The sequence below is a fragment of the Catharus ustulatus genome, chromosome 5 (genome assembly GCF_009819885.2).
Source record: "Catharus ustulatus isolate bCatUst1 chromosome 5, bCatUst1.pri.v2, whole genome shotgun sequence".
In the NCBI taxonomy this organism is placed as follows: domain Eukaryota; kingdom Metazoa; phylum Chordata; class Aves; order Passeriformes; family Turdidae; genus Catharus; species Catharus ustulatus.
In genome coordinates, this window is record NC_046225.1 from 52,754,471 (window position 1) to 52,826,559 (window position 72,089).

The 72,089-nt window shown below is 41.3% G+C and overlaps 3 protein-coding genes across 9 annotated transcripts; 2 read left to right on the forward strand and 1 right to left on the reverse strand.

Moving 5' to 3' along the window:
• The first annotated feature begins 2,019 nt into the window (after positions 1 to 2,019).
• On the forward strand, positions 2,020 to 6,689 carry LOC116996522 (toll-like receptor 1). Its single transcript, XM_033060281.1, has 2 exons — positions 2,020 to 2,102; positions 4,602 to 6,689. Exon 2 carries the CDS (start codon positions 4,668 to 4,670, stop codon positions 6,627 to 6,629), a length of 1,962 nt encoding a protein of 653 aa, XP_032916172.1. The 5' UTR covers positions 2,020 to 2,102; positions 4,602 to 4,667; the 3' UTR covers positions 6,630 to 6,689.
• A 10,657-nt stretch (positions 6,690 to 17,346) lies between these two features.
• On the forward strand, positions 17,347 to 19,801 carry LOC116996521 (toll-like receptor 1). Its single transcript, XM_033060280.1, is given in 2 exon segments — positions 17,347 to 17,868; positions 17,870 to 19,801. Coding segments are annotated over 2 exon segments (2,406 nt in total). The 3' UTR covers positions 19,754 to 19,801.
• Positions 19,802 to 23,898: 4,097 nt separating this feature from the next.
• On the reverse strand, positions 23,899 to 52,073 carry KLF3 (Kruppel like factor 3). 7 transcript variants are annotated; one of them, XM_033060287.2, is made up of 8 exons: positions 51,975 to 52,073; positions 47,836 to 47,874; positions 45,521 to 45,647; positions 41,132 to 41,228; positions 34,452 to 34,947; positions 33,457 to 33,607; positions 29,013 to 29,173; positions 23,899 to 27,897 (listed from the first exon to the last, which is right to left on the reverse strand). In XM_033060287.2, exons 4-8 carry the CDS (start codon positions 41,186 to 41,188, stop codon positions 27,716 to 27,718), a joined length of 1,047 nt encoding a protein of 348 aa, XP_032916178.1. In that variant the 5' UTR covers positions 41,189 to 41,228; positions 45,521 to 45,647; positions 47,836 to 47,874; positions 51,975 to 52,073; the 3' UTR covers positions 23,899 to 27,715. The 7 variants fall into 7 exon arrangements, with proteins under 7 accessions (XP_032916178.1, XP_032916179.1, XP_032916173.1 ...); XM_033060288.2 differs by lacking the exon at positions 51,975 to 52,073 and adding an exon at positions 51,232 to 51,521; XM_033060282.2 differs by lacking the exon at positions 45,521 to 45,647.
• Between the last annotated feature and the right edge of the window lie 20,016 nt (positions 52,074 to 72,089).

The following is a 72,089-nucleotide window of genomic DNA, read 5'->3' on the forward strand; positions in this document are numbered from 1 at the left end:
GAGCTTGTGGAAGAGTAAGAGCAGTGTCTCAGGAGGAATCACAGTAGCTGGAGATTGTTTAACCCATGACAGACAATAATTTTGACTGTAATGTGGACCTTACACTGTCAGTTTTGCAGAATCTTTACATAGCCATGCATATTATAGAGCTGCAAGACATTATTAATGCAAGACGTTGTTAATAACTGTTGTAATGTGAAGTTAATCACCTAAGGGTGAAATTAACATTATATGTACGTGAATGTGGATGTGTGTCTGTTTGGATATAAGGATGCATACATTTTGTAAGTTCCTAAACTACTTTTTTGAATTTAAGACTTTTACACTTAACATTTTCTAATTTTTTTTCTCTTTCAATTTTCAGTAATTTATTTCACTTGTACTGTTTCACTATGGTAATATTGCAAATGTTTTTGGAATAAATAAGCATTAAAGATGGAATACTTCCACAACTTATCTCAGATTTCACTGATGTTTGTTACTACTCTGTCATCATCTTTCTAATGGGTTTCAGAAAAGATACCTGCATTTTAATAAACAGATAAATATAAATAAAGGTGAAAAGACATTTGGCTACTTTTAACAGAACATGGAAGTATGCAAGGCATTCATGGACTGTATTATCTACCTCCAGTGATTGCACTGGTAAATCTGAGTGGTAAATCCTAAAGGGTTAATGGTGTGCAATTAATGGAAATATGCTTATTTTACTGTTTAATGTATTGTTCATCTGTTTTTATAGTACACAGGCATACAGGCAATGCCAGTGGCAGCTCACACTGTCACTGAATTGAAGAGATCCTCTGAAATAAGTCTGTACCTTACAGCAGTTAATACACAGTACCTGTGTAGTACCTGGTTCTGTATTCAGCCACACTAACGTGTAGGGTATGTTCAAGAAGTTCAGCTGTTACATTACAAAACAGGAATTAATATTTGGTAGAAGCAAGGTATTAGGATGACCTTAGTATTTTATCTCATCCTAAGGATGGATAGCAAAGTCTTTCCAGCTAAGAGCAGGCAATGGGGAAGGTTTGTATGTAGCATCATTATAAGGTGTCATTTGGAAATCAGCTGTGAATAGTGTTGTCTGAATTGACAGAAATGGAGAACGAATCATAAAATCATAGAGTACTATAAGACTCATCAGCATTTTAACAGAGAATTTTCCATATTCTGTTGCTTACTACCTGTCCTATTTTTCCGTTTCATTTTTGGATGCCCTCTTTTCACTTGAGGCTCAGAAATTAAATATAATCTACAGAATAAGTTTCAAAGTGAAAAAAATAGGTTTTTAGATTATTTTCTCCGATTCCTGAATCATTGAAATGTTAAATCATGAATGTGTTGTGATATGCTAACCCAGATAGGTAGGTTACAGTGTGGCAATTCTGTATTTAGATCTCAGCTATGGTAGAATTTCTGACCAACATTATACAGAAATAAAGAAAGAGTGGTTTATGTCTTTGCCAGAACAATAACCCTGTGTTTGGGCATTCAGGACCAAGATCAAAACAAAAACCAAACCCCGCTCAGTGTTTCCATGTTCACTGTTTAACCCAATCACAACACTGCTGGAGCAGGAGAGGGATTATTATTCCATTCCCATTAAATGGAAATTAAACTAAGACTAATGGTACTTTTCTTAACCAGCCTTTATAAGAACCTGACAACTAAATTGGTATAGCAAAATGGGCAAAAAATTACAATAATGCATATAGGTAATTAGGTAATTACTAAGTTCAGATAAGAAGATGTTTGAATTTCTTGTTCAAAATAAGTATCTATTTTCATATTAATTTAATAAAGGTAGAAAGTTGGTAAAAAGATTAATTTTTCTCTTGTTTAATATATTGCAAAGCATAAAAATACAAGCTTCAATAATAATAGAATAGTGGAGATATTACAGTAATGTATGTGAAAAATATATCTGGAGAAAAGCAAATGCCATTTCACAGGCTGTCAGTAGGTGGCACAGACGTGTATAAAAATTTGGGCGTTCCTAAGTATAACAATGCTCAGTAGGATAGAGTTGCGGGAAGTTTTACTTTTTTTGTTTTCCTGAGAGCACTTTCTGCTTTTTCGGAGAGCAGGGATTTCTGGTGAGAATTTTTTTTTTTTTTACTTTGTGCTAGTTAGCTGGAATTGTTTTGTATTCTTACCTTATTTGAAAATGAGTCTTGTTTTCCATAGCAAGTGTACGGTGTTCTTTCAAGTGTATGGGTAAGCAACAATGTGTTGTGTTCGGTATATTTATTGGAAGAAACTGTCCAAGTAACATTCTCTTTTTATTAGCACTACACTCATAGTTAAGGGGGACAGAGTGATGGCAATGGTTTTTCTACAGTTAAGGAGTGGGTCTAACTTGATCGTGTGTTTCATCCTTGTGAAAGGCATGTTTGTAACATTAGAGTTTTTTGCTATGCTGCTAACTTGTGGAGTCCTTTATACTGAGCTGTCTTAGCTAAATATATTCTGTATATTTCTTATACGGAACTTTAGTCAGTTTATACCAATTTTACATTGGAAAAACTCTTAAAACCTGATTTTTTATCTCTCCCTTCCCTCTTTAATCAACAGGACACTTTCTTGTTATCCTCTTGGCTTGCCTACCCTCCCGGATTGCTTTTCTTGATTAAACTTTTTTTATCAAGTTTGAATACATGAGGATACTTCTGAATTAAAAGCTGAATGACTAGAAAGAATAATTTCTACAGCATTAGCCCTCTAATCACAGGTTGTATGTTATAAAAGTTTTTACTTGTGTTGCTTCATAGGATATTCTAAAGAAAGTTTGAAGTTACATAAATAATTTGACTGAATGCTAGGATAAATGAATGAGAAAGAAAATAAAACACATGTAGAAGAATAATATCCTTTTTTTCATCTGGTCCATGGATATTGCTGAAATTTTATCCAAAGAAGGAATAATGGTTTAAAGATAGATTTTTTCCCAGATTTCTCTTGAAGCTATGTATTTTGTTTAATTATAAACACATTAGTAGAGTTGCCCAAACAATCAGAAGAACAGACTGAATATACCCAAATGCTTTTGAGGGCTGTAATGCTTATAATTTTTCCAAATGAGAATTTGGAAGAAGGCTGGAAAAGTTTTGCCACATTACCCCACTATTTCTACATGATTTCCAAGCTTAGTTTCATGCATTCTTATAAAAGAACTCAGTGGAGTTTTGGGTTGTTTTTTTTTTTTTTTGTTAGATTGAGTGGAACGTATTTTGCCCCAGTAATTCTGAGAAAGCTTGTGGAGTAGTTAGTGGTACAGTGAATGTAGTCCTTGACGTTGTAAATCAGTCCATCAGATGATAGCTTCTGTCGCATTGTATAGTCATTAGAAATATAAACTCACAATTTAGCCCCTTCAATATCATGGACAGTGCAGTCATTGATGAGTACTATGGGAAACTTCAGGCAACACAATGGTTTAAAATTAATGAGAGGGAAGGGAAAAGAAGAGGAAATAAAAAGATATTATAAATCTGGAAAACAACTTTAAATAAGACTTACACATGTAAAAGTGTTAACCAAGATCTTACCAGTTCCTCTTTTGGAGGGGCGGTCTAATGGATTTATGCAAGACCTAAAAGATGATTTAAGACAGTATTCTCAACGGCTGACTTAAACAACAGGAGTCTGGCTACCCTAAACTTCTACATTCAGAAGGGGAAAAAAACCCAAAAAAGTGACCTCTAATAGGGAAAACCAAGGCAAAGGCACAGTTATGATTTTTTTTCCTCTAAAGTCTGTTTAAACAAACTTCTCTTTCACAACAGAGATGTGTGAGGTCAGTGTCCTTAGATCCTTAGATCATGACTGGATTTTGTATACAGGGGTTCTACAATTGATATATTTTGGTGTAGTCTGCAAATATTCCCAGTGTGTGTCTGGTGTTCTCTGTGTACACCTGAAAACCAGACATGTGAGCGCCCCACATTCAGAGTCTAAATTCAGGAAATGCTCTAGCTCAGACAAGAAGTGAACTCTTCTGTGGACTTAGGCAAGGCATAAATATAGATCATTCTACCCTTGCCCCAGTTTCCCCAGTTAAAAGAAGCACTGATGATCCAAGCTATCTAAAGATGTTCAGCTTTTGATTCAGGCTCTTGAACCTCCATCCTGTATTTCAGTTCAAATGTTAGTTTTTAAAATAATGTACATTTTAAAATAATGTCTCTGAGTCCAGTTCACATCCCTTAAGAGAGAATCTGAGGAGAGGATGACTGTGCTGCCCCAATTATTGTACTTCCTAATCAAAGTGTATTACACGGTTTAGGAAGCCTTCATAATACACTGTATCACAGCAGTAATTCTGTAAGTAAGCAGCAAATTTTAGACACCTGTGAAATCAGACATGTGTTGTAAAAAAACTATTCATTTTTTGTTAAATACACCATAGCAGCCAAGTAAGTTTTCAGTGGTGTTCTGTTAATAAAGAATGTCTCTCCTGAATGATTGTAGAAAATAATTGCTTTTTTAATCAAAAGGAGAAATGAGAAATTGTAACCTTAAAAATATCTCTCTCTGATGGTTCCTGCTGCTTAATAATACGATCTGGTTTTTGCTTGTGTTTCTTTGTTTTCCAGCAGGATTACAACAAAGATGGACAGTTAAGAAAATCATTGAGCATCTCCAGGGATACAGAAAACAGTATGACACAAAATATGAGCTTTCTCAGGAAGTTTTTTCTTTACAAGTGTCTGTTTGCATTGACTTTTTGGAACTATGCCAACCTGTCTGTGGAAGATGAACTCTTTACATCTGTTTCTAACAATTTTCCAGAAAATGGTTCTAACAAAAAAATCAAGAGCCTGCCACCCCTGTACGGAAAGAGTCCTCAGTGCAAAGCTGGTTCTGATTGGGTTGTGATACAAAATACTACAGAAAGTCTGTCATTGTCAGAAATCACTAATTGCAATGTAAAAAAATTGGTAGCTTTTTTATCTAATTTCAGACAAGGATCCAGGTTACAAAATCTGACACTGACAAATGTGTCAGTGAATTGGAATTATCTTATGGAAATTTTTCAGACTGTATGGCACTCATCCATTGAATACTTCAATACTAACAATGTAACACAGCTGTCAGACATTAAAAGTTATAACTTTAACTATTCAGGTACCTCTATGAAAGCGCTGACAATGAAGAAGACTATAATCACGGACTTATACTTCGTACAGGATGACCTATACAAAATATTTGCAGACATGAATATTGCAAACATGACAATAGCTGATTCAGAGATGATTCATATGATTTGTCCTTCATCTAAGAGTCGCTTTAGATACCTGAATTTTTTAAAGAATGATTTAACAGATCTTCTTTTTCAAAAATGTGAAAACCTACTTCAGCTGGAGACATTAATCTTGAAGAAGAATAAATTTGAGAGCCTTCGCAAGGTAAGCTCCATGACCAGCTATATGAAATCACTGAAATACCTGGACATGAGCAACAACCTGCTGCGCCACGATGGAGCCGAGGTGCAGTGCCAGTGGGCTGAGTCTCTGACTGAGCTGGACCTGTCCTCCAATCAGTTGGCGGATGCCGTGTTTGAGTGCTTGCCAGCCAACGTCAAAAAGCTCAGCCTAGCAAACAATCAGATCAGCAATGTCCCCAGGGGGATGGTGGAGCTGAAATCCTTGGAAGAGCTGAACCTGGCATCGAACAGGCTGGCTGACCTGCCGGGGTGCAGTGGCTTTACATCCCTGCAGTTCCTGAACATCGAGATGAATTCGATCCTCACCCCTTCCGCTGACTTCTTCCAGAGCTGCCCAAGGGTCAGGGAGCTGCAGGCTGGGCACAACCCCTTCAAGTGTTCCTGTGAGCTGCAAGCCTTTATCCGCCTGGAGAGGCAGTCAGGGGGGAAGCTGTTTGGCTGGCCAGCGGCATATGAGTGCGAGTACCCGGAGAGCCTGCGAGGAACGCAGCTCAAGGACTTCCACCTGAGCCTGCTGGCCTGCAACACGACGCTTATGCTGGTGACTGCTCTGCTGCTGACGCTGGTGCTGGTGGCCACGGTGGCCTTTCTGTGCATCTACCTGGACGTGCCGTGGTACATGCGGATGACCTGGCAGTGGACACAGACGAAGCGCAGAGCTTGGCACAGCCCCCGCGTAGATCAGGGGAACGTTCTGCAATTCCACGCATTCATTTCCTACAGCGAGCGCGATTCGCTGTGGGTGAAAAATGAGCTGATCCCAAACCTGGAGAAGGGGGAAGGCTGCATCAAACTGTGCCAGCACGAGAGAAACTTTATCCCCGGCAAGAGCATTGTGGAGAACATCATTGACTGCATTGAGAAGAGCTACAAGTCGATCTTTGTGTTGTCTCCCAACTTTGTGCAGAGTGAATGGTGTCACTATGAGCTGTACTTTGCCCATCACAAGTTGTTCAGTGAGAATTCCAACAGCTTAATCCTCATTTTACTGGAGCCCATCCCTGCGCACCTTATCCCTGCCAGGTATCACAAGCTGAAAGCTCTCATGGCAAAGCGCACCTACCTGGAGTGGCCAAAGGAGAGGAGCAAGCATGCCCTATTCTGGGCTAACCTCAGGGCAGCCATTAGCATTAACCTGTTAAAAGCTGATGAAAATTTGTATGAGGAAACCGATTAAGAATATTTCTAATGGATTTTCACCTGTTTTTTCTTAGTGAAACAATAAATATTATTTCCATTCAATGTAAATGTATTTAACGTTTTATTACACAATTTTCTTTTAACTAGTTGTCTGTGTTGCCTCCTAACTGTAGTCAAAATTCAATTCATCTTCTTTCAAATCTCTTGAGGTAGCAAATTGCAAATGAATTTGAATGTGGATTTTGAAATACGACTTGAAATATTGTAGTGAGTTTTTCTGAGCCGAAGAAAATCTGGAGCAGCTGGTATAGTCATGTGGATGGATGCTTCAGCTGCTGGATAGTTTGCACAGTTGCTTTAATCACAAAATTTAGACAGCTTTATCAAAGTAGATCTTTTGCTAAAATTGGTTCATGTGGAAAAAAATTAAGGATCCTGAGAAGATGCCTGAAGTCCAGAGCCCAAAATGGTTGCCAGATAGTCTCTGCTCATATTCGGTGAAGATTAAAAGGATAGGATCCAGATACAGAAGTTTATGAACTTTTGTCCTTGCCAAAAACAAGGACTGAGCAAGGAAGAAAAGTTTTGGGTTTTTTTCTTAAGCAGGAAAAAAAAAGATGAGGTACTTCACTTATTAGCTCGGCATTGCAGCAAGGGAGGAGCCGTGTCTTGGTAGAGCTCTAGTACCCCTAGAGCCCTGGTACCATTTTGATCCTAAGAGATACCCTGACCAGAAGGAGAAGGAGGGCATCTACAGTAACAGAACTGCCTTCATCATATTATCTATATTTTGAGAAACTGTCTCTATTTTGACGTCTCTAAATCATGCTTTTGCCCTACTATCTTTCTACTTTTTGTCTTCTCATCCCTATATCTCACTTTATACTTCTTATTAAAATAATCTGTCCTTTTCAGCTGAAACAGTATCTCTTGTAGCATGCTTATGACTTGTGAACAGAAAGTCAATAACAGTCAGAGCCTGAAAAAATTTCCCAGATCTTGAGACAGCAGGTAAGGCGTTATTCACTGAGTTAGAAAAACAAACTACATTTACTTTAGTATTTGCTTTCCTTTATAGAAACAAAACAGGCCCCTCTGTTCATACTTATACTGTACTTTTAGCTTCAAGAAAGCATGGCTGGGCTCAAGCAAACATTCACAACTGCTAAAGATGATGACAGCAAACTTCCTCTTTGCCCCGACAAGGGAATATTGTTTGAAATACAAGAGCTAGGTGACCATCAAGCAGGAAGTTTCCCTTCAAAAATGTGTTTCAACATGTATACAAGAGAAGAAGGGAAATCCCCATGGAGTATAGAATGTTTATATTTTGTCTTATTTCTGTCTTCCATTAGTAGCAAAAGGTTTTAATTTTGATGCTTCTTTTTGCCTGAGGTCTGAGTAGGTTGAGATTTCTTGACCTGAAACCTTGAACTGTGAGTGACTGTTTATAACCTGTAGAAGAAAAGTCAAATTTAACACCTTTAGCTCTCTCATTATACTTAGCCCCAAAATTAATGTAGCACACCTATTACCAAATTACAGACATTTCATTCAGGGCTGTGGAAGTAAATGTTTTCTCTGCTTTCTCCTTCCCCTCCTACTACTGCTTCAGTGTGTGACTCATTTAACCCAGAGAAAACTGAAGATGATCAAACAGCTTGTTTTGCCCATCTCTTTCTCACAATCAGGGACAGCTGGATTATGTGGTGCCTTGTGTGAATTTTTTTTTCTAAAGCCTCAGAGTTTTAGGCCAGGAACCCTTGAAACCTCTGCAATAAAATTAACATCCCCTTGTTGTGTGTAACCTTAAGAACTCATCTGGCTTCTTTTGTTGGCTGGAAGACAGAGAAGCCCTCTGAAAGTCAGAGTGCGCACAAAAAAACTTTCCTGTTACTCAAGTGGAAACCATAGCTATTATCAGAAATTAAGGAGTGGAAGGTTTTAGCAAGGTAGGCAAGGTTTGTTTGGAAAGAACTTGGAACTATGTGACCTCAGGGAATGTAGCTGACGTTATGATAAACAGAAGTATATAACTGCAGTTGTCTGATATTACAGGTTTCTGGATTTCAAAATCCTTGAGTAAATAAATTGGAAAGGATGGCTTTTAATGAGCCATCAATTAAAACTTTGGAACCAGAAGCCCACGTACTAGTTTTTTTTCCCATGTGCCAAATAATTCATAAAACAGCTAAATGTGCCACAGATAATTAGAGCTAGTTTCTCTGATTCCACAAGGGAGAATGAGTTTCTTAAGTGGTATTAGAATATTTCAGAAAATTATCTGAGCCTCTGTCATACTTCCAACCTTTTCTATAAAACCAGGTTTAATCCATGAAGAAAATTTTCCATATTCATGGGGCCATGTGTAGTCTCACAGCACATGAGCCAGTTTATCTGCACATTTTGGAAAGGGACTAATCTTTTCTGTGCAGCCTGGTGATGTGTGCCTGCATTTGGTGCTGCACTGAAATGTCTTACTGCTGGTGCACTCCAGGTATCAGGAAAAGGGAGTGTGCAAATGTGTTCTGATGTCAGATACTGTATCAGGGCAATTCCTGGCATTTGACTAGTCATCTTGGTGACTAGCAGGAATGCTATTTTTAAATACATAAAAATATGAACATACAAAACTGATAACATGGGAGTTACCCTCCAAAACCTAAAAAATGTGCAGAGTGAAATTAAAGTGTACAGTAATTTCACGAATACAAGCCGCACCAATTTGACCAAAATTTTGGTGGAAACCCGCAAGTGCGGCCAATATTCCGGGGCGGCTAATACATTAACAAAATTCTAAAAGCTGCCAACACGGAAGTGAGAGCCCACGGCAGCCCCAAGCCAAGCTGGAGCCCGGCCGGCCCCGGCTGAGGTGGGAAAGCCTGGCAGAGGCGGGGCCAGCAGTGCGGGGGGCGGGAGGCAGAGCCTGAGCCAGCAGGGCGGGGCAGGGAGGGCGGCAGAGCCTGAGCCAGCGGGGCGGGGGAGCCCGGGAGAACTGGGGCTAGCAGTGCAGGGGAGCATGGCAGAAGCAGGAAGGCCGACGGGTGGGGCTGCCTGGCAGCGGGGGAAGCCCAGCAGAATCGGGGCCAGCAGCGTGGGGGAGCCCGGCGGTGCGGGGGCCTGCAGTGCCGGTCAGGGCGAGGAAATGCGGCGGCGGTGCAGACGGAGGGGGTGGCCGGCGAGCCTGGCAGCGGCGGCAGCAGCCCTGCTGGCGGGGGCGAGCGAACGCGGCGCAGGGCGAGCGCGGCGCGGGGCGAGCGAGGCGCGGCGTGAGCGAAAGCGGCGCGGGGCGGGGCGCGGCGCGGGGCAGGCGCGGCGCGAGCGAAAGCGGCGCGAGCGAACGCGGCGCGGGGCGGGCGCGGCGCGAGCGAACGCGGCGCGGGGCGAACGCGACGCGGGGCGAGCGCGGCGCGGGGTGAGCGAGGCGCGGCGCGAGCGAACGCGGCGCGGGGGCGAACGCGGCGCGGGGCGAGCGGTGAGCCCAGCGGCGGCGGCGGTGGCAGCCCGCCGGCCGGAGCGAGCGAACGCGGCGCGGGGCGGCCGGCGAGCCCGGCGGCGGCGGCGGCAGCCCTGCCAGCCGGGCGAGCGAACGCGGCAGCGGGGCATTGCTGACGGGAGAGGGGGGCCAGCGAGCCCGGCGGCGGTGGCAGCACCACCCGGCCAGCCCCGCCGAGCCATGGCGCTGAGCTGGGCCACCCGGCCCCGTCGGCAACCATGAGCGGGCCGAGCCTGCCTGGCCCCGCCCCGAGCCAGTAAAGCCCGCTATGCCGCGATCCTGTTACTAATTGGCCAATTTGTGAAAGCTGCGCACGGATTCTCGCGACGAACGAAAGTGCGGCTAATATTCGGGGTGCGGCTTATCTATTGACAAAGACAGCAACATTGTCGAGGCACCGGGGGTGCGGCTTATAATCCGTGCGGCTTGTATTCGTGAAACTACTGTAAATGTTTTTTATATATAATTAAGTAGTGTGTAGTATAAAGGAAACTGAACTGTGGCAGACAGCGAGACTTCACACGATGTGGGCTGCTCTGCTGAGAGTTTAGCTCTTCTTTAGCTTTAGAAATGATACAAAACATCTTCACTGAAGTTCAACTGCAGAGAGTTAGAGGAAGGACAGGCACTCAAGGGAAAATAATGGAACTCACCATTGGGAGATTCTGGTGAGGGGAAGGTTCAAAACCTCTGTGAAACCCATTTTTACTCGGGGCTTTGGTTAGTCTGTTTTTTTTTTTTGGAAATATTTGCTGAGATTGACTATAATGCTGATTTGTAGTCACTGTTTTGTCAAGAGAAAACAATATTTATAATCAGTAAGTTAGAAAATTGTGTCCTGCAAGGTGACTCTGGGTTATCAGTTTGATTTCCACAGCTTTGATCCTTGTGTCTATTTATACCAAAGCAAAGTAGGCTTGGGCATAAATGTGGTACAGTCTCTGCTCACTCTGACTTGTGGTAGCATTTAGCCCGTGTTTCATCTACTTGATGTGCAGGTGACGATGACAATTACAGTTAAAAAGAAAGTCCTCGATGTGACCAAACACCAGCTTTGCAAACCTTTAATTATTGTATTAACTTTTCGTGAGTGCTTCGATGAGTTCATCTGCTGTGACTATCCTTTAACCCCATGCTTTACACATGTAAATTCCCTTCTGCAGTTCTTGTCAGAGAGATTCTTCACACTTTTGGCATGGTGCTGGTCCTGAATAGCTTTTCATACCCGGCCAAGGAGAGCTGTGGTTCCTCTCTGGGTAAGTAATAATGACATACAGGCAGAAATGTGAAATGTCTTTTTTTGAACACTGATAGAACAAACTGATAGAACACAACCCCCAGCAGTGTAAAATTCAGAAATGGTGCATGAACATATGTGAGCTGACTGTGGAAAAGATGGTATGTAGCTGGTACATTTCAAGATGCATGAACAGAAATACAGTGCTTTTTATTTTTGCCTGTCATGAAAAATGACTGAATCAGTTAATTGAAACCAGCCCCAAACAAAACTTGGTTGAATTGGTTGGTAAAAATAAATGGTATAAGATTCCTAAAGGTTTAACAGAGGTATTCAGGAACATCTGTTTTATTTTAACTAATTGCAAATTTTTCTTTATGGCAAACTGTTTATTTTAATTTACTTTAAAACCTCACAAAGAAAGGTGGTAAGAAAGTTAAACATGTTACAACTAAAAGGTGATTTTAATAGCTATGTGTGCACTAGAGTCAGTTCTGATGAAAGCTGATGGTGTATTTGATTTTATCCTTGCAGCAAAGCTTTTTCTTTGAATTATATTTGAAGTAAAGCTGCCACTGTTTTGCCTAATTGTGATATCATTGTTCTGTCAGCAAGTACCTTACTCTATTCAGTATCATGGATTAATGCCTAGCAATAGAATTGTCTCTTTTAACTTGAAGTCTAGATGGTATCAACAGGCAAACACTCTTGCTGCTTACTGAGAAACATTAATAATCCCTGGTCTTGTCTTGATTCACAGATGTTGATTTTCTCCCAGGCTCATGTCCCTGTTCACAATGCTAACTGAATGGCTGCTTTCTTGAATTCCTTCAGCCCCAGATTGCCTTTTATTGTCATATTATTTGTGGCTTCATTACAGCTGTCTTGTCATAGGGAATATTGTCTGTTAATTTTGATGATTTTTTGGAGGAAGCCACAATGTGAGGTATCTTTGATAACCATTTTAGTGTAAAGATGATTGGCCTGCAAAGGTTTTTAGCTGTGTCATTTTGGCCCTGTTACTAGCTTGTTTCTGTCATCTCTCAGTATGCTGCATTAATTACTCTCCTTGATGGACAAAAATTTTGGTAAGGTAGAGCTCTGCAAGAGATCTTGATATGAACAAGAGTTGGTAGTGAGGGTTCTGCTTCCTCTTTTCTGTATGTGCAAAGAGGAGATGCAGTTGACTGATTTCTGGAACATCTGTGTAACATCAGAAGCAGACTTGAAATTAGAAATGCAGAATTATGTGAACAGTCTTGCCAAGGGAAATATTCTAGACTACAGATAGGTTTATTTCCTCCTAAACTGCATAGTTATGTAAATATTACAGAAGTAAATGTATTTTTAGTTGGAACTGTTGAAAGTTTCCTTTCATTGTGCTCCTAATACATGCATTGTAAGGAAGCTGCATTAATGCTTAGAATTGTATTGCTTGTTCAAAAAGTCCTGAGGTAGATAATTATTGAGGAATTAGCGTCTCATGTGAGATTTCTCATCTTGAACATTACATGTGTCTGAAATTCTATTTTGAGGATACTAACCAAGTATGCAGAGGACTTTTACTGGTTTTTCAACTTGAAGATGGATTCCATGCACAAAAGGTGGGTTATATTTGCTTCATTATTTATAATTATTTTCTCTTTGTTATATACATATATATATTTATTTTGGACTTCATCAGATCTCAGTTGCTGGTGTTTGTTTGCTGTTGGAAGATACTCTTGCATTTTAAAGTTTCAGTGAAAACACTCATCTGAATTTCAGCAAAGAGGAAAGGGAGAAAAATCGTGGTATGGTGGTTTTAATTCTCATTCAACTCTAATCTAATACCATTTTAAAACAGCGTTGGAGGGTTAACCCTTGGTCTTTACTATTACTTTTCTAGACATATTTGCTTTACTCTTTGACTGTGGCACTTTCAGGGCTATAGAGTGTGGCTTGTCTCTTTTTGCAGTGTCTAGCATAGCATGTACAGTAAATTAAAACACATCTGGTGCTGGAACATGAACAGACGATATATTTCTGGGTTTTTTTCTCCCTTCGGAACATTTCTTGCTTTATTACTGACATCCCTTTTGCCCAGGAGGAAGTTCTAGATCCAAGTTTATTTAATTCAAGAATTAGACAGTTTATCAGCCCGGACTCTGAAGAACAGAGCCAACTGCACTTTGAAAGAGCTGGGTCAGATTTCCTTGCCTTGTTTCATCTTGCAATTGATTCTGTACTTTGGCTAACTGTGGGTTTTCTTTTTCGGTCCCTGATGGTATTTGCCAGGACCGGAGAGTGCTAACAGGTAGCTAACTCTCAGAAAACCAACATTTCATCAGCCGAGAAAGACCAGAGACCACGCTTGACAATTTCCGCAAGAGTTTTATTTCATGCGAAGGGAGTCAAACATGGATTCTCCCTGAACAAAGGGCAGGCACCTATACTTATAGGTTCAGGAAGGATTCAACTACAACGAATAAAAGTTTACACAAAGAACAGAAACTGACCAATTAAACATCCAAATTTCTAACCAATTATCTTCCGAGGTGTTAGGAGAGTGACCAAATTCTTAAGGAATTTGGCTCAACCTTGGTATCCAGGAGACCTTATCTATTATAGCAAGTTCCAGGGGCCAGAAGCAGCAGGCTTTGGAGAAATTGTATCATCCACAGCTAACCATCTCAGCTTCATTTCTTTTGTGTCCTCAAATACCTAGCCCAACTTTCTGAAGGTGTAATTTGGTCTCTCATTGGATTCAATAGAAGTAGAAGTACTTTAGTGATTTATTCGTTTATTGCTTTTGGTGTTGTTAATTGCATATATTTTTACTTAATTAAGAAAAAGTTTGATTAAACCAGATAGGAAACTTGGATGGGAAGGGTTGAATTTTGATAACTGATAGTTAAATTATTAGGGACTAACACACATTATAACCAAGAAGTCAAAAAAGTAGGTTTTTGGTTTCAATTTAACAAAAGATTACACAGGGAGAGAATTTTAAAACCTTGGGGTTTTAGATCTTTTTCATAGAAAAAATCAGAACAGGAAATAAAACTGAGGATGTTTGTCTCCTGAAACTGTTTATGTGTTGTTTATGCTTCATTTTGTTTGTGTGCTTGTTTAATGCTTGACAATAAGAGAATAATGCTCAGGTCATGGTGTTTTAGAAAAGGACTGATGCCTCTACAAGTCCGTGGAGGCTATTGATAGGCATGACGTGATACTAATTCAGCTGGACCATATCCACAAAATCCTTTCCTCTTGGGTGTCTGATACTTAGAACTAGATTAATCAACCATCAGTATTTTTAGGGAGGTTGTTTGTTAAGTTCCAATTGTAGGAAAACGTAGGAAATTTCATAGTACACCTAGGAAATTCTGGAGCCTTTGGTAAAGTCTAGTGTTTTCTTTCAGATTTTGGGTATCACTGCATCACACATAGTCCAGCATTACCATTAGTATGTTTTTGGTCAGACTGGTATTACAATATGCATTTGTGTGGAGTGTGGAGGGTTGACCCTGGCAGGGTGCCAGCTGTCCACCCAAGCCATTCCATCACTCCCTTCCTCAACTGGACAGGGAAGAAAATATAAAATGAAAACCTTGTGAGCCAGAACAGGGCAGAGAAAGATCACTCACCTGTTGCTGTCACAGGCAAAACAGACTCAAGCTGGGAAATTAGTTCAATTTATTACAATCTAATCAGAGTAGGATAATGAGAAATAAAACCAAATCCCAAAACACCTTTCTCCCAGACCTCTCTTGTTCCCTGGGCTCAGTTTTACTTCTTGATGCCCTACCTCCTCTCCCGTGGCACAGGAAGTCGGGGAATGGGGGCTGCACTCTGTTCATCACCTGTTATTTCCCACTTCTTCCTCCTTACTCTCTTCCCCTGCTCCATCCTGAGGTCTCTCCCACTGGAGATAGTTCTCCACAAAAATTCTCCAAATGCTGCAGTTGTACAAGAGTTAGCTGCAGTTGTTCAAGAACTCTTCAGCATGATCCCTTCCGTGGGGCACAATCCTTCAGGCATAGGCTGCTCCAGCATGGCTCCTCCATGAACGGACAATCCTATCAACAAACCTGCTCCAGAGTGGGCTCCTCTTTCCACAGGACAACAGGTTCTTGCCTGGAGCTTGCTCCAACATGGGCTTCCATGAGGTCACAGCCTCCTTCAGGCATCTACATGCTCCAGTGTGGAGTCTTCCAAGACTGCAGGTGGATCTCTGCTCCATCATGGACCTCCTTGGGCTGCAAGGGCACAGTTGCCTCACCATGGGCTGCAGAGGAATCTCTAGCCCCAGGAGCACCTCTTCCCCCTCCTTCTGCACTGACCTTGGTGTCTGCAGAGCTGTTTCTCCCATATATTCTCACTCACCTCTCCCAGCTGCAGTTGCTGTTTCCCAGGGCTTTTTCCCCCTTCTTCACCATGTTATCCCAGAGGTGGTGCTAATGTTGTGAATGAGCTTGGCCTTGAATCCAGCTGCTACTGACTGTATGGAACACAGAGGAAGCTTCTAGCAGCTTCTCACAGAAACCAGACCTGTAGTCCTCCTGCTACCAAAACCTCACCACACAAACCCAATACAATGGACAGTATAATTCCTCCTCAGAGTTTTGGCTTACTGGAAAAATGGATTCTTACATCTTTGTGCTATAGCTGATAACCTGACTCTGAGAGGGTGCATGGCAATGTCCAGGCTCTTTGGGATGTGAAGAAGAATAAATATCCTTTGAGTGATGAGGTTGTTTTTGGATCAGCTCCTGTGTGGGTGGTTTTATTGGAGTTTTGTTCCCACATGTGTGTGAATTTGAGATGTGTAGAAACAGCAGATGGATGGGTTGTTTTGTTCTCCTTCATTCACAAATGCTTCAATGTCGGTTTGTGCCAGTTATTTATTTTTAAATGATTGTTGAGAAATTTGTATTTCTTAACATCTATGTGTTTTTAACATACCAGTGGCATCCCACCCATTATAAGATAATTAATTTACATTTGACTGAGTCAATAATTAGAGGTAAAGAATGGGAATGAGGATGATTGATAAGAACTGAAAACAAGAGTATGTAAAAATATTTTTTATTACAGTAATTTCATGACCATAAGGCGCACTGGACTATAAGGCGCAGCCCCGGGGAGTCGGCAAAATTCGCAACTTTGTAGATCAGATAAGGCGCACCGGACTATAGGGCGCACTCTTTTTTGCAGCGAGGCTCCGCCCCCAGCCCCCCCACACGGTTGCTGGCCGAGGCCCCGCCTCAACCCGGCAGCCATTGGCCCCCGGGCCCACCTGTACCCGGCAGGGATGGTGCCACAGGCTCCCAAGCCCGCCTGTACCCGGCGGGGCCAGGGCATGCGCGCCGCTGCTCTGTGCCGCCTCTCCGGGGCCGGGCTATGGCCGCCGCCCCTCCATGTCCCCTCCACGGGGCAGGGGCGTGCCTGTAGAGGGGCTGTCCCGCCTGCACAGGGCCGGGCTATGCCTCTGGAGGGGCGGCTCTGCCTCCATGGGGCCGGACTATGCCTGTGGAGGTGCCGTCCCGCCTCCACGGGGCCGGGGGGTGCCTGTAGAGGGGCTGTCCTGCCTCCACGGGGCCGGGGCGTGCCTCTGGAGAGGCCGTCCCACCTCCACGGGGCTGGGGTGTGCCCACCGCCACTTCGCCCCGCCTCCACCTGGCAGCCATGGCCCTGCCGGCTCCCCCTGCGGCTCGCAGCTCTCACTTCCAGGTAGGCAAATTTCTGAACTTTGTCCATCAGATAAGGTGCATCGGACTATAAGGCGCACTTCCAGGTTTGGGGGAAGATTTTAGTCAAAAGGGCGCGCCTTATAGTCGTGAAATTACTGTACATAGATTTTATATTGAATTTTATTTTCACAATAAAAAAGCAACTTCAACCATTCAATTTCAGCTTCATTAAATTTCATGTATTTTTTTTTCATAGGGCTGAACTCATCGGTGACACATATTGAACAGAAAACAAAGATATGCTTCTGTGTTTCTGTAAAAAAACAAGATAAAGCTGTGTAGCATAATGAGATCCCTCACAAATATCTCTGTCTTTACTTATGCCTTTGCATTCACGCTGTGGAATAATATCCAACCAACTGTAGAAGATGAATATATTGCAAATTATTCAAGCAGATTGCTAACTAATGTTCCAAAAACCATTCCAGTCCATACTCAGCTATTAGATTTATCACATAATAGGATCTCTGGACTTAGTATCTCAGAATTTATTCATCTTTCTGACCTTGAAGTATTAAATCTTTCTCATAATCTAATTATGCTGCTTGACTTTAGTGTCTTTATTTTTAATGAAAATTTAGAATATTTAGATTTATCTCATAATAACATTTCTAAAATTTGCTGTCTAACTCTTGCATATCTTAGACATTTAGATCTTTCTTTCAATAAGTTTATTGCCCTGCCCATCTGTCAGGAATTTGGGAACATGTTTCATTTGGAGTACCTTGGATTAAGTGCTACAATGGTACAAAAGTCAGACTTCAAGTATATCAAACATTTGCAGCTGCACACTGTTTTCCTGACCTTGGGGAGACTTTTCACTGTATGAACCTCAGAGTCTGACAGTCTTGACTACAAGGAACCTCCACATTGATTTTGCAGCAAACCAAAATTTCAGTTTTCCCCTCTTGTATGATGGAATGAGCACTTCAGAAAACTTAAAAATAGTTAATTTAAGATATACCTTGAGCTACGGAGATTTCCCCTCACCCTCTTTAATGCTTCTGAAGAATATCAAGACAACAGCTCTCACACTTGATACTGTGGACTTACAATGGCCTATCATCCTGCAAATTTTCATGCTTATTTGGTATTCACCTGTGGAACATTTGACTGTGATGAATTTGACTTTTCGGGGACCAGTGGAGGAGCTGACTGAATATGCATTTTTACCTTTATTAAGCTCTGTGGAACAATTAATCTCTTTGGGTGGGTCCATGAAAGCATTAACTTTGGAGCGTGTTCGTAATAAGGTTTATTATTTCAACCAAGAGATTCTATACAGACAATTTTCAGAGATGAATATTGCCAATTTGACAATAGCTGGTGCTTATATGCCACACATGCTTTGCCCCAATAGAAGAAGCTCATTTCAGTATATAAATTTTTCTCACAATGCACTGACAGACGAATTGTTCCAGAACTGTGGCACTCTCAAGGATCTGAAATTACTTATTTTGAAGAAGAATAAATTTGAGAGTCTTCGCAAGGTAAGCTCCATGACCAGCTATATGAAATCACTGAAATACCTGGACATGAGCAACAACCTGCTGCGCCACGATGGAGCCGAGGTGCAGTGCCAGTGGGCTGAGTCTCTGACTGAGCTGGACCTGTCCTCCAATCAGTTGGCGGATGCCGTGTTTGAGTGCTTGCCAGCCAACGTCAAAAAGCTCAGCCTAGCAAACAATCAGATCAGCAATGTCCCCAGGGGGATGGTGGAGCTGAAATCCTTGGAAGAGCTGAACCTGGCATCGAACAGGCTGGCTGACCTGCCGGGGTGCAGTGGCTTTACATCCCTGCAGTTCCTGAACATCGAGATGAATTCGATCCTCACCCCTTCCGCTGACTTCTTCCAGAGCTGCCCAAGGGTCAGGGAGCTGCAGGCTGGGCACAACCCCTTCAAGTGTTCCTGTGAGCTGCAAGCCTTTATCCGCCTGGAGAGGCAGTCAGGGGGGAAGCTGTTTGGCTGGCCAGCGGCATATGAGTGCGAGTACCCGGAGAGCCTGCGAGGAACGCAGCTCAAGGACTTCCACCTGAGCCTGCTGGCCTGCAACACGACGCTTATGCTGGTGACTGCTCTGCTGCTGACGCTGGTGCTGGTGGCCACGGTGGCCTTTCTGTGCATCTACCTGGACGTGCCGTGGTACATGCGGATGACCTGGCAGTGGACACAGACGAAGCGCAGAGCTTGGCACAGCCCCCGCGTAGATCAGGGGAACGTTCTGCAATTCCACGCATTCATTTCCTACAGCGAGCGCGATTCGCTGTGGGTGAAAAATGAGCTGATCCCAAACCTGGAGAAGGGGGAAGGCTGCATCCAACTGTGCCAGCACGAGAGAAACTTTATCCCCGGCAAGAGCATTGTGGAGAACATCATTGACTGCATTGAGAAGAGCTACAAGTCGATCTTTGTGTTGTCTCCCAACTTTGTGCAGAGTGAATGGTGTCACTATGAGCTGTACTTTGCCCATCACAAGTTGTTCAGTGAGAATTCCAACAGCTTAATCCTCATTTTACTGGAGCCCATCCCTTCATACCTTATCCCTGCCAGGTATCACAAGCTGAAAGCTCTCATGGCAAAGCGCACCTACCTGGAGTGGCCAAAGGAGAGGAGCAAGCATGCCCTATTCTGGGCTAACCTCAGGGCAGCCATCAGCATTAACCTGCCAACAACCAGAGAAGAAAATGAGTAGGAGAGTGATGCTACATCTACTAGTAGTATAAGTATGTGAATAACTGACTTGACTGCTTTGCGTGAAACTCTGTTAATATTTTTTTCTATTTTGTTACAGTATTCCCAGTTGGTTGCAATATGTGGCACATATAGAAATTGCTATTGCTTAGTCGAGCCATCAAAGTAGTCAGAAGTTGTCTGTAGTTGCCCATCATCAAGAAAGAGAATGAGAGAGAAATTTTCATAGTGATTGACCTTATTTTTAGGTTGCATTTATTTTGGAGTTTTCTCATTGAAAGCTATATTTGAAAGTATTAAGAATAGCGTTCAGTTTTGTGTCAAAGTACACATTTAATCTTGGTTCTGACATGAATGTTGTGAGGTTAAGATTGTTGGGATCTGCTTTCTTGCTTTTAATTAAATAACACAAAGAAGAAAACTCTTGTTTGAATTCCATCCAGTATGTTGTTATAGTAGATGTCAAGAGTACAGTATCCACACCCTTTTAGCCTCTTTTCCCTTCCTAGAGGTCTTTCCCTTCATCACACAGAGACTTTCTTGGACAAGTGCTGAAAAGTTGGATCCATTTATCCTTGTTTGATGCTCTTCTTCCTTTGTTGTATTGAACATTACCACTTGCCTAGAGATAGATACCTGCTAAGTCATGATTTCCTAGAATTTGCTATTCACTGTCTTCAAATTCATAGTTAATACCTGTACTTATTATTTTTTATAGTATTGTATATTCCTGCTGATTCTATCTGCGTTGCATGTTTTTTCTGTTTCTAGCACTTACAAAGTTGATGTTTGGAGGTGAGCCCTCTTTTATCTCCAGGCTTCCACTGAACTCTGTTTGCTCATTTAATTAGCAGGTGGTGAGGGTCATCACACAGATGAAAAAAGAGTCATTTTACCTGGGAAATAACTTCTCTGCTAAAATCTTACTGATTAAACTAATGGTGTTTGTTAGTAGGAGACATCTTGTAACTTGCTGTGCTTGGATTTGAGAGTGTAATAAACATCTCATTCTTTATTGGTTATTAAATTGCATGTGTCATTTTAATGGTCATGTGGACTTGTGTCATTATACTTACAGCTTGATGGAAATGTAAAGTCCCGTGATCACAACTGTGACCAGCACATGAGGTGATCAAACTGGTAAGAGGATGTGATCCTTAACACTCACTGAGGTGGCTCATCAAGCAGACACCAGGTGTGGTAGCTAGATGAAACAGTGAAAATGAAGCTGTGAGAGAGCTGGCTGGTGTCCAGAGATGCTGAGACACTGCTGGCACCCACCTACTAGTTTGGGTTAGTTGGATAGGATCATAGTAGGATGCCAGGTGCCTGGCTCCTGAGCTTTGGAAAGAAGAGCTAAGAATCTCTAGTAAATCTTAATTATCACTCAATTATTTCCACACTGATTCAATCCGTATCTCTCCAATTTAGAGAGGAGGATGTTGTGGGGGATCCTGTCAAAGCCTTACCCAGAAATTAAGATTTAGTAAGGATTAGGGAATCTGGTGGGTGAGAGGCTGGACATGACCCAGCCATGGCACTCCCAGCCCAGAAAGCCAAACATGTCCTGGGCTGTATCCAGAGCACCGTGGGCAGCAGGGCAGGGAGGGGATTCTGCCCCTCTGCTCTCTCTGGTGAGACCCCACTGCAGTGCTGCATCCAGCTCTGGGCTCCCAGCGCAGCAAGGACATGGAGCTGTTGGAGGGAGTGGACTGGAGCACCTGCCATATTAGGACAGATGAGAGAGCTGGGGCTGTTCAGAAGAGAAGGCTCTGGGGAGATCTTGTTGAGGCCTTTTGGTACTTAAATAGGGCTTATAGGAAAGATAAGACTTTCTAGCAGGGCTTGTTGTGATAAGACAAGGGGTACTGGTTATAAACTAAAAGAGGGCTGATTCAGATTGGATATAAGCAATAACTTTTTGTAATGAATGTGGTGAAACACTGGAGGAGATGGCCCAAAGAAGTTGTGGATGTTCCATCCCTGGAAACATTCAAGGTCAGGTTGGGAAGGGCTCTGAGTGATCTCATCTAGTTGAAGACCTCCCTGCTCATTGCATGCAGTTGGACTAGATGACCTTTAAAAGTTCTTTCCAACCCAAGCCATCTTAATGATTCTATGATTTTATGATTTTACCTCTCTAGGACTTCTTGACACTTTAAAGTGGGGAATGCTACCAAGAAATCCTGTGTCCTTCTTTCTGAAAGCCTTCTCCACCTCCCAGGCATTACAGCCTAGGGACATGATTAGCAGTCACACTTAGTGCTAATGGGCTAAGGGGCATGTAGTCCATCCTGTTTACTAGACAAGAAAAGAGGAAACAAAATTTCTCTAACTCAGACCTTCCGGTTTCTGTAAATTTAATGCATCAGCAAACTGGGAGTTATGTCCTAAATAATGTACAGACTGGACTGTGGAGGAGTCCCTCACATTTAAGACTGTTCTGAAATGTAAGTTTTAGGTGGATGTGAAAGAAATTGTTTCTCAAGTCTAACATGTATATTGTTTTGGAATATAAATGCTGTAAGAGCCCTTTATACTCTATCCTTCCCACCTCACAGGTCTTTCATGCACATGCCAAATACTTCAGTTATTTGCATATCATACCATACCATACCATACCGTACCGTACCGTACCGTACCATACCATACCATACCATACCATACCATACCATACCATACCATACCATACCATACCACTTCTTAAAATACACTTCTGAGTTCCTTTGATAAAGCAGACTCACTTTATTGTGGTTTCATGTGTTGGCTGGTTTTCTTTTTTAGGTAAGCATTTGATAGTATTTCTCATCAAGCAACATTGTGTATTGGCTTAGTGTTCAGCCAGGCCAGAGTTTTAATTGTAAAGGATACATTTAAAGCATTTTTATGACTAAAAATCAGAGTAAAGACACAGAGATCCGCTTTAAATCCTTGAGCAGACTTCTGTGTGTGTGACAGGATTGAACTCAATGATAGCAAATAAGACAGAGGGAACAGCTTAATTTCTCAAGCAGGAAAAAAATGCATATTATCTTAAATTACAATCTCATAAAGTTTGCTTTATTCTCAGACTAAGAGGGACACCCAGTGGCCGATAAAATTATCACTGCTTCCTGAAAATGATCAGTCAGTCTAGAATATATACAATGCTTTTTGACTCATAAGAAAACACAGATAAATCTTATCAGCCCAGGATTGAGAGCAGCCTCCTGCAAGAGCTCTTCCCTGTGATAGCTACCATGCTGGGTCAGTGGCCAGGAGTCCCCCGTGCCTTTGGTCCCTCCTGCCTGAACCTTAGAAATCAACAGCATGATATGAACTGTCTCTGGCTTTGCAATGTGCACTCCTTATTTTCAAGCAGAAGGCCAAGAAATACAAGCCAGTCATTTTCTCATATTCTGACTGCTGTTTGCAGGCTTTGATTTTTATTCCTCATTTCTGCTGAACCTGCTTTCCCTTCTGTACATCATCATGGCATGGCACAGGTGCTCACAGGCTGATCTGCAGGATCCCAGCCAGTGAGAGATCAGCATCCTGATGCAAATACTTCAGCAGAAACTGGGAAGTGTTGGAGATGCGTAGTGAACTCAGCTGGGCTCCCTCTTCTTAGGCATCTGATAAGGTGTGAAGAAATAAAACCCCATTCTTTGCTATCTCTACCCATCATCATCATCATCATCATCTCTCAGCACAGCCTGCAGGTGTGTCTGGAAGTGCACAGGACTCACGTGGTGATGTGTCAGCAACCTCTGGCACGCTGCTCTGGCAGAGGCTGTGGGGCAGAGCTTGGCTACAGGAGCAGGTCCAGTCAGTCATCTTGTGAGTGAGTGATAAAAAAAGCAAACTCACGTGTTCGGTGCTCCACACCTGTCTATTGGTTAATTAGAATGCCCTAATTAGAAGTGACTAAAACATTTTTATGAGCTTGCCACTAAGTGTGCTGCTGGACTCAGCTCCTCCAGCACAAATTCCTTATGCTCCTGCCCTGGGCCTCGTGTGGGGCAGGCACACATGAGAGGTGGCGACTGGCCAGGCAGAAGGGCCACCCAAACACCCAGAGCCACAGGGTCTCCTCCAGGCCTCCTCCGACCCAAGCACAGCATCGCTGCCCTTTGTCATCCAGCACGTGACAACATGACCACAAACAACATTCTGAGTGTTTTATTAACAAGTATAATACATATGCACTGTATACCAAATATTCTAAATATACTAAATATACTAAATACACTAAATATACTAAATATAGTATGAGGACTGTACAGTACAAATTTATGTTCACAGTTTTGACATGACAAAATGTCATTACTGAATTCCCATTGGACTACCAAAGTAGAAACAGTGAAAGTACATTAAACATTCACATCTTTAGTAAGAAAAGATTACCAAAATGTTTCCATATTTGCATGTTATAGTAATGCATGCTAGAAAACTTTAATTAGCCATTTTGTCTTATTAGCTTATAAAATATATTACATTCTATTTTAAAAATTCTGCATAGTTTATAAAGTATTAAAGTAAATAAAAGTCCTTGCTATATTTGCAGGTGAGAGATGCTAAGCAAAAAGATTATTTTGACCCTCTAAAGTACATTAAGTGCTAATATCTGTAAAATAGAATGAAAATTGGTGCAGCCCTCTTAAGACACGTAAAATGCTTTGTAGATTTTTTTAGAAGGGATTTGTATTTATCTGTATGTTGCTAACCTTGACAGAGACAACATATTTGAACAAGATGTGGCATTAGAAGTATTGCTGCAGAGTGCTGTGTGTATATTTAAATAAACCTCACACATTAATACCCGCTTAGCTTCTTGCAATTGTATTAGAAACTAGTAATTTATTATAATCAAATGGTTTAAACAGGCATATTTTAGTAAAACAGTATTACCTGTTACACACTGCACAGTGCAATACTGTTAGGGAGAAAGATGGGGGGGGATTTACATACACTCATTCTCCAGGATTAGGATTTTCTACCTAAACTGGCCTTTCTTTAGGGCACAGATGAAATGACTGGTTTTGGAAAGTATTTGAGTGTATTTTAAAAAAGCAAGGTATCCCTCAAATCAAAGTTTGCTAAAATGAACCAATGAGCTAGTTGAGATGCAAATTCACATTCAGCTAAAAGTGCATTTGTTTGTGACCCTTTAGACATCCCGCAAAGACGCCACAGACACAAGTGAAAAATCCTATAAGGAAGGCATTATCATGTAATAGTCTCAAATACTTATATTTAATATTTTAATTCTGTTGTCCTAATTCACAAGACACATGGATGAAATTTGAAAGTTCTGCTCAATCTCCACTGTATCTGACCCCATCATTAGCATACTTTCACAAAAAAGGTACCTAAGATAATGAATTAACATAGAAAATAACCTAGACAAAATAATCTGAAGCAACTCTTTTGTTACAAAGAAGTTCTGTTTTTAGAGTACTGATGTTAAAAGTATTAAAAAATGTATTAATGAAAACATTTTATGTAAGCCTCGAAAGAGAAACAGAGCATTAGAAATATATGTTCCTTAAAAATCCTGAATTTTATAAATTTGCATTTTTAAGGTAAAAATGGGACCAATTGCTATTAAGGTGCTTATATTTATAGTATCTGTTTCCACCCCCACCCCCTCCCCAATAACAGAACAGAGAATTTTCATTCCAGGGTACTAAATGTGTGTAGACTTACGCCACAGGGTGCCCTCCACACAGCCTCTCAGCCAGTGACGTGCCTGGATTCACAAAATTAAAACCTAGAGCAAATTCTGCTAACCCTGACAAAAAAAATGTACAAAACAGAGGTCCACATTCTGGAACAGCTGCTCATTAATACCAGTCTCCTTCCTACAAGTTTCTCAATGTCACTAACAATCCGGCCCACCAAGAAAGAAAAAAGATGGATTCATGTGCCAGGTGTTTCATCACCACAGGTGAGCAGATGAGGGACACCAGACATAGCCCTAAGTGAGATGGTGAGGATGTATGGAGCTGGAACAGAGCAATTGCTGTCAGACCATTTTTCTACAGGAAGCACAGACCTCTCCTTCTCTAATCCCACAGGCATGTGGATGTCAGCAGAACCGCTGGTAAAGTCCTATCACCAGATAAAGGCTCTTTACACTGAAATTCTTGCATCTCCAAGATTGTTTGGCATTGGGTTTCACTGGATATAGAAGCACAGCCTACCTGCTCCACGAGCCCAGACATACCCACCTGCAGGTGGACACTCCACCTGTCTCCTGCAGAGTTCTATGAAACTCTTCCTTCCCTCACACCTCCATTGTTCACTGGGTTTTTCCATAAGAAAGGGAAAGCTGACTTCAGTGGGAATGGTGGTTACCTTACATAGGGTAAGGAACGAAAATGCTTGTGTGCGAGTGTAGAGAAAGGCATCCTGTTTGCTTGCAGTGCCACAAAGTCTGCCAGCTAATACACAAACCTTCCTTTCAGAGGGCTCCCAGACAGGAACATTTCTAGGGGCAACTGCAGGTTGCTTGAATTCAATTTATTTTACCTATGGAGCTCTGTTTGCTAATAGGCATGGTTTTAATGCAATAGACATGTCCACAGGGAAGTAATTGTACCTACCATCAAGAGACTACTAGAGTCACAGATCAGAGTTAGAAACTGGATGATTTGGTATATGTTTTTATCCAAAACAGATACAAGAATCAATTTATCATCAGAAGTACCTCATATCTGATGTCATCTTCTCATAAAAATATTGTGGGTCAATGATTTTAAATATTGCAATGTATTACAGTGGTACTCACAACAGTACAGTTCAGAGCATTTTTGACTTAATGATTGCTATTTTCTGAAGTACAGTAAAGAGAAAAAAATTATTTAGAAGAAATGCAGGGGCATGATTGTAGGGGGATAGTCTATATCCCTGAAATGAGGTGCAGCAGGTTTCCATGTCATTTAATGCCAAATCACAGGCGAGTACCATACAATATGCTGAGTTGGAAGGGACCCATCAGCATCATCCAGTCCAACTCAGGGCCCTGCACAGGACACCCCAAAAGTCACACCATGTGCCTGGGAGCACTGTCCAGATGTTTAACTCAGACAGGCTTGGTGCTGTGACCACTTCCCTGGGAAGCACGTTCCAATGCCCAACCACCCTATGGGTGAAAAACTGCTTGATGGTAAACTGACTCAGCTTCAAGCCGTTTCCTCAACTGTGTGTGTTCCATCCATACACTTGCACAGAAACAGACATACAGAGTCACACAAAGTCTTCCTTTAACAAATGCACCGGGGCATTATGCAATAAAACCAAGGATATATACTAAACTGTAATACAGATGACAGACTACATTGGTTTAGATGCACAGTATTATGCACGGGCCAATTCCTGCCCATTTTTCTTCTGGGGAAAATGATACTATGACTCAATCTTTCTGTAAAGTAATTATACTGTTTAGATTTATTTCCTCAGCATTACTCACTGTTTGGGGATTTCTAAATCAGGTGTCTTTCTAAAACTGTTGTATTAGCCACATTGCAGAAATCAACACAGCTGGGAGAGTCCATTCATTGCATTGTTGAGCATAAAATGAGAATGTATCAGGGCACATAAATAATAGTCTCTGGCAAGGACTAGCATTTCGGATATTCAATAACATTTACTATTTTATCAGTATATGCTGGGTTGATTATATGAAGAAACCAACAAAAGCTGTTAGTTTAAAAATTCCCTTATTCACAAATGAAATACAATAAACATACTGAATGCAGAAAGGGTTTGCTTAGCATCCCCAGGAGAAAAAAAAAAGAAGTGTTCACATTCTTTAGGTCTGACCCGTGGCAAGGACATAGAAGGGTTAGATAACACCTGTTACTGACCATACGTAAGCTTTTAATGGTATAAACTCAGAGATCCAGACCAGCTGAATCCAAATTAAAATGCATGTGTAAAAAACAAAAAAAGTGTGTCAGGAGTCAGGGACAGAAGACATTCAGACTAGCATGTGGCGTTTCCTGTGAAGAGCAAGATGGTCTGAACGTGAAAAGCTCCGGTCACAGTCTGGACACTGGAAGGGTTTGATTCCTGTGTGCTTGCGGAAATGCCGCGTTAGTTCATCAGAACGAGCAAACTTCCACGTGCATCCCTCCCATGTGCATTTGTACGGTTTTTCTCCTGGGAAAGGAAACACAGAAGTGGGGATTTAGGACATGAACACATCAGTTCTGATCACAGAAGTTCACACATAAATCTGACAGATTTATTCTATTGCCTTGTCAAATTCCAGCAAGTACTTCAATGCTTACTCAAAAGCCCTCCAAACAGCTCAAAGCTGACAAGTACTGTGCACTAGAAACTGTGTAGTCCAAATTAACTGACCAAAAAATTGTCACCTGTCACAACTTATTTTCTTATTGTCTCTCTGTTCCTCTCTCTGCCATATTAGCACTTGTTTTGTCTTATGAAGCCCAGAAGCATGAAGGTTTAAGCATTTGTTCAAGTCTTGTCAAAACAGAGATCTCATTTTCTATTTCTGGGGGGAAGGACTGTGCTACCATAAAGCACAACAGGCAGAAATGTTGTGATTTCTGAAATTTAATGTACTGTAAATGACTGGCATCACTGCCACACGTACCTCAACTTAAACTCTCACTGTCATTACTAATATGTCATCCTTCTCCTTTAACACCACTGCATTGCCCAACAGGTAAAGGGCTGGACTGATGCACAACAGACATGAACTGGGCTTTATTTTTCCTAAAAGAGGTATCTTTGTAAAAACCTTGGATGTGTATATCTGGAGAACAGATATTTTTCATTCAGAAAAAAAAGCACCATTGCACCAGTGGTTAGCATCTCCACACAGCAGATGTGTTCGCATTTGGCATATAGTACAGACTTTTGCAAGTGGGCTACTCCCATGGAAATCACAGTCAAATTTAACAGTGATGTCATAGGTGAGCCAGTGCAATTTGAACTGATTTGGTGTTAATAGGGTGTGAGGATTGAGTAATCTGCAAGCAACTGGACTCACCATGAGTGAAGAGCCAGTCAACGTAAAACGTATCAGCATGCACTACAAATCTGCTCCGGCTTACAGTCTCTCGTTTAGATTTTTCCTACTACATCCTCTGCCTTTTGTTCAGCCTATAATTATTTCCACAACAATGCCAGATCTACCTTCTGTCATATTTACACCTGTGGTCACCTAGCCATTAGCAGAAAATTACAAGCTTAGCCTACTATTTTGCCATAGACTTGATGAAAGAGAGGCATAGTTATGTTCAAACCTGTATGGGTTCTTCGGTGAGCTTTCAGGTGGGAGCTTTTAGTGTAGACTTTGTTGCAGCCTTCATAATCACATCGATGTATTCTGCGTTTTCTTTGCGTGTCTGGAGATTCCACAGGTAAAGGTCTCTTTCCTGGCTGAACTATAACTGAAGGGTGATTCCTGCAAAGTCAAATTCATGTTAAAAATAAAAACCATCTAGCACAGCAAACCTCAGCTAATATGATTCACAACAGAGCCTTTTATTCACTACCACTCTGTCTCTTGGCAGAAAGAAAAACATTACATGCATGTCGAAAAATTCAACAGGGTTTAGCAAATTTTGTGCATTTTAGCAGTAATATTTACTCACTTTGTGGCATGATGTAGCCATTTTTACTACTTCCTAACTCTTTTTTAAAACTTAAAGAGGAAAAATCCCCTACAACTTCGTGTTTTTCAGTTAAACCCAGATTTCGTAAACCCTGAGTGAACTTTTCTTGTATTTGTTCACTATTTTTCCCATCAAATACAACTAATTTGATTGTAATTGGAAACAGCTATTCCATATTATTAAAGAAATTGTATCTTTAGGGTTTCAAAGTAGAACTCAATCTTTATTGTTCCAGCCACTCCTTTAGAATATAATTAAGAATTTCCTGTTTGGTGGTGGCAGCAGGGTGCGGCCTCCTTGCACCACTGACGTCAATTCCTAAAAGTAGAGCTTAGCCTGTGTGGCACACCCACAGGATGTCTGAAGTTGTCCCTCCACCTTCATAAACACAATTTTTCACTTCAGAAGCCCACAGGTACAGTGCAGGTAAGGCATATACGAACAACTTATGGACTCCTGCCATAAACAAACCCATAAATGTTCATGCGTGTGAAAACATACAAGTTTCTTGAAAGGTGTCTTTGCCTGTTGAACGACACACCTGCTGTAGAACTGGGGACAACCTTGATTCTTTCTTCCACATCAGTCTTACAAAACATTTGTCAAACATGTACGTGTAGAATGTAACGTGCAGATATTAGCACTCCTTGTTGCAAAACTGGTTCCTCCATGTAACAGAATGGAGCTTTCTTTTCTAAGTTGATGTATTTCACATATTTTTAGCAATCAACTTATGTTTTGTAACACTGGGTTCTATTGGTTACTTACTTCAAGCTCCTTTAGGGCCTAATTTTCAGAAACACTGAATTCCTACTTCTCTCAGCAAAATAAAGGGCATGTGCTAAAGACAGAAAATCTTGTGCATGGTTTAAGAATTAAAGATTTTTCTACAGCAGCAGGATAGGGATTACCCATATGGGAAGTTGAATTCTGTTATTGATTCTTTTTTTAAGAGTTAGAAGCTGGAAAATAGGAGCCAAATTCTCTTTCATGAGTGGTTCTGTGACTGTTGAGTGATGTACTCTTGAAGTACACATTAAATCTAGCTAAAAATACTATAATGGCAGGAAACCCCAGATGGTGATGTTAGACAGAGATGTACACACTGTTAAATAAGAAGGCAGACTTCCAGCTTCCAAAGAAACAGTTCTCTAAAGCAATGCTCAGTTTTAATGCAGTTACATACCAGTCTTTTCGGAGAAGCTCTGGTTTAGGACAGCAAACAGACTTGGTTAAAATCATTATGTGTGGAGGCTAGTCCTGGACATGGTAACATATGGAAAAAGGGAGAAAAATGGTATTTGCCATACACCATTTGTGGCTTTGATTTTCAGTCTACAAGTGTCTGGAAAAAGCACTGAGAATGTCTCCTTTTCCCCTTATGGGAGAGGAGGCTGGCAGGACAACAGAATGTTATCAATAATCACACAGGGTGTGGCAGTTCTAAAAAATTGTTAGGGTGGTGTCAGATTCAGAGGTAAATATTAAGTACGTGCCAATAATAAAAGAACAGCCCTAATTCTTTCATCCCCTCTTCTACAACCAGATGTAAGTTCATCTAAGTCTACCCATTTAAGTGTCACTCCTCAACAGATAAGAATATCTTCCAAAAATTATGTTAAAACTTCAACAGCTTTTTCTTCTTTACCACAGACCACACTATATTGACAGCATGAGTTAGACTTTTAAACTTGCATGAAAATATGTTAATGAGGCTCCTTATATTTGGCCAGAGATTATTATTATTATCTCAAGTTTGATTTCTGCACAGTTACACTGATTATCAGACATACTAGAAAGTCCAGCCATCCCTACAGAAATGCCACCAACACTATTTAGATAAATAGATAGGTAAACATATCCGGATATAGATATACTGCAAAAAACACTAAAGCAAAATAAGTCACTTAAAAGTCTTAAATTAAGTCCCTTCAGTGAGACTAAAGGTTTCCTATGCCCCTTTAATGTAGCTTAGGTGTCTGAATAGTACACTCTGGGCAGTTGGAACCAATGAATAGTGCTGAAAACTTCAATGCCTAACTATAGCTATAAAGCTATGAGACAACAACATTTTTTAAAATAAAGGTTTAAGTATCTAATCTTGTTACTTGTGTGAGTTGCCTATGTATTTTTTTAAATGATGACAAATATAATTTATAAACTTTTTTTGGATACAGCAGAATGTGACCTTAAAAGAGTTGGCTCTAGGAGCAAGAACTAAAGCTCCATAGCACAGCTACAGAGCAATTTAAGCTGTGACAATACAAGGGCAGAATCCCCATGAACGTTAACACTCTGCATGGGCAAGCAGAGGAGATGCTTTGGAAACATAGACATACAAATGCTTTCTGTAACAAAGCTACCTACACATTATACCAAATTTTATATTCTTTGCTTAGTGGATGGGTTTCCTGGGGAAACTAGACCCATTGGGAAATAAATAATGCAAATCACTAATGCAGGTGACAAGTCTGCAGAAGTCTCAGCCCTGGAGGAAGGGTGTGGTACCAGCCAGGAACAACACTTACTGGTTTGCTCTTGTTTAAGAGACTTAACAAAAACAAAAAATAAACTGAATCATTTGATAGTCCTGACCTAGTAGTAGTTAGTTCCAGGTACATAAAGACCTGACCTCCTTGTGTGGCAGGTCCATTATGGAAGGTAAGCTACCAACCAGAAAACATGCATGTTTACTATTTCACGTTCATGACAATAAAACGTATTAAGGTGATGTAAAAGAAACAGCATATAGTTTATAAAAGTTAGCTGGCAACCAATTGCAGTGTAGGAGCTGCATCCAGACTGTTTGAAGACAAGGAGGGGTGCCCACAAGAAGGCTGTAGTGGAATGTAGCGAGCCCTGGTGCTGCGATGTGCTTTTGAACCCAAAGGCCACGAGCAGGAAGAAGAGGCAGTGTTCTGGAGGAAATACAGGAGACCACCCATCCAACCCCTATGCTCTTCTTTCTCTGAACCATACTCACTCACACTGGGGTTTGAGTGTCTGGCTGGAAGCCCTCTTTCCCTTACTCTATGAGGTGAGGTCAAACACAACCATCTCAAGGGTGACAGTGAGCAAGAGGGAAGTGCTGGATTCTGAGGTTCTGTGAGCCCTGCTCAGCTCCCAACTTCAGCTCCTGCCAGAGCCATGCTGGCAGCCTGCCTGCCTATCCAGAGCCCTATCTGCTGAAAGATGAGTCAGGCTCTGGGTCATTCCATGATTTTAGTAAGTTGACAGGATTTTCCCTAGGAAAACAGGAAATAGAAAGGTGCCCATGGCTCTGCAGATATTTTCTTGAGAACTTTTAAATATTTTCAATTAAAAGGTTTATGCCCCAGACCTAATTTCTTGTTCCAGGCCTTGTCTTTTCTTCTGTAAAACACATTAGATCTGTGATCCAGATCATGCAGTGGCCCCAGTAACAGCTATACCAGCACAATGAGTTATTACTGGGATGGAAACAAGTTGCTGTGAGGGAAGAAAGCTTCAGAAACTACTTGACCTGCCAAAAAAATCACCCACAATGGCCTCAGGTAAAAATGTAATTTCACTGGATATGCAAAGAACTTGTAAGACTGTAGAGGTTCTTCCCACCAAGCAGGCAAAATTTTTGAAAAGACAAAGAGGCCCTCCAAGAAGAGAAAGTCACAACACTAATTTTAAAGAAAGGTATTTTAAATAACATGAATAGAGATATCAGTATGAACTGTCTTTTAAGTTTTTTTCAATTTTCCTGCTGGTTTTACGTAAGTAGGATATCACTGGCTTACTGAGAGTCCTACTTTCAGTAAATTGTGGAATTAGGACCTATCATCACTTAGAAATGCATTCTATAAATGGCAGATCTATTGCAATGTATAAATATGTATCAACTCCTGTATTGCCGAAGAAAGGGGAAAAGAAAGTTGAAATCACATTTCACAGTGACAGTGGTGGGAGGGATGAATGTTTTCCTGTACTTTATCACATGTTCTAAAGCATAGCAACAATCCTTCCCATTCCTCAGAACTGTTAACTGCTGTAGTGAACTGCTTTCCCTCTGCTGATCTTGGGACTACTGTTAGCTACTTACTCTTGCAACATTACTTGCTGAGGAGACAACGAGGTCATCACTGGAGGTGACATTTGTTCAGGATAGAAGTCAGTCTTTGATGGTTCACTCCCTGGCTCTACTTTGATTGTTTTCTTCAAGGTGGGCTTCTCATAAGACTCAATGACAGGCACTGCAGGGAAAAGGGTAGGAGAGGGAAGGCAACACATAAAAATTATGAAGATTTATGGAAATAAATGATAAAGATTTATAATTAAACCCATCAGTCCTAAATTTACTGTGACAATTTATACAAAATACAAAATCTTTCAGTTTTAGTTTATCTCCTGATGAACGTTGATTCAAAACATTTCTATCCATTTTCATCAGTCCAACATCTCAATAGATCTATACACAAGAGCGTTGCTCTAAACAAGAGCAATGGAGCTGGGGCAGGGTATGGAGAACAAATGTTACGACGAGCAGCTGAGGGAGCTGAGGTTGTTTATCCTGGAGAAAAGGAGGCTCAGAGGAGACCTTATCACTCTCTACAACTGCCAGGCTGTAGCCAGGCAGCTGTCAGTCTCTTCTCCCAGACTACTAGAGACAGGACTAGAGGAAGTGGCTTCAAGGTGCCAGGGGAGGTTTAGTTTGGGCACTAGGAAGAATTTCTTTCCAGAAAGGGTGATTAGACATTGGAATGGGCTTCCCAGAGCAGTGGTGGTGTCACTGTCCCTGGAGGTGTTTAAGGAAAGACTGGATGTGGCACTCATGGTCTTGTTGACAAGGTGGTATTGGGGTCACAGGTTGGACTCAATGATCTCAGTCTTTTCACCCTAACTGATTCTATGATCCTATGACCTTGGTAAGTCTGGTAAAATATTTACACAACAAATTCTACTCCTGTTTATTTTGGAAGTACAGCAATTATGTTCCACTTCCTAAAATGCAAACAACCCACAGAAAACAAGTGCATGGATATTTGTCTTATTTTGCCAGGATGAGACAGCATAAGAAGGAATTCTGACAACACCAACCTTGCATGCTACTTGGAGTTTCCATCTCATCTGCAAGAACTGTGGACACCATGATGGGCTGCTGGAGATGGGGAGCATACATGAAAGGAACTGGCTGGACCACAACAGGCTGTATAACTGGGAGTATCCCAGGGCTTCTCAGTCCATGGCGTGAAAGAGCAGCGGCCATTACAGGTGGGATTGTTATTGGCATAGAAAGAGGCTGTACTCCTGGGGGTGACGGTGTGAATTTACTGAGAGGTGAGCTGGGTGAGGACAGAGTCAACCCAGGTGAACTTCTCCTATGCACAGTCTGAAATTTTAGTGGGGAGGGAGAACTTCCAGTTGAAGGTGGTGAGCTCCGTTTATTTACCGTAAGGTCTACTGGCTCCATCTGGATTCCATTTGATAGTCCTTCAGGGTTTGAGTAGAACTTATTGTGCAACATACTTGGTGTAGAATAAATGACACCGTATTTGTTTGGCTTCATTTGGTCCATGTAATTGGATGGGTATGACTGTCAGAAGAAGTGGAAAAGAAATACAGAAAATCAAATAATAAATCAACACATACACACAGCTACTGCTGAAAAAGAAAGGCAGCCAATAAAACAGCCAAAATGAAAAAGTTTCAAGTAAGCACTTTAATGTACTTTCTAAATAACAGTGAATTAAATAAAGCCTCAGATTCCACGCACAGGAAGAAGTTAATCAAGTTCTGATTCATTAACTGTTTCAGAAGCATTGTAAAACAGATTATGAAAAAAAAATCTTCAAGGCTTATTCAACTATTTTTCTCCCTTTAAAATTGCCTATCATATATGCCTATCATATATTAATCTGTACATTTCTTAAGTGACCTGGGAGATACATCTGCTATTCCAAGCATATAACTATATACTGAGGATCATCAATTATGGCAAGAGGGGAGTTCAGCTGGGCTTAGAATTGCAAGGAATGGGTCCCAATCAACTGCTAAAGCAATTGAAAAACAACCATCACTAAGGAAAGAAATTATCAATCTGAACCCTACAACCAATACAAAATACTCAGCTGAACTATGTAAGTAATGGGTGAGAACCTCAAGAGTGCAAAAGGTAAAATCTAAACCTTTCTAATTTTTTGAGATACAAAGCAGCTAACTAGCCAGTCTAATTTTGAAAAATGAGTACAAGGATAAAAATTTGGTGTATTGGAAGAATATTCCTGTTGGTGATAGCAGTTCCCATTACAATATAAACCCCAAAGCCAATTTTGACCTGTGATGATCTCCACAATTTAGTAATAATTTATATATATATATACATATATTTATCTGTATGTATGTATTATGTAAGTTACACACACATATCTAGTGATTTTTGTAAACCAAGAATATTAACATTAACTTCATAGTGCAGTATTATTAAACAAATACACAGACCAATACTGTACTTAAAAACTGTAGAAAACTGAGGTTGTTTATTAACAGCTAACTCACAATGGAAGCTGATGTGATGCTCCAACACAGCAGTGAGACACAGAAAATGCAATGCACACAAATTTTTAGTCGTGTTGTGAACTTTTTTGAAAAAAAATGCTATCTTTGGATTTTAGGTAAGTAAACTAATACTAAGAATCTAATTATTTCTTTGGCTCCAAAAATATTTATGGTGAGTGGGACTAGAAAAATGTTCACAGTGGTATGAAGTGAAGCAGATTATAAGTATAAAACTACTGTATTTTTATAAAATTATTTCCATAACATTTCAATTATTTTTCTTCCTGGGGTGAACACTTCTGTCAATACATCTTCCTCAATTCTTACCTCTGTCTTCCCTGTGAGGGAACACTTGCTAAATTTTAAGTGTCAATGTTAACTGGAGGTATTTTTGCAAAATTACACAAATGTGATTTTCTTCTTTTCAGTTACTGTTTGAAACACTGAGTTTAGAAAATATTAAATTTTCCTCCTGCATTCATAGTACTGTGATGAAACAACAAAGCTGAGTCACTCAGTCCATAAAACATTCAAATAAAGCAGCACACACAATGGTGATTAATCTTCAAACAGTAAAAACATGACATTAAAATCCCTAAAAGTTATATATTCTCTTTATGACTATGCTTACAAATTCCATCTATAGAAACATTCATCTTTGATGGTAATCAAAGATGGTTCGTCAGAATTTTATTAAATGCCATTATTGCAAGACGTGCTGTCTGTAGTCTTGCTGGCACTACTGAGCCAATCAATAAATTATTAGCATTCTAAGTGTTGGAGACCACTAAATATTAATATAATTTAATATTTAACAGCATTTAGTATCTATTAAATCTGATTAAACTCCAGGCATAGCCAAAAAATCAAAATTTTAACAGGTAAGAAACATTAAATACTTATGTTAAAACTACTGCTATTGGTTTACAGTACAGAGTTCACCCAGCTTTAACAAACTAAACATTCCATTACTAAGCATCAGGGCATCTACAGTGCTGCAGGTTTGTCAGGGATGATCACAACGTCATTGCCTATGAACTTTTCTTTCATTGCAAGAATGCTAACAAGGAAAAAGCCTGTGAAATTTAAATCTCCAGGAATGCTTTTGGCCAAGGAGTCTATTAAAGAGCAAGCATCCCTAGGTGTAACCTTATCCCAAGAACACCTGGGGGGAATTTGACGAATAACTGTCTGGATGCAAAGCCTGCAAAAGGGTAGAAATGCTGCTGGAGACTGGGCAAACTGGTCTCCTGAGACTGTGGGCAGCTTGCAGGTAGATTCCTCCCTCCCCAGTAGGGAGGCCAGAAGAATATATCCACAGCAAAGACTGGAACACTCAGTTTTGGATGGGTGAGTAAAAATGCCAAGATTCAATCACATACAAAGATAAAACCCTGAAGCAGTTCACAGGTGCTTTGTTTTTGTAGTTGTACATCCTGCAAGGCCAAAGACATTTCCAGCTGAACATGCTTATATAGATATCTAAGACCTTTAGACCTCATTACATTATATACTGCATTGGCAAAATTTAGATACTGTATTATCAATAAATCTAATCACCATGACCCACACAATCAGTGTCATACTTCCCGCACCTGGCCAAGTCTTCTCTCTACTACTCTGCTACACAGAGAAAAACTGTTGATTTTTTCATTCCAATTCAAACAAAAAAGTATTTGTCCAAATGTTTTAAAAGTCCTCACAGCAAACACATTGTCCTTTAGGTAGGACTCAAATGACTTTGTCAGTAGTTCATTAAGAACAATCATAATATATGGTCAATAATCCCTTTCAATAAATGGCATGAACTGTTTGTAGAGTGATGAAACAGTGTGGGTACAAGCTTCAGTCACCTGAGAAGTCTAGTTAATCCTTTCAGCCACACACCCTGAAATACACTGGTGTCAAAACCATTACTAGCTTCCTCCTTCCACTCCAACTACTGCAATGTTTTAAAGACCAATAGACTTTACGCCTACAGTGTACTTTTCAGATAGAAGAATTAGTTATTCCTAAGGGGCTTAATTTAATTTGGTTTCTAATGATTCTATCAGAACGGAAGATGCAATACAAATAATCCTGATTTTAGATTTCTGGGTTATGTTAGCCCACACTGCTCTGCTTAGCACTCCTCAACATCACACTATCAGTTTCTCTCTCATTCCACCTCCTCAAAAGGTGGTCAAGAAAACTAACACTCAGTGGCTCCTATCCCATGTTCTCTCCATATCATACCTCCCTTTAGAGGTGCCTCCAGAGCAGTTTCTGTTGTGGCACCAGGGCTCCAAGGAAGCCCAAGACCATGAAGAGCTGGGGAGCTCAAGGGCTTAGGGCTAAGCAACTGAAACACACATGGTCCTCAGCCTGAGTGAAAACAAAGCAGTGTTCAGTGATGGAAACTTCACTCAGAAACCATACTTTCCTCTGGACTGTTTTTTCTTTTCTGCATTTTTTTCCCTTATGCAATGGCATAAAGGAAAAGAAAAACATACAGATGTGGTAAAATGCTCTGAATAGTGTTTAATAGCTTGTCAGAGTCATTACATTTACAGTAATTTCACAATTATAAGCCACACCATTTTGACTAAAATTTTGGTCCGAACCCAAAGTGCGGCTTATAATCAGGTGTGACTTATATATGGACAAAGAACAAAAAGTTGCTGTTTTAGTTTGGAGGACAGGTGTCTGCTGAGAAAGGCAGGAGCTCCTCTTTGAAATGGAGAATGCAAACCCCCTCCCTCCAAATTATTATAATTTTGAAATCAAGGGGCTTTCAGGCAAAAATATGGGAATTAGGAATAACAGTTCTTTTCTAGGGAAATTAAAATAGAAATACAGTACTACAAAGAAACAAACCCCAAACCCTGACAAAGTCAGAGTACAACCTGACACCCCATCAGGCAGGGTGCTGGCAGCAGTCCCATTAAATGGTGGCTGCATCCTCCTGCAGTGACAGATGTGATTCAGTTGGAGCAGTGCTCCTGTACAAGGTGCAGTTTCCCCCCGGACGTCCAGTGGTGATGTGGAGAAATCCAGTTTTCCTCTGGAGTCCAGTGGAGAAAGGGGCTCCCTTAATGTCCCAAACCTCTGTTTTTATCTTGGTAAGAAATGTTGGGCTCTTTCCCCTGGCTGGAGCAACTTCCAATGGGATGCAGTAATTTTATCAGTCACACAGTGGGACTCAATGGGCCATTAACAGAGAATGACTCTCTGGAGGAAGGATGGGTTGTGAAAAGATAAAGAACAATGCCCCACCTGTTTTCAATGGATGGCCCATTAGCAGAATATCTGCCGTTGAGATAAGGATCACTGCCCCCACCCTCAACAGATGGTGATAGAATAGATACCTTTTATCACACTCTGTATTGTAATGTGCAGCTTATAATCAGGTGTGTCTTATAATCGTGAAATTACTGTACTTATGAGAAGACTCCAGAGGTCCAACACATGGAACGCACCACATCACTAGGAGAAGGATATGGATATTGGAATAACCAATATTTGGAACTCCAGTCTTGAAATGCACTTGGCTCAGAAATGCTCCCCTGTTCTAGCCACTGCAATTTTTCCTTCATCTGCTGGTCTGGGAAAGCCTGCTTGTTCCTCTCCTGGTGAGCCTCCTTTTGAGGGACTGACCTTGCCCATCTGACAGAAGCACACAACTGTTTGGGGCACTTGTGTGCTTGTGCAGAACCCCAAAACAGAACCTTCTTTGGGAGATGAAGGCAGATGTGCACAAAAGGCAGCCCAAAAGACAGCAATTACACTTCTTTTGTAAAACTAGCCTCCCTTCTGATTTCAATGGACACCATTAGATAATCTTAGATTATAGTAGACAATCATCACTAATCTTAATATAGTACACAGTAATTGTGATTAAAGTGACAGACAGGCTGGCCAATAATGAAGTTCTTTCTTGACTCAAATATTGGAATTTGTCATACTTGTAACTTTCAGTGACAGTTATTTTTCTATCATTACTCTCCAGCAAATAAAGCCCCACGAAAGCCAAACTGTAATTTTAAAATGCATATAAACTTAAATCCCAGAAGTATTATTAATAGCACTGAAAAAATCAGACTGCTTACAAAAGCATTTGAATTTATGAAAATTACTCTTTATTTTAAATAAAACAGGAAACAAACTTCCCATTGAAATATGTGATTCAGAGCACAAGTTTAATGCACTCTGTGTTATGCTCACTGACTTCACCCTTTTAATGGATCAGCCTTTCTAGGGGTGTGGTTTCATGTTACACTTAATCTGTTATTGCAGGCTAAAAGCTGAAAGGAGAGGTCCTGTTCTCTCATCCTGCCCCCTCTCCTTGCTCTAATATTGAGCAGCTGCACAGAATGAGTCAGATCAGCTTCCTGATCTGACCAAAAAATGAGTATTTTTGGTGGGTAGCAATTCTGACCATTCAGTGGGCTGATCCAAAGGTTCCAGATAATTCTAGGACCACATAATTCTTCAGTCACAAAAGAGACACAAAGCTGGTATAGAGGGAGCAAAATCAAAACCTACCCTTTCAGCAGCAGCCTGTATCATCACAATTCTCACTGTACTGCTCCCACCTACATGTCCTGCTGCTGTTGCTTATCAGACTCTTCTCTGAGATGCCCCTATACTCTAAGTTAATGGAAAATTAACCCAATTTTAAAGAAGTGTCTCCTCTTCCCCCTTTCCCCCCCATTCCTTCTCCACTGCCCTAGTTCTCATCTGTCTACTTGGTAAAGTAGTGCAACCAGTTTACCCAGCAAAAAGCCATTGTTGGTTCGGGTTTTTTCCAGGATTAATTTTCTGCTATTTAGACCAGAGTTAGCCACTGGCACCTGTTACCACAACCAAGAGAAAAACAGAAAAGAGCACAGCAAGAAGGTGTAACATTGAAACCACAGCTATTGCAATTTCACCATGAAGCCTGGCAACTTAATTTCAACCTACCTCCATCAGCAGCATGAGCTACAGAGATGATATTTACAGAGCAGTGGGTCAGGAATTCATGGACAATCTCTCCTCTGATAGGCAACTGGTCAGGTCATTTAAGGAAATAAATTAATAAACTACAGAGAGTTTTCCTAGAACGTGAACGTGATTGCACAAAGAGCAAAATGTAGCTTCACATGTTTTCCTAAGCTAGTCCAAAGCTTAATTACATCTCATTAAGAAGGTGAAAAAACTAAAGAGTCCTTTTTAGGGCCAATATATTGGAAAAGTCTTACCACTGAAACAGGTTCCATGGCTTCTTGCTTGATAGGGACTGGGTCAAACATTAGCATCTTTTTTATTCACGTGTTCTGATGCCTCTGAGGTTCTGCCCTGCTGGGGAAAGACAACGTGTTAGAAAGCCACAGGAAATACCCAAATCAGCTTTCTGGATTGTAGAGAATTTACCATTTTGTTAGATTAATGGGAATATTTATCCATCTCTAACAAAGATTTTTAAATCTTTGACTGAATTTATTGCAAGTTTTTTCTTTCCAAATTGCTATTGAAACAAAAGGACATCTTCTCACTTTAAAAATCAAATTGAATTTTTGTTGTGCATGCATGTCAGCATACCAAGACCACAGAATTTTCACTTTCATTAGCTGTCAAGTGTTTTAACACACCACAGTTTAAACCAGACACTTCTCATCAGCATTACAACCTCAGAATAATCTTGTTTATACAAGTGAACTGATTGTGGAGAGGATCTCTCTTTCCTAAGAGTCCTAACAGAAACACTCAATAGATCACATACAGTGACACTGATACCAAGACAAACCTGGACTATACTCAACATGCAACAATTACTTACAAGAAAAAAATGCATCACTTATCATAACATAATAGATTTACTGACAATTCAACAACTATTTGTGCTAACTGTGCAAAATAGAAGCACTAAAAAAATCTGCCTACATTGTGTGCAGTTTCAGGGTTTTGTTTCCTAGAGTGTTCAACCTTACTTGTCCAATCTCTAAATAAATGCCTGAAACAAAAGTATTTACTGTAAAGGATGTTATAACTGTCATACTACACATTTGCCATGGTCATCCTGAAAATATACTGGGTAATGCCATAAGGGTACACAGAGAAACTAAGGGGAAGCAAAGGGAAGTTGTTCGCAATGACATTTAGAAGTTGCCGAGCTGTTTATAAATCACTCGAGGTTATACATTATATGACTGATGTCAAAGGAGCAAGTTCTGACCATGCATTGTAGACTGCACAGCCCTGCCTGGAAGGGATATGACCTCTTTTTAAGATGCGAGGACAGAAGTAAATGCCACAAATTCAATTTAGCCAGTAGATGGCACTGGAAAGAAGCGAATACAGCCAGACTCCACCATCTGCAACTCACCCTGCGGGCCAGGCTGAAGGCTCACCAACAGATTCATAGCTGTGGCTGGGAAATTCTCCCAGAAATGTTAATGAACATTTAAAGATGTACTCGCTCAAATTAAAACTATTCTAATAAGCTTACACTAATGAACAATTTTGCAGTTAATATTTGTTTAACAAAATTTGTTAAGACCTTCCAGAGAAAGATGGTGGCATGAGTTGTTACAAGTCTACCATTAGTTATTCAGGTAAAGTTTAACGGCTTCTGGAAATATATTACAACAGTGTGCACTTTGAATAATGGAAACAAACAGGTAGCAGAGTAAATTATAGTATCTTCATAATTCACCTTATAAAAGTGGAAGGCCTGACCAAAACAAATCGCAAAACTGAAGTGAAACAAATAATGCAGCTTAATGTAATTTCCAGTTTAAACTTAGTATGCAGTTTTAGTTTGGGAGCAGTCATGTAGCATGGCACTATTTGCTAAAAGTTGTGATACTTCTGTAAATACCTTAAGTATGTTTGTGAGAAGGTTATTAATTCTACTGTTTTCTTTGAATGGTTATCATTTAGATAACTGTTATCTAATTATCTTTTTCAGGTTTCAACACGTCACATAGCTAGAACGTTTGAGAATACTGACTTTCCAGAAATATATCCATGTACCTATGCATCATTCATATTCTCACACATTCATCTGCATTATGAAAACAGAAAAGTTGTACTTTTACACATGAAAAAAATTTACAGTAAAATGTAGCCACTTGGAACTCCTATATACGAATTTGGAACTAATTCCTTTCAGGTTTCCAGAAACTTTTGATTTTTAGCTTGCATGTACAAAGATAAAGTAACATACCAATTTGTACTTTAGTGAAGGAAGAAATGAGAAGAAAGAAAGAAAGAAAGAAAGAAAGAAAGAAAGAAAGAAAGAAAGAAAGAAAGAAAGAAAGAAAGAAAGAAAGAAAGAAAGAGAAAGAAAGTTTGTTCTAAGTAAATGCAATGATGCTCATCCTTTCTGTAATTTTTGTAATTCTAAAACCATATTTTCTTCAGTTTAAGAATTACTCCTTTTTACCTTTTACTCCAAGAAAGTGTGTGAAAAGACACTTGATACACATTTCACGTGTCATGCTACACATTTCTGCGTTTCCTGAGATAGCTCTAAATCACTGTGCAGGAATTAAACTGACACAGACAACAGGAAGCGTACTACTCTGAACAAAAGTGAAAAGTAATTCTCGATCTTGCACAAGTGCAGTCATCTAAGAACAGCAGAGCAAAACTTTATTTCTATGTAAGTTTACTAGACTGCATCACAGTATAGGATGTTACTCTTTATCATGTTACTCTTAAGCAAGTTTCTTTTCCTCATTTGGTAGTGACTGGAAACCAATTTTCTAGAACAGAATATTAATATGTAACACTTGGTCCCGTAGGACTGCTACAGAGTCAATATAAATCAGCTTTGGATCTGGCATTTAAAATTTAGTTCAAAATTATGTTTTTCTAAGGCTGTAAGTAAACTCACAAAAGACTCCTCTTTGTATTTAAAAATAATGCTCCAAATTGATAGCTTGGACTACACTCATGAGCAAATACATGCATACACACTCATACACAAATAAAGCATGGTACTTCTACTAGGTAATTTTTCCCAGTATATTTGTAAAATCATGCCTATTAACTCAAAACTTCTCAGTCTTTCTCTCCTAAACATTTGAGAAGGGGGCAATAGTGAAGGCAAACAGTCTTATCTGTTTCTATTACAGAGGAATAAAGAAACAGTTGGGTTCTACTTTACAGAGTGATTTCAGAATGTACTTGTTTGAAAGCCTACGAATTTTTTATTATATACAAATAATTTCTGGAAGATCAAAATACCATCTCTCATTCCTGAGGTGCTCTGGAAAAAAATGGTGAGGTGAGAAAAATATATTCATTTTAAATGTATTAAAAAATAAGAACTTTTGTCTTTGACTTTATTAGGTGAACTGCTTTGCATTAAAGGGTTTTCTCATGTGAGGTAAAAGAATTGAAAATGAATGTAATCTGAAACTAAATAATTAACTGCAATCCGGTAAGCAAACATTCCACCCTCTTTTTTTTTTTTGCTCTCCCTCTTTTTTTCTGCTAACAAGCCACCCAGTTTTACTTTCTTGCCTCCTCCCATTCACTCCACCCTGTGGATCTCTGCCAAGTCAGTCCAACTTGTCCAAACAGGACACAGCTTTTGATAAGATTTTCCTCACACCCTATACTTCAGAGAGACGAATGAAGCAACTGGGTTTTGTATGCAAATAAGGACAGGTGCAAGGTGAAGTCCAGGCAAAGTCCCTCTGTATTCTCCTATCTGAAGTCCAGTGAAGACAGCAAGCCAGAAACAACACAAACTCTGCCCTTCTGATCCAGCATACAGCAAGGTATCCACTCCAGAAGGGAAGTTCATTATTATTAAGAGTTCATCACCTTGTCAGGATTGAACACTTCTCAATATTAACTTCCTGACAGGTGTATGGTTTATTGTTTCAGAGACTTAATTAAGATTAAATGAAAGCTTAAAAGTACTTAAACATGTATTTTGACAATAAGGGCTTGTATGGATTATTTACCCTGAATGAAATGTGCAAAGTGGTTAAAAAATGCACTCAGACTACACATCTGCACTGCAGAGCAGCTGGAAAAGGGCAACCGCAGCGCAGCTACTCCCAGCAGCCCTGCACATCTACCTTCAAGGTCCACCAACCCTGCAGACCTGTTATGAAAGGAAAGGGTGGGGTGGAGGGCCAGTTTTGACTGTGCACATCCAACAACAAAGGTTTATTATAATATAAAGCCTGTACTGTCATTAAATACCTGGAACAGCAGCCAGTGACTGACTTTTGTCACAGACAGGGGGGTGGTGACCATACATTCTGCCCCTCTTCACTCTGCCTGAGAACACATACAGGGTTTCTTTTCTCAGCCTTTATGCCTGGGGGAAGCAAGGGAATGCTGCCCCATGTACAGCAAGTCTTTGTCTAGAAGCTTCAAGGTAGGATTGTTATTGTCAGTATAATTACAGAATAATGCAATGGTATCTGCTAAATTAGCACTGCATGAGTGCCCTCAGCAAGCAACTGCAGCTCTTGCAGCACTTTTTGAATCCAGCAGCAAATACTGTCACGTTGCAAAAGCTCTTCAGTCCAAGCACTTTGGGAGTCAGACCTGTTGCTCTGAACCTATGACTTCTGTGAACCTCAAGTCAAACTTCCTCTGATACAAGGGAGAAGCAATAGTACCAGAAGATTCTCCACTGATGAAATCCAAATGCGAAGGGAGGTTTTCTGAACTCAGGTGAGAAGGTGTCTTCAGTGGAACCTCCAAAGAGTTTGGCAGAGAGGAACCAGTTCCTGAGACAAACATTCCCTGTGGAAGGTACAAAAGCTGTTTTCCAGAGCTCGTAATGTGTTTGCACTTTACTGTACCAGTTGCTCATCAAGACCTGAGTCAGCAAAAAAGTGTTTCTAAAGTTCCATTAACTTTAATGGGAAGTAAGCAAGTGCTTAACTGCACTTGACCCCAAAATAGCAGCAGGCAAAGAAGCTCTCCAACTCAGCACAGCAGTCATACTCAGCCAAAGCAACAAAGGTCCAGACATGGTGCTGTGGGAAGAGACCAAAGCAGCCAGACCATGAGGACCAGAGCAGAAGGGCAATCAAGAAGAAACAGCACACCAAGAAAATGTTTTACTGATCAGTAGCTTTCTGTGTTTATTTGCTGTATTTCCACTGGGTAACAATAATAATTGTTGGAAAAGTTAGAATAATTTGCAAAAAAAAATGGTACCTAGGCAAAAATTTTCTCCTTGAAGTTTTATTGATAGGCATTAAGAAAAAAGTGCATTTCTACAGAATTCTAGTATTTAGTATTTCAAACTATATTTGTTTCTTAGCAAAGACTTGAAAATCTTTTCTTCCTTTCAGGACTGCAAGTGGGCTGAAAACTTGTGGTTTTGCACAGCTTGTGCATCACGACTTTATTGATGTCACCTTGTTTGACCTAGAACTGCTTTGACATGTGGCAGACTAATCAGTATTACAATTAAATTTCTGATAATACTTTTGCAGGCTCTTTGAAGCCACATGTCTGGAAACGAGTTTCTTGAATGTAAAAATCTTGGGAAAAATATGTTCTTGAAGCACTTGTTAAGAAAGTATCTTCTTTACCAAGGAAAATTGTGCCCACGTAAACCCTGTTCAACCATCAGTTCTATACTTACTGAATCTAAGAGGAGAAAGAAAAGCTCTTGAGGCACCTCCATTAGACAATATTCTCCCTTATCAGGGCAGACTGCTGTCTGGTTTCCTGTCTCAAGCTACTTCTTAGAAGGAGAAACAGTCTAGTAAGGATAAAAGATCAGACTTTTGAAAACAAATGAAGTATGTGGAATGGTATGATAATCTTTCCCTTCCAAACTGAACTTTGCTTTTCTTGTTGTGTTTTTCTTTAGAGGTTAATTTTTAAGAGAATTTAAAAGGAGAAATATTAAACCTTCTAATTGTGAGGGAAAAATGACAGAAAATACTGTTCTCTTACGTGAAGGGTTCTGCTATTTCAGGAAATGTGAAAAAGAGATTCAACATCTTTATAGCATGAGAAAGAAGAAAGAAAATCTAATGCTAGAGAAAGGAAGTATACATTTATGAATAACAGCCTAAATGGAACAAGAATCTGAATACAGGGCAAATGTTGATGAACTTCTATGATCCTATGGAAATTTAAAAAAAAACTAAACAAAAACAATGACAGAAAAGAGGTGGACAGTGCAGTGGGTACAAATGTGACAGTGATCAAAGCAGCTTAGACTCTTTAAAAGTGGAAACTCTGTCGTGTCTTCATGGATCAGGTTAGTTGGTTGGTAACACACACTGACTGCATGCTAGGCAGACCATGCATTTGGTTGGAGGTTGTTTCCCTTCCGAGTAAGTTTACTATTTAAAACCTGTTGGAGCTTTGTCTTTCCAATTGGCTGAGCTACACTTACACTTCCTTCCCCTGGGAAATATCACCTACAGCTACAAAACCCTCAAAGGAAGCTTCGACATCAAGTGAATGCTTCACAGGGAAGAGTTAAATCTCTCCTAAAACCAGCTCTGCCAAACTTCATATTCTGGATTGGAAGCAACTAGCCTTGGAATGAAAACACAAAGATTGAATGCTGACAGCATAAAAGAACTATAAAAGACCTCCTGTTAGCGGTGTTAATTAATATTTAAAAGTTGGTTTACAAAAATTATTATAATTTTAACCTCAGTTCCCTATTTTATAGAACTTCTGGCTACAAAAAGGTGTGAACCACAAAATTTACTGCATTTATTATACAGCAGTTTCCAATATTAAACACAGTTAAATTAAACTCTTTTCTTCTGCCATTGAAAAAAAAGATTAACTGTTTGAAATCTTGGGCAAATTAACAGTACAAGATAATACATTAAAATACATAACTGTGTTCTAATGGGTAAACTCATCTATGGTGTTCTAAAACCAAGAGAAGAAAACAACAAAATAAAAACCACTGAGAGCAACACATTAAAATAATCAACAAACAACTTACCAAAACAGTGTAGCCAAACACTTCTTTTTATCTGGATTTCTGAACAGACAAAAAAGAGTTTGCTGTAAGTATGTGCATATAATCATATAATCCAGTAATTTTTTTTCACATACAATTAAGCTCTTAAAGAAGTTTAAAGTGTGTACTTCAGATATTTCCTAAAGATACTTTCAGTGATCTCAAACAACTAACTCGTAGTATCCAGAAGAGCAAGAGCAGGAACTAAAAGTCTACTTTAAAAACAACTGGGGGGGGGCAGGGGGCAAAAAAAAAGAGTAAAATGAAAGGGTGGAAGTATTTGTGTGTAGAAACCATACATATTCCAGCCCATAAGAAACAGAGAAGAATAAGTACTCCATCTTGCATTTTCATCCAGGGCACGCTGAAATTAATGCAAGTTTTTTTCTCAATTTCAATGAGCTTTGGCCTGGATCCTTTAGCTCTTCTTCAGTCAGATTCAAAGCAACAGAAAGATTTACGTTTTTCTCAATTTCCTCTCCATTTTTCATTATGTCTGCCCGCAGCAGGGTAAGAGGGAAAGATAAATATAAAAACAGAAGTAAAACAACTACTTTTAAGCCTTCAAAAATGCAAAACATGGGACAGCCGTACTTATTAATGCTAAAGAAAAGTTAGCCAGCAATGCCTCATTTTCTGTATTACATCTGAAATACAATGAATCTTCTAGCCTGCACAAGGATAAAATACCTACTTCTTTTGAAATTCAGAAATACAAAGTGTTTATAGTGGGCCATTCAGGTTGAATAACGACTGAAGACAAAACTCTCTCACAACTGTGAGCCTACACATGTGAACTTTCTTCTCACTTATACTCTTTATACATCAGTGCAACTCTGTGACTTTAATGGAGCTATTCCAGATCAGCTGATGAGCAAGTGAGAGCAGAAAACTGGCTCACAACTTTCTGGACACTTGAGTTCAAGTTTTCAGCAAACAGCTAAAAACTTGAGTTCACCCCCATAACTACATTGGAGTCGAAGGCGCACGTTAAAGGTTAACTTGGAAACCTCGTTATGACATAACACAGGCATCTTAAGCAATCCTGAGTGTGTAGAGACATGATAACTCATCGGGTGGGGATTGGGAGTTGAGGGGCAGTGACAAGGGGCCTGGACGAGGCTACCGAACTGCCAGAAAACAGCCTGAAACAGGAAAGAGCACCACATATGCCACTTGGAATGTGTGACGCAAACCCCAGCCTTGAAACAAAGAACAGGAAACAGCTCTGCTGGCTGCGCTGGGGAGAAAGCACAGAGAAACATTTAGGCGGCTCTCCCTGACCCTATATTCATGAGCAGCTGGAGTCTTTTAAAACAACAACAGTGGGTGGAGGTGTTTGTTCATTGGGTGTGAATGAAAACACTGTCCTTATGCAGGGGACCTGCCCTATTTACAAACAGGCTCCCTTAACGTGAGGGAGCAGGAGATTTTAAGACACCACAGATCAGGAGGATTCGCTGAAACCCTCCCTTAGACCAGTTGGTTTATTACTGTATTTGCAGAGTGCCGGTAGCTAAACAGACCTCCGGCTTCATGACATCAAAGAGGCAGTGCCCAGCCCGGCAGTAAGCACCTTCTTCGTAGATAGAGCTGGGGGATGAGACCATTGCAGGAAAGATTTTTAAAGCTTGGGGCAGCTCCTGGACAGGGGCTCACTCATGCTCAATACTGCTCCATAGCTGAGAACCAACGTCACCCAGTGCACCCAAGAATATTTTTCTAAGCCATCACATGCTTAGCCTTCCACATCCCTGTTTTCATATGCACTCAGACTTCATTTCAGAACCTGATTTCCCATGAATTTACTACTTTTATTTTTGAAGCACCCACATATAAAGTTGAATAAATGAAGTAAGCTGAAGCAGAGGAATAGCACAATTTGTCTAGATTTCGTGCAGTAGAGTAACTTCAACACTTGTTTTCCTTCAAAGCTGTGGTTTCAAATACTCTCTCTTCTCATAGATACCTTGCATCAGTTATTTAAATAGCACGGGTGGGACATCTAATATTATCAAATGTGAAACTGTTAGAGCAAATTACATGGATAAGTACCACAGTATGCTGGGGGGTTCCAAGGTTGGAGTTTAATAATGAACATGGGGTAAAATCTAGTTAGTACAGTTAAAATCTAGCTACCCACAGCAAGGCGTGGGTGTAAGTTTTACACCAATAGTATCAGTTCCTTACTTCTATGAGTAACTGCAAATATAGGTAATTTGGTGATTGTATAACATCTCTATTATCACTGAGTCTTGAACATCTCACATCTTTTTTTCTCTGAAGGCTTTTGCTTTTGGCTAAACAGGTGTTGATTAGGTCAAATGTTCACAGGTACTTAAGGGTTCTCTTACAGCTCTGCAACTTGGAAGAAATTTTGCTTGGATTCTCAAGGAAGGGAGAGACCATTTAGCATTCTTTCCTGCCCCCACCCCTTGCCCTTACCCCTCATCCCCAGTCTCGCTTGTGATCTCTACCATAGATATAATAGCACAGGGGAAAAAAAAATAACAGAAATATTTGCCTGCCTGTGAAAAAAAGGCTACTCAAGTCAGTTAGGGTTTTTTTATTTTGATACTAGGGTTTTTTTATATTTTTGATGTTTTGATACAATATCTTCTTAAAAATACAAGGTGCAAGCTGATACGAAATAAGTGCCTTCTGGGTCAGGTGGGATTATCAAATCCAGATGTAATTCCTCTCACACATGTACCAGCTGCTCATGTGATTATCATGCCAGTATCTTAAAAGTATTTGATGGAAAAGTCACTAGTCAGCAGCCATGTAATTATTTCTTTTTAATACAAGTAATGTATATTTATTAATATTAGTTTAAGTCCTCGAGTCTCCAGATCTCTCCTATCAGCCGCACAAATTCAGCTTTTCCCAATAATTAAACCATCAGAGTCCATTTCCACAAACAGTGCCACTTCCCGAATTTTCAAAGGTGAGGAAGTCAATAAAACACACAGAGGTACAATACCTGAATCAAAAGGGAAGTGCACAAAACAACTTTAATGTATTTTTTTAATGTAACTCCTGAATGACCACTTAAGCTATTCTGAACTAGGTCTTTCTCGCAAGGTTCTGTGATCTCCCAGCACAGGCTCGTGTTGCTGAGTTTTCCTTTACCAGGGCTCCCCTAGCTGTGCCAGGCACTCACCTGACAGCAGTCCAAGGCAAGTAACTCCTATTCCCATTTCGTTTAAAACAAAAAAACCCCAACCCCCCCCCCCCAAAAAAAAACCAACAAAAAAACCCCCCCAAAAAAGCCAGAAACACAAATTTTTAAAAGAAAAAAGAAAAATCCAACACAAGGCATCTAGCAAAGCAAAGGTTATTTCTAACTCCACACGTCGCTGCTGTCCCACGTTTTACCTTCGGCTGCATGGCGGCCAAGCGGTGCTAAGGTGACGTGACAATACGAGGGGCAGGCTTTTGGGAGCCGATTTCATCCTAGACTTCCCCAAGAGTTAAATGGGGGACATAGCGCTCGATCCGCTCCGCGCTACGGGTGGGACACGGCCCGGACGCGAACTCCTGCCCTGGCATCAATCCCGCCGTCCGCGGAACCGAGCGAGCCCGCTATGCTTTCGAGCTTGGTTTGGTCGGGCGCCGCATCCCGCCCGGGATCCGATGGCGCTTCAGCCTCTACCCCAAGACGCGCCGGTCCCGCCGGGCCGGGAGCCGCGGCCGCGCTGGGCGGGAGAGCGGCCCCGAGGGGCGGGCGGCCCGCGGGCCCTCCCGCCCCGCACAGGCGGGGAGGCCGCCGGGGAAGGCGCCCCCCGAGCGGCCCCCGCCGGCCACACAGGTGCGCTGCCCGCCCGCCGGGCGCGCCGGACAGCGGCGGCCTCTGCCCCGGCTCCCGCCGGCCGCACCGCGAGTTTCCCAGGCTCCGCGGAGACAGCCCCCGCGGCGAGCTCTGCTCCCCGCTTCCCGCAACTGCGGCCTGATGGAGACCCAGCTCCCGCCACCCCCGTCGTGGCTGCGGCTCCTGCGGCATCACCTTGCCGCCTCGGGCTCCGCGCTGCTCGGAGCGCCTGGAAACTTTCCTCCTCCGGCACCTTCATCCCGCAGCCGGCACAGCCCGGCCCCCGCATTACCCCCGCCCTCACACTTACGCTCGGCAGGCGGTGCGGAGTGCGCCGCGACTCCGTCGGCTCCCGCAGCGCCGGGGGTCGCGGTGGGTGGCGGGGCTGGGGGCGCTCCGGTAGGACCGAGGCGCGCGGCCGGCGTGTCCCGCGTCCCCGCGGCTGAGGCGGCTCGGCGGTGTCTCCGGGTCTGTGTGCGAGGAGGAGCTGCCCGCTCCCGCCCTCCGCCCGCTCGCCTTCCCCCCGGGCTCCTGGCACCGGGCCGCGCTGTCACATGACGCCGGCGCCGCTCGCCCTGCCAGGCTCCCCGGGCCGGCGGGGTGAGTGGCGGTGGGAGGGTCACGGCAGGGAGCGCGGCCGGGCGGGTCCCCGCCCGCGGGGTGGAGGCTCCGCCGAGGGGCCGGGGCGAGTCACCGCTCACAAACAGCCGGGCACGCACTGACGGCGCGCCCACCCTGCCTCCCGGGGGCAGACAGCCTCGCACAGACACTAATTATCCCCAGCAGCCCGGGGAGGAGAGGGGAGGGGTGCGGGGCCGCCCCACCGGCAAACCTGCCCGTCCAGCTCCTCCTCCCCGCCCGTGTGTCAGGCAGAGGCGTGCACCTGGCACTGGCCCTGCGGCACGGCGCACCCCTCCCTGCTCCCCTCCCTCCGCGTCCACCCCGGCCGACCTGCGGCGGCAGCAAAACAACAGCAACACCCAGCGCCCGGGGGGAAGGAAGGGAGGTGCTCACGCTGGGCCGCTGCCGCCGAGCTGGCTTCGCCGGCGGGGGCTGGGAAAGGGCGCGGAGCCGGGCGGCGGCTCCCGGCCCTGCCGCCGCGGGCTGCCCGCGCCGCGCCCCGTCGCGCCGGGGGAGGTGGCGGGGCCGGGCGGGGCGAGGGCCGGACCGCGGCGGGCGTGGGGCAGAGGTGTCGGCCCGGCTCCGCCCCGGCTTGGCCGCTCGCCCGCCGGGACCGCCGGCTGCTGAGGCCCGTGCCGGGGTGGTTTTTATGGCAGCGCTCAGCCCGTCGTGCCTCGGGTGCGCTCCCGCCGGAGGGAAAGAGGCTGGCGGGGAGAGGCGCAGCCAGCTTTCCTCGACTCGACCCCGTCGCCAGAGGCGGCGATCGCCTCGCTCCGCCACCCGTGCCGGCCCTGCGTGCCCAGCCCCGCGCCTGGCAGCGGCCCGGGCAGGTGTGTGTGCGTGACCCAGTCCGCCCCTGCTCCGGGCTGCGCTCGCTGCGGGAGGTGCCGCAGCGGGGAGAGGCGCTGCCTGGGGGGGCCGCGCCTGCGGGGCCGCTCCCGGCACGGGGATGAGGGGCACAGGATACGGCGGGGCGCTGGCTCTGCCCCAGGACTGCGCTTGCTGCCCGAGACAGTTTTCAGCAGAGTGCACTGCACGCGCCCTCTGTAAAATGGGAGGCACTTACAGCCACAGACAGGCCGAGGGACTTCACTGGGAGCAATACTTTAAAAAGAAAATTATCTTGGCTGACTGTATCAATTCCACTGGTTAAGGAAAAGTGCTGCCACTTATTCACTGTAGTGTGCTTACAGTGGTTGTAGTGTGCCATATGAAATCATGTTCTCTCCTTACTGATGTATGGTACCTAACCATGAGACCAAGGAAGAGGCAAATGCTGCGCTTGGCGAGGCCCTGTCCAGTGCTAATTGCATGGACATATGAAAAGCCAATGATAATTCTTGTGGATGGACAGGTCACCTGGCAGGTCTTCATTTATTTATGGAAACATACTTTTTTTTATTTTTTATAGGAAACATGCTTTGTTTCCTGCATAAGTCAGTGCAAGGCTCTGCAGGACCAGTCTGTATATAACTCTCTTAATAGGACCCTAGTGTAACATACCTGTTTCTTTGTATGTTTGGGTTAAAATTTCTGTTCACTTTGATTCTTATTGACCCAGTCAATAATGCCATAAAAACAAAGCAAATAAGGGAAAGGATGGGGAAAGTATTTTCAAACACGCAGCTGTCCACACATGTTCAGACTATGTCTTTATTCCTAGGATGTTTTAATAAATCTCTTCACTTAGCTTCTTATTCTGTATGGCTTTTAAAAAGTAAATTAAGACACCAATCTGAAGCCCTGAAGGGTATGACTCAGTGACATAACAATAAATTGTAGTATCTCCTGCTAAGTAATTACACCATATCATGTCACAACAAGGTATTGTTGAAGTACTATCATGTAGCTCATAAAGTGTCATTTTTTTATTATAAGCCTATAAAATAAACAGAGTGCTGCACACATGGGCACAAAAGATTTCATTAGGGCTGTGAAGAGGAGCTGCTGTAGTTTTCTTGTGTGAACTAGATCAAGATTCAGTAGGTATGTCCCAGTGTGCATTCTTTTACTCTGGGAGCTAGCAGAGGTTAAACAGCTAACTGAAACCCTTAGGTCAGAGGCAGAGCTGTTTTGATGTCAAATCATGAGAAATGCCAAAATACTTAGTAGTAGTAGCCAGCATGCTGCTCCAGGTGAAGTCACTGGCTTTTCTTGCTATTATCTAGCTCTGGCCTGAGATGAACCTGTTGAATCTGGTGTAATTTTACTGTCTTGTAAAGTGGCAGAGGAGAGGGAGAATTGAGAATGATGCTTTTTCACTGTCAAGATTGTACAAATGTCAGCATTTTGTTGCCTTCCTGTGTTTGTTTTTGGCAAGCCCAGATTCTGAAGGGAATAGAATCTTTCTGATTTTAGTAGGAATTGCAAAACCAGAAGGGAGAGGCTGGGAGCAGAGAGTCCTTGCCATCTGGTTAGCAGACCCAGCAGTTTTAACCAGGTCTGGAAGTGTTTCTAGATCAAAGGACTGGTTGATGGCAGCCCTTAACATCTTCTAGCACAACACCTCTTCCATTTCTGCTCTACCCATCATCCCCACAGAATGACTTCTGTCTCAATATGTAAAGAAAGAAGTGCAAATCCTTGGTATTGAAAAAAAAGAAAGAATGTTGCTTGGGTGTCCTGTGGTTTGTAGCACTTGCCCTGAGCCCTTGCAACAAGACAGAGCATTTTAACCTAATGGAGCCTTGAGCATCCATAATTCCAAGCGTTAGGAAGAATGCTGGCAACATGTTACAAGTTTCTGGTATAAGCAGGCAGGAGGTGATACCTAGAGTGTGTTGAGGGGGACGTACGCATCTCTGGTGTGGACAAATCAGTATTAAAAAGTTAAATGAAGGGATATAATATGTTCAGATGTCTGTTAAAAGACCAAATCCAGCCATTTGTTGAAATGAACCCTTGTTACATTCAGCCGAATTGCCACTGTGATAAATGTGACTATTCTGTTACATTACTGACATATTCTGCTTCCCAAAAATCAGTTTAAAAAGAAAATAAATACTTAAGAATTCTGTGTACTTTTTAAGTCCTTAATTCAACTTCAGGTTATAAGGTATATTGGAAGTAGTTTGCTGGATTCAAACAATGTAATTGTTAAGCTGGCATTTCTTCCAAGTTGTTCTGTAACAAAATGTACCATATATATAGTCAGTGAGTGGTATTTATGCAGGGAAAATGTCCACTCCAATCAGTGGGCTTTTTCCTTAATCTACAGATACATATTTGAGGGATTTTGATATCTGTGTATAAACTTACTGTGTTCTGCAGAGTTTCAGGTCAGATAGTCACCTCATACATCCAGTGCTCATCGAACAGTTTCTAGAAGGAGTGAGGGAGAGAGCATCACATAGCCAGCAATATTCATTACTTTTGTTAAACACAGTTCACATTTTGGAAGAACCATAAATTTCGCACTTAAAATGCTATTAACTTATTGCACCCCAGATGTTTAATCTCTACAATACCATGAGGATACATGCTATAGGTCCAAGTTGTTAGAAATACAGAAGTTGAGGCAGTATGAATTTGAATAGAAGCTTAAATGACTTATAAGCTTAGGTGTGTTTATGCTGCAGTCATGAACATACCTAGTCAATTGGGGAACTGGCAATCTAGCTGTGGCAGTGTGGACCCTGTAGCTATCTGGAAAACATGCCCAAAAAGCTGGGTAAATACTTGAGTGGTTAGGCTGGCCTGAACTCGATGGCCAGACTGCTACCAGTGCCCAAGAGAAGTGATGTAAAGCTTGCATAGCTATGTATACATAGTATTGCAGTCACCATCACTTGTGACTGTAGCACAGACATATCCTTCTGTGAATTCTGTGACTCAGCCTTGTTGTCTGGCACATGATTCCCAAACTCTTTTGGGAGTTTAGTGGCTAGTGTCAATTCAGTGGTCCATGGGAAAGGCCTTTGCAGTTATTAAGAAACTCAAAGCACCATGTGAGATACACCTTTGTTGCACAGAAATGTCCTGTGTTGTAACGGTGGGCTCTCATCTTGTAGCCACATGAGCATCTTGTGAGTCAATCTGCATGTTTGCATAATTGGGTCCTTCTTGTTTGCTTGGAGGAAGGGCAAGGTGAGGCTTCCTGGCTCTGTCATACAGGTGTGGACAAGAGGAAACCACTGGAGGAGCTTGGGCAGAGCTGGTATTGAGGTGCCTGGGGCCCAGGGCAGAGGCTACTGTGTGAACCCCTCCCTGCCTCTGTCCTGCCCACACATGGATGACGAGTCTTGCTGCCTGACCTGGCCCAAGTTCTTCCTCCTGCCTGTCCCTTCCTGTGGCCCATGGACCAAGACAATTACTGTAGTTCCTCACCCCTGAAATTAGTTCACATTTTGTGCAGAAACAGATTTCAAACACCACAACACAAGGTTCTTTTGTGTCCACTGCCTCATACAAGGAAAGGATGGTTGGCTGCTCTTTCTAGTTAAAGTCAACAAGACACATATGACTGCTTTTAACAAAATCAAGCCCACTGCAGCAATCAGAATTACAGAGGCAACATGTGGGGACTGGGATGTGTGTGTGTTGAATTTCTTGTTACACGTTTGATGCCTGGAGAGGCTGACCTGGAACTGAGACTAGACAGAGCAAAAGGAATAAAGGATGTTTTTAAGAACAGGCATGATTTTTTGCGGGTATAATGACTTCAGTCTACAGAAGGCTGCTGAGGCTGAATTTCATTATTTGAAGTGTAGAAAGATGGTTGAACTTAGTAGTGATATCCAAGATGTAATTGAGGGATGCTTGAAGTTTCCATAGCAGAAAGAATAACAAGAATTTTGGAAGCAAGAACAGATATGTATGTGTGAAGATTTATGGGTTTGGAGACCACATCTTCATCAACTATATGCTGACGTGAACTTAAGATGATGTGTGGATGAAGTTATAATTGAGAACGATCTTGTGCAGGTGCCCTGTCTCTTAATACTCTTCTTGACTTTATTTCTACAATGATATTTTCCTCAGTACTGGAGCTGGAATTTCTCTCTAGAGTGCACAATGGGAAACAGAAAGATGACGTGGTTCTCTCATGCAAAAATATATGCAGTCAATGGTTTGGTTATAAAAGGTCTGTTGCTTTCAGTCTATGTTCACTGTTCTTCGCAGCAGAAAACAATGGAAAACACATGGATAAGAAGTGAGTTACTCTGTTGACTTTCACCGTATAAAGATTTGTTCTGTGTTCCAACATATGCTCTGGAAGTCTTGAAATGATGGTGTGTTGGATGTGCATGACCAGATTTTGATAGTGAGGGGTTACAAGGCTGGCTTTGGTGAGAAGCTGCCAGAAGCTTCCCCCATGTCCAGCAGAGCCAATGCCAAATGGCTTCAGGACAGCCGTGCTGCTGGCCAAGCCTGGGCCAATTAGAAGTGGTGGTAATGACTCTGTGATAACATATCTGAGAAGGAAGATAGAGAGTTACTGTGCAGATGTAATTGCAGCCAGAAGAGAGTGGGGCGAGAATATGTGAAAGGAACAACTCTGGAGACACCCAGTTCAGTGGAGAAGGTGGCAGAGGAGGTGTTGCAGGCACTGGAGCTGAGATTCCCCTGTAGCTGTGCCCCTGCAGCCTGCCTCAGAGCCTGAGGGAGGGATCTGCATACCCATGGAGAGAGGACCCTGTGCCAGATCAGGTGTCCTGGTAGGACTTGTGAGCCCTTGGGGAGCCACACAGGCACAGCCTGTCCTTGAAGGACTGCACCCTGTGGAAGAGTGCAGTGATGGAGCAGTTTGTGGAGAACTGTTGCCTGTGAGATGGACTCCTGTTGGAGTTCTTGGAGAACTGTCTCCTGTGGGAGAGACCCCACACTGGAGCAAGGGGACTTCTCCTCTCCTGAGAAGTGACAACATGTGACAAACTGACCATAATCCCCATTCCCTGTCTTCTCTGTGCTGCTGGGGGAGGAGGTAAAGCTGGGAAGGAGGGAGGGGTGAGGGAATGTGTTTTTAAGGTCTTATTTTACTTCTCATTGTCCCGCTCTGATTTTGTTAACAATAAATTCAGTTAACATCTCTAATTCAAGCCTAATTTGCCCATGACAGTATTTGATGAGGGATGTATCTCTGTCCTTAGCTCATGAGCCCTTCATGGTATTTTCTCTTCCTTCTGCAGCTGTGGAGGGGAGTGATAGAATAGCTTTGGTGGGTGCTTGGCATCCAGCCAGGGCCAACCAATGGTAGATGGGAAATCAGGAGAAGTAATTCTGCTCTTTGCTAGTCTCAGAAAATCTTGTCATGCACAAGTTAGAAGGTGGAATTATTAACAGATGGAAGTTGACTTTGCTGCGCCAAAAGTAATTTAGATGTGTCAGTTTATGTCTATTGAGGGTCTATAAATTGTAAAAGTCATTTGACTTTGCTCAGTTAAGCAACTATGTGGAGTAATGCCAGGTTACTCCTAGGGGAAAACCAGATCTTGGACCTTCCAGGAGATGGTTAAGGCTATCTAGTGATAATAACCTGTAGCTAAAGCTGCTAGATATTCAGTTATTTATTTGCTTGACTGATGGGAAATTTTAAGAATTTTGTTGAGGGTTTGTTTTTTTTTTTTGGTTGGTTGGTTGGTTTTTTTGTTTAATTTAAGAATTTTTTTATTATGTATGGCTTTATATAACAAGTAGGAGACAGATTGATCTCTGAAGGTTTCGTATATCTAGAGATCACAGGTTTTTATGTCTCCTGCCAGAATGGAGGTTTTGGGTTTAATTTGGGTGATTGAGAACTGTCTTAAAATATGGAGGATGTTAACACTCCTTTCACATTTAGGGACATTGTTTGCTTGTGTAGTTTAGGATGTACTGTCAGGAATTAAAGAGTCCAATTCAGGTCTGACGTAACTCCATTGACTTACTGGAATTTCCACAGTCACAAATGACTCATAATGCTCAATATTCAAAAACAAACTCCAAAAGCATGCAATTTTGGGAAACAATGTTTGGTTTGGTTTGTTGGTTTGGGTTTTCTTCCCTTGCAAAGCTGGTATTGTATGAAAAAGATAAAATAGAAGAATTGGAAAAGTTAATATAGAACTAAAAAATGTTGTATCTCTTTTACTCTAATGTTATTGCATACTTATTGAAAAGTTAGGACATTTATTTGCTGAATTGTACGCCCTGAAATGACTTACCAGACAAAATGTAGAATGTAATACATTTGACTGAAGAATGTACTGAAATTGGTAAGATAATGGTTCCCTCCTTTTGCTGTTTGAAAAACCTTTGCAGTTTGAACTAGCTGCCATCTTTAGTTGATTTTCATAAATTAAAACTATCACTATATAAAAGAAGTATTTCAGTAAAGGCTGTGGCAGCCTGGAGAAGAATTGGTGTCAGGAGATGTAAGAGCAGCCTCCTGAGCACTGGAGGTTACTGAGGAGGTGAAACTGAAACTGAGGAGTGCAGTGTGGAAATGGGAGACAGTGGTTTCCTAAAAATGAGGGAATGGGGAATTCTAGCCAATACAAGGATAAACATTACTTTGTTGTGAAGTTTTGGAACAAGTTGCCCAGAGAGGCTCTGAAATGTTTTCAAAAGATTTTCGGGATCTGGCTGGACAAAATCTAGACAAATCCATTCTAAACTCAGAACCTGTTCTGAACAGGAGTTTGGACTAAATGGTCTTCTGAGGTCTTTTCCAGCCTGACTAACCCTGTGATTTCTTTGCTTCTGCATTAAGTATCACTGTTGGGGGAAGACAAGGATCATTATGAACTTTAAAATCAGGCTGCTCATGGCAACTTCTGGCTATAAAATGTTGCACTTGTTAAGAAGAAAACCTGAATGAGAACAAATTGCAAGTTAAAATTATCATAATACAGGCATTAACAACAAATAAAGGAATAGCAAGTGGCTACCATCTTACATACCTGAATGTAGTACTATATGATCCAGCAAGAATGGTATCTGTTGGTTAAAACAGAGAACAAGTCCTGTTCCCTATTTTAAACAGCAATAATAAATATTTTTAAATTTATTGCATTTTCTTAGTATTAAAAGAAAAAATATTATTAATGGGGTGATATCAGCTATAGTGTGAAATATAGACCTCTTCTATGAAATTTAATTTCTTTGTCTTCTACACAGATATCTAATAATGTAATTATTGATCCACCTATTTTAATGAAAAGTGATTTGACAGAAAATTTTAATTGCATACTTAGCAATACAGTTCCTTCAGTAAGAAAAAATATATCTCTATCTGCAGAGCAAAATTCTATACTCATAAATTAATGGGAGAAAACATCTGTTTGATGACTATTGCTTTGACCAGCTGTGCCTCATACCTCCAACTGCAGTATGAAAGCTAGATGAAATTTCACTTATTCAGTATGGGCATATTCTTTGGGACAGTACAGCCAGCAGAAACTTGAGATGAGGATTATCTTGTAGGTCTGGTTTTTCGTCCTACCTAGGGTGTGTTACCTTAATAAGTAAGCCAAATAATTACTTATTTACAGAGTCAGCAAATAGTAAGGTCACACTGGCATTTCTAAGCAAAGAATGACACCGAACTGATCGGGGTTAAAGTGGCCTGAATTTATTTGAAATACTCCAGCAGTAGTTATAATTCAAGCAAAGCCCTATGGAATTGTAAAATAAAATGTACTGAGATAGAAGGGGATGTGGCATTCAGAGCATCCAAAGTCTTGGGGGTTTACTACATAGGTATCCTGCCTACAGCTCAGTTTATGGTTCAGGATTTCATCAAGAAAGTGAAAAATGATGTGAAAGTAAAGAAACTATTTCACAATATGTGCAAGTCTTTCAGTTGTGCTCATAGCTTCTTCAATGCAATAGGAAAAGCATTTGTACAGTATGTTTTGCCGAACACCTTCAAAATTTTTCATTAATCAGATAAAACCATCACCAGAAAAACATTTTCCAGTCTAAGCTTTGAGGGAAATCTCACAATTTCTGTTCCTTAATCTACATCACTTCATAGTAGTACTACATTTTCAAAAAAGGTTATTTTTAAGTCCTCAGGTTTTCAGAGTGCATCCTGAAACAGTTTTGAAGGATGCTAAAAAGTGGGAGTCATGGTTTAACCCCAGATAGTAACTAAGTATGACACAGTTGCTTGCTGCACCCTGGCCACCAGTGTGATCAGAGGAGAACTGGGGGGAAAAAGGTAAAAACCGTGGGTTGAGATAAGAACAGCTTAATCATAGGAATAAAATATAATAATAATACTACAATAATATAAATGAAAAGAAAGGCAACAAAAAGAAGAGAGAGCAAAATAAACCCCAAGAAATGCAAATTATGAACACTATAATTGTTCATCTGCCACTGATGAATGCCAGGCCTATCCCTGAGCAGTGATTGACCCTTCCCCTACCCAGTTTCTATCCTGAGTGTGACACTCTGTGGTGTCGAACATCTCTTTGGCCTCTTTGGGCCAAATGTCCTGGCTTCCTCCATGCTTCTTGTGGGCCACCTTGCTGGCAGAGGACAGGCAGCTGAAAAGTCCTGGACTTGGAGTAAGCACTGCTCAGCAACAACTAAAACATCAGTGTGTTGTCAACATTATTACCATATTAAATCCAAAGCACAGCCCTGTACCAGCTACTAGTAAAAAAACCAGCTCTATCCCAGCCAAAACCTGGGTGGTGGGAGAGTGAGTATGTCACAGAAATTGTTGGCTATTGGCATATCTCAAGGTAAACTGGGCTTTTTAAAATTTGTTTGGTTTGTAGAGTTTTTTTGTGAGGGATTTCATTTAGTTTCATTTCATTTCATTGTTGGTAATAGAAGGTGGAAAAAGAATGGAAATATCTATATATAAATATATATCTATTCACCACAAACACTGGAGTCAGGACCTCCTGCTTGGCCTCTCAGTGCTGGATCATTTACTATCCCTCTGACTATCCCTCTTTGTGTTTACACGAACCTTGTTTTTAAAATCTACAAATGCAGTGGACCTGTGTCTGATATTTTCTACAGGCTTTGGGGAAAATCTAACTTAAGTGTGTACTCATTTCAGATAGTGTAGGAGACTTTCAAGTACAGCACTTTTACATAGCTTGTGAAGAGTATCTAAATGGCCTTTATTTAATTAAAAGCTACATATGGGTTAAATGCTCTGGTATCAGTATAACTGGCAGTGGGATAGAGCTGTGAGATATAAAACTGAGGTAGCAGGTATATGCAGGGAAGGTGAAACAAAGCTTCTGTTCACAAAATGTGCTTGCCTATATTATTGCCATGTAATGTTGATTAATTCTTACTTTTGGTCCTAAATGGCTGTGCCTGATGTCTCTGTCTTGTTGAGCTCTCTCCTTGTTTCAGTAAAGAAGTAGCAGCATCTGCACTGGTTGTAAAGGCAGCATTTGTAGCAGTTGCCAAGAAAGGCAAGATTACAATGGACACTAATTTAAATAAAAAGCATTTGGGCATTTTATATGCCTGGGATGCAGGGAATTTCCATTTCAGCTCTCTTTCCGTCCTTTTCTTTGATGACAAGCATCACATACTCGCTGATGGAATTTCTTTGCTATAGCTCTGTGAAATAGGGAAACATGATCCCATTTTCAGGAAACTGGTAGTATGACCAAGGGAGCGTGAAAATTTCAGTGTCTGAATTAGTAGATACTCTGTTAAATGTTCAAATGTCTACGTCAGTTCAGAATTGTGGATTTAGGCTTCAATGTTTCAGGAGGTCAAGAGCTGAACCTGGCTTTGTTGAAAACATTGGCAAAGCAGTGCACCATCCTTCCCCTCTAACATGCAGGACTCTACTTAGAATTCAGTTGTATTTGGTGGAGCAATAGGGAATTTCTGGGCTTTGAGGATAGTGGACTTTCCCTAAGTAATTTCCTAAATTATGAACATGATGGCGAAAAAGCCAAATTAATTTGTAAGAAGGTTTAGAAACTTCTATTTCCCTACCATATGATAAAGAAATATTCATGAATACAGTAATTTCATGATTATAAGCCGCACCATTTTGACTAAAATTTTGGTCCGAACCCAAAGTGCGGCTTATAATCAGGTGCGGCTTATATATGGACAAAGAATAAAAAGTTGCTGTTTTAGTTTCTCTGCTGAGAAAGGCAGGAGCTTCTCTTTGAAATGGAGAATGTAAACCCCCTCCCTCTAAATTATTATAATTTTGAAATCAAGGGGCTTTCAGGCAACAATATGGGAATTAGGAATAACAGTTCTTTTCTAGGGAAATTAAAATAGAAATACAGTACTACAAAGAAACAAACCCCAAACCCTGACAAAGTCAGAGTACAACCTGACACCCCATCAGGCAGGGTGTTGGTAGCAGTCCCATTAAATGGTGGCTGCATCCTCCTGCAGTGACAGATGTGATTCAGTTGAAGCAGTGCTCCTGTACAAGGTGCAGTTTCCCCCTGGACGTCCAGTGGTGATGTGGAGAAATCCGGTTTTCCTCTGGAGTCCAGTGGAGAAAGGGGCTCCCTTAATGTCCCAAACCTCTGTTTTTATCTTGGTAGGAAATGTTGGGCTCTTTCCCCTGGCTGGAGCAACTTCCAATGGGATGCAGTAATTTTATCAGTCACACAGTGGGACTCAATGGGTCATTAGCCGAGAATGACTCCCTGGAGGAAGGATGGGTTGTGAAAAGATAAAGAACAATGCCCCACCTGGTTTCAATGGATGGCCCATTAGCAGAATATCTGCCGTTGAGATAAGGATCACTGCCCCCACCCTCAACAGATGGTGATAGATTAGATACTTTTTATCACACTCTGTATTGTAATGTGTGGCTTATAATCAGGTGCGGCTTATGTATGGACAAAGAATGAAAAGCTGCTGGCAGCTGGAAGTGTGGCTTATACTCAGTGCGGCTTATAATCATGAAATTACTGTACTAGAAAAATGCCTGAGGCCATGAACATACTGCCACGGTTAGGTAACATTGCTCAGAGTTTGCACTGAGAAAACTGGTGATTTTTGAGCTGTGATTATCCAGCCACCACCACAGACCTTGAGCACAGAGACAGCAGTGACACAACAACTGACTAGCTCTGCTTTTTGGGCTAGTTAGCTGGTGTGCTTGGCCACTCTGACACCTGGGCGTAGGCTTAGCTTCTTCCAAGGTGGTTGGTTTCTGTACACATCACTGTTCTGAATAGTCCAGACAAATGCAATATACCTTCATTCCTGTTTTCAAGCTGTGGAGTGTCTACTAATATGTGTTGCTGTCTCTCTCTGTCTAAACAATATCTGGTGTAACCCTTTCAATATTTTTTATGACTGTCCTATGACTCGTTTCAGCCGGTTGTTCCCAGATGCTTCAGCCATATTCTGTCCTTATGGGCCTCAGGGTGGGCACACAGCCTCCCAGACCTGCAGAGAGGTGTGAAGGGTACCTTCCCCTCCCAGCAGTTTTACACTAAATGTTCTCTGCATCAGACTTGCACAGGAGGGTTTTATGTCCCTCCAGACACCCTTGCCTCTGCAGAAGCTGGTTATGTAACTTTGTAAGGCTAAGTTCCAGTATCTATAGTAACTTTTAAACAGAAATAAACCAGTTCTCAAAACAGGAAAAAGTTACTGAAAACTACCCAGAAATTGGATTTTACATCTCCTGGATCACATCAAAACATGGGTTGCTGGATCTATACAAACTGTAGATGCAAACCTTATCCTTAATGTGTCCTTTCACAATATGCAAGAGAGATGCAAGAGAGAAAGAGGTCTTTAGAGATTAGACAAGTTGACCTGGAACAGGCATAGCCAAATGGCACTTTCCAAAGATCCAAAGATGCTTTCAGAAACTTGGTAAGGGGGTTTTAGTAGGGATAGAGGAAGAGTCATGGAAATGTTAATAATGACTGCCTTCTGAAGTGTATTGGTGCTGGGAGAGCACTCCTGCTCATGAGCATATTGAAGAGTTTGTGTGGGATGTCTCAATTACCTGTGACTAAGACAAACGAGATTAGGAGAACATGAAGATGACTTTCCAGTTTACTCTCCTCTGTCTACACTGAAGGCATTATCTTCTTAAGCTACTTTGGATCCCTCATAAACAGCAAAGTTATTCCTGTAGTGAGAACCTCTCAAAGGAATTGCTTCAGCAAAACCTCACCAGTGAGGCATGGCAAAATCAGATTCGCATCAGCGAACCTTTGATGATCAGTTATTAAAAATCTGCTGTAGAAATCCTGATGTTAATTTTTAAAAGAAATTAAATTTGTATTTACAAATAAAATATTTAATAAATAAATATGCTGTATTTACTACTGCAGGCATCAAACCTTTTTTGTCATCTTGTTGGGTCAAACAATGCCCAAAGTCTTCCTTTGGCGTCTTCCATTGTGCCTGTTGCCATTTCTCCTCTTTATGAAGCAGTTGCAGAGTACCTCTGGAGAGGGCAATATATTGTGCATACTTCTAATAAAAGGCCAGGATAATCTGCTACAGGTGTGTATTCAATGAATAGCTGAAAATTTAGTGTTTGGGGTTTGTGGAATCTCCAGTTTTGTACAGAATATATTTATTTTTCTTGGATAATATTAATGGTTCTTTTAATGCAATTTTCAACTTTTTGGGTTTTTGTTCTTCTGTACTTGAATACTTGAATAGCATTATATTCTGGCACAAAGTTTCATCTCTTTTTGGAGCGTGCTTGTGACAGGCAAGAACTATAAATTCATAATATAGAAGTCTCAAATCAGAGCTTTACTTACTGGGTTCCAGAGAGCATCATAAAATGCGTCAGTTATTTAACATGCAATGTGAAAATAGAAAAGGTACTTTAATTTAAGAATCAAGCTATCAAGCTTAAGGAAATACTATTTTTAAAAATAAGAGAGGTAATATAACATTCATTTTCAAAAGCAGTTGAATTATTATTACCTTAGGGAAATAATTATATAACTCAAAATACAAATTAATGTTTCTCTCAAAAAAGTGTATTAACTTGCTTTAAAATTTGCCACTAAGTCTGAAATGTTTAAACTCTCAAATCTTCCAAAGAAAATTTTTGCAAACACCAGTCCTTTGGAGGTGGAAGTTCTCAGAAAGAAACACTTGAGAAAGTTAGAACCACTTATATGGACACCATCAACTTAGACAAGTCCTCAGTGACATGCTTTTTCCCCAGTACTCCAGAAACCAAGAACTACTCAGTTAATAAACTGGCTTTTAGTTACATGAATAATTAATAGAAACATCATCAAGCCATTTAAACTTATTAAAGCAGCTGTGATCAGGGCTGGGGAAGAGAGTTAAAGGCAAATAGAAAAAGGATAAGATGTGGAATACTTTGAACAAAAAGGTTATAAATCTTTCTTCGGGTGTACAAAAAACCAAACCTAACAATAGCAATCTTGGCAGGTAGTAATGAAGAATTGGGAGGATCAGAAATTCTAGAGTGGAAAATCAACATACACACCCACTCAACCAAATTCACCCATGTACTAATGAGCAAGCAAAAGCCCATTTCATGCATAAATCCTATTTACATCCTTAAGTTGGAATAAAAATTTAGGCATAATTTCAAAGACACTTAAGGAGAGAGAATTTCAGTCTTTGTGAAGTGTCCTACATTATACAAAGACTTGCATATGTCTAACCTAATACACTGCATATATTTCTGGTATAATAATTGATAATGTGTAAATTTAAAATGCTGGCTGTAAAGGTTAGCAAGAATTGGAACCTAAGCAAAGAAATGTGAGGCGTGAAGAATAAATCATAAAGCCTGTCTTTTAAGTATGCGTCAACAGTAATGGAGTAGTTAATGTAGGCACAGGGCTTTATTTATCAAAACCACTGTATGAACAATGGTCCAGATTCTAAATGCCAGTATGTCAATGGTTCCAAGGAAACACAAGGAGCTACTTTGATAGGGTTTCTCTTCACTAAGCTTCATGTGTGAGAGTCACCTCTGTTATTATCTCGTATAATTAACAGATGAAATAACATGATGGGATAAGACCAGCAAAATATTCAGTTCTTAATTCTGAAATAATTAGACACAAATCTTGAAAAAACATTGATTTGGTGACTACAGTCACTTCAGTTGTGTTGTACCAAGAAGGTTTTTTTTCCCCTGCATATTTAGCAGAAGGTATCCTTGGGTGTGAGTAGGGATAATTGTAATTGAGAGGGGGCAAAGCAATGCAGGTCCCTTTTTATGCCAGTGGCTTGCACACAGAGGAACCTTGAGACCTCTCTTGTTTCACATAGGCTATCTGTGGAATTCCTGCCATCTATGTGCAATGAATTCAGACTGAGATCTTAATACTGGCTTCTTTCAATCGAGTTTTGTTATGCACTTGGCATGCTTTCACACCCAAACCTCCCATCTGCAGCCTGCACCTGCATTGCTCAATATTTAACTCAAAGATCTCTGAACTTCCTGGACCATTAAGGTGTCTCTTGGTTTGTGGCTTGCTGGTGTGGCTGTTGCTTACCATGAGAAGGGAGTTTAAACGCAGTAAAACTGTGTTGTGTTCCAGTTTCCTCAGTTTTGTTTCTGCTCACTGAAAAGAGCTCCTGTCTGGCATGCTGCGGCTTTTCCTCAGCATGAAGCATGGGGCATGAAGAGCAGAGTGTAGCACTTACAGCCTCAAATTAAAATGCTATTGCTTTGCATTCTTACATTTTCTGTACAGTAGCAGAGTGAGTTTGTCTTTAGCACAAAAACCCCCACTATTTTCTGCTCTCAGTTACTGAACTGTTTGAAAAAGAACAATTCCTTTGTCTTATGACTCCTTCTGATAAGCTGGCAATAAGAATTCAGGACTCCGTGCAGCCTCTCATATGACACAGCTGAGCTTCTCCACAACATGCACTCCACATCCAGCAGTTCAATGGATTAGAGATACAGTAGGTATTTGCCCAGTGATTTTACAACCACATTGCACCACAAATTATTCATCCTGGCTTTATAGCCATACTTCTCCCTCCCTGATCTGGTCAGTCTTTTCAGAAGGCTAAGTCCAGCATGATAAAGTGAAAGATACCTCTTTGGAGTTCCCCTACAGGTGCATACAAATTTCTGCTGAGCTATATACTTCATTAAAAAGAACAAGTATTTCGGAATCAAGAGTTACTCCTAAAAATTATAAAACTGTGTGTGTGTGTGCTCATGCAAACATTTCTGGGTACACTCAAATATGTGTAAATGTGTATATTATTACAGATGCACACATAGTGGCTTGGATAACCTAAGAACTTGAAGGTTCACTGGCCTGACTTTTATGTATGGAAGGTGACATAGTACTTGTGAAGGCTTGAGATCTGCTCTACTCTAGGAAATATGTTTGGAGCTGGCAAGCCTTCCACAGATACGGTCAGAGGAAAGATTGCTTTTGATCATATCCCTTCTTTCCTGGGAGTTAAAAACCAGAAATCAACCAGGATTTTTCTGGTACAACTGTCTCCACTGGAATTTTACTGAATCTGAAGCAGAGAAGTATCACTTAGAATAGCTTTGGATGACCAGAGAGCAGACCTGACTGCTCTCTTCAAGCTGGCTTGAAGGGGTTAAGGAGCATGGACTGGCCACCCAGTTACAGTTTGTGTGTGACCACACTATTCTAGGCAAGGCACTACAAGCAATTAATAACCTGTGTAAAACTGCTGTTGATATGTTTGCAGGCAACAAGTAGAAGGGTGTTTGTTGGAAGAGGCACGGTTTAATGGTCTCAGTACACGATTGTGATTGAGGATCTCGTGTCTTTGTCTTTTGACTTTGACAGTGATTGCCAGTCTGTCTTTTGAAAGGTCAGACATTCTCTATGCGCTTCTATTTACCTTCTCTAAAATGGGCTACAAAGTTTTACTTAGCTTTTAAGAGCCAAAATTCATTAGTTTCTGTTACAAAATACTGTCAAGACATAAACTATCAATCATCAGACTCATCTACCTTTGTTTCTGAGTGTTAGGTGTCCTAGACATGCATTTAGTGGAGAGAGATCTTTCCAAAGGGTAAGACCTCCCCATGTATCAGTGTAGGCGACATTTTGCTTCTGAAAGGAATTTCTCCTTTCCAACCATTATAGAGATAATCTAAATTATTGATTTAGGCTGACTTTTCGATGGCTGAGGTGAAGTGAAATGGACTCCATCCTAGACAGTTAAGGTTGTTTATAGACTGCAAAGAAGGCAGAGTTTGTGTTTCACATCTCTAGCCTCTGCAATCAAAAGACCTGCATGAGTGGGCGAAGAAGAAGCATTCTAACCCAAATTTGAAACAATTTAAGTAACATCTTCCAGCAAAGCTAAGTTGTTTCCATGAATTAGGGGGAATGGTCTGCAGGGCTGCTTGGAGCTCTTGAGTAGAATAGGAACACAGGATCGTGAAGTATTTCAACAACTCTGGTGGCTGGCTAGGGAAGATATAAGGCAAGAAAAATAGCAGTTATAGATATCATCACTGCTAGGGAGCAAGGCCAGCGCAATACTCCAACTGCAAGCCTGCTACAGCATTGGGAAGCTGAACAGAGGGAGAGAGCTTTAGACCATCTATCTGAGTGGACCAGTAGAGACTCAGAAGTGCTCAGAAGTGACCTCAGCTGCAGGAGGCAGGATGCCAGCCACATTACTAACACAGACTCCTTCGCCAGCTGAGCTTTTTGGCAGCACTGGTGTCAGCAAAGCAAAGCACGGCTTAATGAGATTGCAGGAGGAATGGCAGGCGATGGCTGTAGGTGGACAAAACTTATATTCAGTTTAACAATAGCTACAGTTTCACCTCGTGGTAACAAGGTTGCAGATAGACCAGAAAATGACTTCTGGGTGGGACCATCCCATTCAATAGAAAGATAGTCTTTGATGAAAATAGGCTGAAGTCAAAAAGCCAGGCTTGGAACGCCCCAGGATCCACAGTTCATGTCAACAAACTGTCCCCTTCCCGAAAGCCAAAATTTCCAAATCCTGGCTGCTTCAACACTGCTAGTCCCTCCCACAGTCCTCTAGGTTTACTGCATGTTCCATGCAGGGTTTCCAGCTCCCCGAGTGCTTGTGCTCAGTGCAAGGCAGTTTGCAGCAGGGCTGTGTCACTGGCAGCACTCGGCAGAGGGGGATGAGCAGGAAAGAGACCCAGCACAGGCTGGGTAACCTCTGTGCTGGAAGCTGCTTTCAGCAGCCACTGGCACTGTTTGCAGCCATAGCAAACCCGAGTGATTGCAGGGAAATGGTAAACATGAGTAAACGCTGCCTGAGACCTCTTGATTTAAATTTAAAAGTGATTTTGACATGGTTGTACCTGTCAGCTGTTGCAATCCTTGAAATGTTGGCGATGCCCAGTCTTCTATGGATGGCTGAACCCCACTAAACCTATGGGTTATACCATACCTATAGGATTAATACCTATTAGGTAGGATGATACAATTTAAAAAGACACTTTGGATCATCAAGTCTGTCCTGTTGCAGACAACTGTATCATACAAGCCCTCTCACAAAATTGTGTCTTTCTGTAAAGCAATTAGATTTTTGTTTTCACTTGGTTCTGTTTCAGAAACGTATTTCTTTGCTGGTTAAGAATCTACTTTATTGTAAAAATGTCAGAATTCCAATTTCCATCAAGTGTCAGCATTATCCAATAACTGAAGAAGTTATTTTAGCTTTCTGGTGTTATGCTTGACTCCATTTTTACTAATGACCTTCACTAGGTTAAACAAATGAGCTTATTGTATTTTCATGTATGGTAGCCCATCCATTCTTTGGCTCATGCCAGTCATCTGCACTGCTTTTGCATCCTGAATTCATCCCTTCTGAACAATGAGTGACCAGAATTGTACACAAAATACTTCAGATTTAGGTGAAGCAATGGACATTTACATGAATATTGTTCCATTTCTAGTGGAAACATTTTGTCTGAAATATTCCAGGACCACATTACTTAGTTCATAATTACATTTGGGTCTAATGGGTTTCCTGAGGTCTTGGTATCCCCTGTTTTCTCTTCTGTGGTTTCAGTTGATAACCTCCAGTATGCTGCAGGAATCCTTGATTCTAATCCCTAAACACAGGAATTAATATTACATTTCATTTATTTTTAACCTACAGGAACACTTTATTCAATGGTGCATTTATAAAGTACTTAATTAACTGTCCCTGACTGATATCAACGCAGACAGTTAATGAATTCATTATTATTTTTATTTCACATAAACAAAAACAAAAACAAAAACAAAAACAAAAACAAGGATGTACTCAGAGTGTGTTGCCTAATTTAGGAGACCACTAACATCTGGGTGGGTTAAAAAAGGATAGTAGTAGTAATATTTGGTACTGAAGGGAAATCTTTAGATTTCTAGATCCTTATACCAAAGGTGTACAATTTTACTAAATTTGATTGAGTTTCATAGTTTGTCCCTTTGCAGCAAGGAGAATGTATCTACTGCATTATTCATTCCAAACACATTAAATAACTTTTCCCCCGATAAAATCACACCTTCATTGTGCAAGGATAACTAAGCAATAGGACAGCTTAACCAAAGTTAGCTTAATTAATACACTTTTGCAATTCAAATGTGACAGACCTGCAGAAAACTAGCTGAGGTGAAGTTCTCCAGCCAATAGACATGCAAGGGCCAAACATTACTTTTGGTGAAGGATAATATGCTGAGTTGTACAAAAAATGGTTCTATGGTTTTTGTGCTCTTGGAATCACCAATATTTCTCTTTATTTCTATAACAAATCTAGTATTTTAAAATAAATATAGGAGGGTAAAGTTCAGGGATAACATTTTATTTTAAGACTGTGTTTCCCTGCCTTTGAATGCTTGTTTTCTCAACTCTGTGGTCCACTGATGGTATTATTTTTCTTGACAGCTCTGCATATGCTTTGTATACATAACAT

Bases quoted from the DNA above. Each gene is read 5' to 3' on its own strand.
- LOC116996522 (XM_033060281.1), top strand. From the start codon at position 4,668: ATGACACAAAATATGAGCTTTCTCAGGAAGTTTTTTCTTTACAAGTGT.
- KLF3 (XM_033060282.2), bottom strand. From the start codon at position 41,188: ATGCTAATGTTTGACCCAGTCCCTATCAAGCAAGAAGCCATGGAACCT. The intron at 34,948-41,131 runs GTAAGACTTTTC...TTCTTCTGACAG, and splicing joins CCATGGAACCTGTTTCAGTG to TCATACCCATCCAATTACAT. The intron at 29,174-33,456 runs GTAAGTAGCTAA...TTGACTTTGCAG, and splicing joins CAGCAAGTAATGTTGCAAGA to GAATCACCCTTCAGTTATAG.